The sequence below is a fragment of the Electrophorus electricus genome, chromosome 21 (assembly GCF_013358815.1).
Source record: "Electrophorus electricus isolate fEleEle1 chromosome 21, fEleEle1.pri, whole genome shotgun sequence".
NCBI classification, from domain to species: Eukaryota; Metazoa; Chordata; class Actinopteri; order Gymnotiformes; family Gymnotidae; genus Electrophorus; species Electrophorus electricus.
In genome coordinates, this window is record NC_049555.1 from 278,853 (window position 1) to 343,803 (window position 64,951).

The 64,951-nt window shown below is 40.2% G+C and overlaps 6 protein-coding genes across 11 annotated transcripts; 3 read left to right on the plus strand and 3 right to left on the minus strand.

The window, feature by feature from the left end:
- Nucleotides 1-6,378: 6,378 nt before the first annotated feature.
- mtch2 (mitochondrial carrier homolog 2) lies at nucleotides 6,379-12,015 on the plus strand. Of its 3 annotated transcripts, XM_027028296.2 has the most exons (13): nucleotides 6,380-6,525; nucleotides 7,497-7,581; nucleotides 7,953-8,059; nucleotides 8,370-8,393; nucleotides 8,566-8,622; nucleotides 9,469-9,526; nucleotides 9,621-9,672; nucleotides 9,756-9,815; nucleotides 9,914-10,007; nucleotides 10,175-10,222; nucleotides 10,342-10,409; nucleotides 10,701-10,776; nucleotides 11,712-12,015. In XM_027028296.2, exons 1-13 carry the CDS (start codon nucleotides 6,439-6,441, stop codon nucleotides 11,796-11,798), a joined length of 903 nt encoding a protein of 300 aa, XP_026884097.1. In that variant the 5' UTR covers nucleotides 6,380-6,438; the 3' UTR covers nucleotides 11,799-12,015. The 3 variants fall into 3 exon arrangements, with proteins under 3 accessions (XP_026884098.1, XP_026884097.1, XP_026884099.1); XM_027028298.2 differs by lacking the exon at nucleotides 7,953-8,059 and having other exon boundaries at nucleotides 6,433-6,525; XM_027028297.2 differs by lacking the exons at nucleotides 7,497-7,581; nucleotides 7,953-8,059 and having other exon boundaries at nucleotides 6,379-6,525.
- A 1,911-nt stretch (nucleotides 12,016-13,926) lies between these two features.
- On the plus strand, nucleotides 13,927-21,224 carry psmc3 (proteasome 26S subunit, ATPase 3). Its single transcript, XM_027028311.2, has 11 exons — nucleotides 13,927-14,014; nucleotides 14,575-14,655; nucleotides 14,756-14,881; nucleotides 15,595-15,699; nucleotides 15,869-15,931; nucleotides 16,060-16,197; nucleotides 16,437-16,580; nucleotides 19,509-19,754; nucleotides 20,166-20,311; nucleotides 20,617-20,698; nucleotides 21,065-21,224. Exons 1-11 carry the CDS (start codon nucleotides 13,973-13,975, stop codon nucleotides 21,173-21,175), a joined length of 1,284 nt encoding a protein of 427 aa, XP_026884112.1. The 5' UTR covers nucleotides 13,927-13,972; the 3' UTR covers nucleotides 21,176-21,224.
- A 40-nt stretch (nucleotides 21,225-21,264) lies between these two features.
- Nucleotides 21,265-24,117, minus strand: aplnr2 (apelin receptor 2). Of its 2 annotated transcripts, none has more exons than XM_027028312.2 (2): nucleotides 23,873-24,117; nucleotides 21,265-23,392 (listed from the first exon to the last, which is right to left on the minus strand). In XM_027028312.2, the coding sequence occupies exon 2, from the start codon at nucleotides 23,231-23,233 to the stop codon at nucleotides 21,977-21,979; it is 1,257 nt and encodes a 418-aa protein (XP_026884113.2). In that variant the 5' UTR covers nucleotides 23,234-23,392; nucleotides 23,873-24,117; the 3' UTR covers nucleotides 21,265-21,976. The 2 variants fall into 2 exon arrangements, with proteins under 2 accessions (XP_026884113.2, XP_035376989.1); XM_035521096.1 differs by having other exon boundaries at nucleotides 21,265-23,449.
- Nucleotides 24,118-28,643: 4,526 nt separating this feature from the next.
- On the minus strand, nucleotides 28,644-32,326 carry cd59 (CD59 molecule (CD59 blood group)). Its single transcript, XM_027028310.2, has 4 exons — nucleotides 32,221-32,326; nucleotides 30,513-30,591; nucleotides 30,283-30,384; nucleotides 28,644-30,167 (listed from the first exon to the last, which is right to left on the minus strand). Exons 2-4 carry the CDS (start codon nucleotides 30,565-30,567, stop codon nucleotides 29,968-29,970), a joined length of 357 nt encoding a protein of 118 aa, XP_026884111.2. The 5' UTR covers nucleotides 30,568-30,591; nucleotides 32,221-32,326; the 3' UTR covers nucleotides 28,644-29,967.
- Nucleotides 32,327-35,580: 3,254 nt separating this feature from the next.
- fbxo3 (F-box protein 3) lies at nucleotides 35,581-41,063 on the minus strand. 2 transcript variants are annotated; one of them, XM_027028294.2, is made up of 11 exons: nucleotides 40,938-41,063; nucleotides 39,950-40,039; nucleotides 39,666-39,829; nucleotides 39,313-39,427; nucleotides 38,819-39,023; nucleotides 38,277-38,322; nucleotides 37,778-37,862; nucleotides 37,144-37,266; nucleotides 36,541-36,656; nucleotides 36,178-36,368; nucleotides 35,581-35,904 (listed from the first exon to the last, which is right to left on the minus strand). In XM_027028294.2, the coding sequence occupies exons 1-11, from the start codon at nucleotides 41,027-41,029 to the stop codon at nucleotides 35,701-35,703; spliced, it is 1,431 nt and encodes a 476-aa protein (XP_026884095.2). In that variant the 5' UTR covers nucleotides 41,030-41,063; the 3' UTR covers nucleotides 35,581-35,700. The 2 variants fall into 2 exon arrangements, with proteins under 2 accessions (XP_026884095.2, XP_026884096.2); XM_027028295.2 differs by lacking the exon at nucleotides 39,950-40,039.
- Nucleotides 41,064-42,839: 1,776 nt separating this feature from the next.
- On the plus strand, nucleotides 42,840-57,068 carry syt13 (synaptotagmin XIII). 2 transcript variants are annotated; one of them, XM_035521123.1, is made up of 6 exons: nucleotides 42,840-43,172; nucleotides 46,560-46,920; nucleotides 47,736-47,864; nucleotides 48,761-49,080; nucleotides 54,043-54,169; nucleotides 54,590-57,068. In XM_035521123.1, the coding sequence occupies exons 1-6, from the start codon at nucleotides 42,999-43,001 to the stop codon at nucleotides 54,892-54,894; spliced, it is 1,416 nt and encodes a 471-aa protein (XP_035377016.1). In that variant the 5' UTR covers nucleotides 42,840-42,998; the 3' UTR covers nucleotides 54,895-57,068. The 2 variants fall into 2 exon arrangements, with proteins under 2 accessions (XP_035377016.1, XP_035377017.1); XM_035521124.1 differs by having other exon boundaries at nucleotides 43,024-43,172; nucleotides 46,565-46,920.
- The last annotated feature ends 7,883 nt before the right edge of the window (nucleotides 57,069-64,951 follow it).

Below are 64,951 nucleotides of genomic sequence, written 5' to 3' on the forward strand. Positions count from 1 at the left end.
TGTTCTGTGAAATGCTACAACAGGTCATGTGACTGAGTCTCAGGCTTGTGCAGTATCATGTGCTGTAGGCAGAGACTAAACTTGGATTTAGGAGGTGGTTAAATACTACTTCCATAGTTGGAAACTATTTGGAAACATTCAGTATAACATTCAGTATAACAGTGCTCTCAGCTCTGACAATAAAACCAGTTTTTGATTTATCGGTGTTTAGACATAGAAAAGGACAGCATACCTTCTCAAAAACAAGTTTAGTAGAACAAAAATAGCAAATCAAAAACTACTGAAATTAGCCATTTATAGAGCATCGTAGAGTATCCAGCATAGGAACAAAATTTGTTAGGCACTATTCATTTTCACTCATGATCTAAAAAAAAAAAGTAATAAACCTCAACATCCAAAATGTGACCAGTCACAAAACAATATTTTCTCCACATTACTTTCAAGTTTGGTTTATTTGTCACATACATAGTCATACACAGTATAACTCGCAGTGAAATGGTTTGAGAGTGCTCTATCCAAACTGAGGAGAAAAAAACAGGGGTGTATTAACAACTGTTAATAACGAATGTTCCCAAGTTAAAAGGGTTAGAGGATTTCCTGTTTCAGTAATTTCTATATGCTAGCTACTCTTTTAAAGTCTCACATCTACTTAGCAACAAAAAGAGGAAGATTTTCATAAAGGGAAACCATACCTGTGCAAATCAAACATGCAAACCCCTGTTTTAATGTGTAGCCCCTAAACCACAAACTATGTCCATAGTTATTCATTTTGCATCAAGTCAGGTGGAGATAAAACACAACACAGAAGATTCCAACACAGAAGATTTTTCAAAAGTATAGCGCTGTTGTGGCAGATAGAAGACATTCCTCAGGCACACCACAAGCAGAGAATCACAAGCACAGAATCAAATGTGTGCTGTGCTCATTCTGTCAATATGTTCGCACAATTCCACGAATCCAGATGTATTAGCTAGTTACCACTAATCTAGATGTGTTTTTATATACGAAGCCAAGAATGATCTCTAATTAGCTATTTAAATAGATACCCATTAAGTTCATTCTTGGCAGTATTAGCTTTGTTCTCTATGTTTAAATAAAGCCAGTAAATACAGGTATATTGATATACAATATCTAACATACATAGCTAGACAAATGGATACAGCTTGGTCCTTAACTATGATCTGTGGCTAGTGAGTAAAACAGTTAGCTGAATAAAATAGTTACTCAGTAGTGAAATTTACTATATTATTTGTGTTGAAATTATTACAAACATGCCGAATACAGTTGATGTGTGTAATATTAAGTGGTTAGGAGGTGGATGCATTTGTAGAGAAGAATATGATTCTGGATTTATTCATAATAAATCTCAATCATTGGAACAGTCCAGGGTCATAGAACCAATGTGGAGAGACTGGGAATATATGATAATCAAAGAAAAAAAAGACAAGATGAAAATAGATGAAGCATACTATAACAAAGACACAAGCAATGATAATAACAAATAACTAACACTAATGATAACAAACAAAAAGCCACAAGGCTTGGAATAACACACAGAGGCTAGGAATCACACAAACAGTGGCTAAGATTGACAAAATGGCCAGCAAAGAAAACTGGGAACAAGACAGGGTTTAAATACACAGACTAATCAGAATGTAACAAGACACAGGGGGCTACAAATGAAGGGCAGAGAAAATGAAACACAGAAGCAAAACAAATACAGGAGACAGGGTATCCATAACAATAAGGGCTCTAGGAGGGGCCAAATGTGACAATGTGTGATGATGTGTCATGTTCACCAATATTTTTTGTTATTACAACAGGCAAAAGATGTGGGCATGGGAAAAAGCCTGAGCTTAAATGAGAACATGGGAGAGAGCCTGGGTTTAAATGACATCTGAAGATTTTCTTGTTACAGGATCCTAACCAAACCACCCAATTTACAGCATTCAGAGTAACTTGACCAGTCATGCTTAGGTACAATATTATGTGGAGTTTTTTGTTTGCTAGCTTGATTGATTGATTGATTTTGATTATCACCAATATTTATTGGTACACTGGTGCTTTGAAGTTCCATCATGATTTGCTTTAGTTATTAATTTTGCTTTCAATTCCAGGCTGACTTACTGCACTGAATAGTTCTTCATGACCTACAAGGACACAGTCAGTTCATGAAGGGTTTAATAATTTGATGAAAAATGTAATAAATGTTCAAGCAGGAAACTGCAGAGGGCGATCCCAACATAATTTTGTAACTGGCAACTTAATTCCAAGAAAGTGACAGCACTGTAAAGATTTGTTCTTCCTTTCTATCATGTTTTATTCATTTTATTCCAAATTTACAAAACAGGCTGGAAGTACATATAAAGTGTAATCCTAAAAGCCGAGTGTTAATTCTGCATCCATCTGATATAATTCTGCAATGCTTGGGATGTTGAGGGTGAACACATGCCCAAAGTAACTTCACCTTCGATGTGTGAGTGATTATAACTGGAGACAGGAAGGGGAATACACAGAACTGGGATTCCTGGCTAAAGCCAAGACCGCTAGACTAAAATAATAAATAATCTAGACAATAATAAAATGAAACAAGACTAAAGGGAAAACCAGACAATACTTGCATACAGGAAATGGAAGAGTGTGATCTGTATGGAAGAGAAGTGCAAAAGTACAACTGTAAAAGCGAGAGAGCACAACAGACTAAGCAGGAGAGGATGACCAGCAGACAAGAGACCAAGGTTTAAATAGAAACACTAATGAAGGACAAACAAGGAACAGCTGGAGCTAAAGGGGAGGAAACAGGGAATCATAGAAACAGATGATAGCAGGAAAACCAGGAAGTGATTCATGTAGTCAGGGAGATGGGGGACGCTCCGGTATGCGAACGTGACAAAAAGGAGTAGAGGCTGCAATTACATGAAATGTTAAAGGAGTTTAGTCTGTTACTTTACTCACTGGTGTCATTTCTCTTTACTAAACTGATGATTGGAGTAAGAGTAAACAATGACTTGGGTGATGAGATTACGGTTACGGTTGATTACATCATTAAATTATTTATTACAGTGAAGCTTTGTTAAGCAAACCTTTGTAATCTGTAACTTTGCATTTACATATATGAGCCAGTGATCTGTTTTGTTTTGCTCTGCATCAGGCTTGTGCTGGCACAACATTCTAAATATATATACATTATATATATATATATATATATATATATATATATATACACACATTATATATATATATATATATATATATATATATATATATATATATATATATATAATAGTTTGTTATTGCTTAAGGTGAATGCATTATTATGTAAATCCAGGTATTTGTATGACACTCAGTGAACAGTATTGACATAAACTGTCCAAACTGAGGAGAAAAAAACAGGGGTGTATTAACAACTGTTAATAACGAATGTCCCTAAGTAAAAAGGGTTAGACGATTTCCTGTTTCAGTCATTTCTATATGCTAGCTACTCTTTTAAAGTCTCACATCTACTTAGCAACAAAAAGAGGAAGATGACTGGCATGACAAAATTCATGATATTCAGTTTATAGTATGGACATAATTAGTATACAGTACTAACGTAATCAGTATACAGTACTGTTACGACCCTATAACTGCACCTTTTGTATGCTCAAGTTCTAGGACCAAAAAGGGTACAACATAAAAAACATGGAGACGCACTCTGTACAGCGTTTTCAGTGATGCATTGTTATTGGGGTTTTTTTTATATATGGTAAAAAAAACCACATACAAAATATATACAACAACAGCAACATAAACCGAATCTAAAGAGTTTCTTTATGGTGGGCTTTACTCCAATACAACAAACAAAAATTAATAAAGCAATTCTACCAGTAACTTCCCTGAATCAAAAGAAAATAAAATACAATCATTCTTACCTCAACTCCTTATTACAAAACAGAAATACAGCAGCAAGGCAAAAAGAACACAGCATCCACCCCTACGACTTCAAACAATAACAAATCTCAAGGTTTCTGGCAACTGAAAATCTGTATATGACTCTCAGTAGTCCTTTTTGAAACTGGCTATATCAACACAACACTCCTAATGGAGAAGCATTACATCTAACCACTCGAGGCCCTGTGCATAACACCTTTAAAGATCAAGTACACTCATAAGGCTCTATCTAAGAAGCTTGTTAGACAGCAAAGTACTAACTTCTAAGGGCCTATTCAAAGAACCTGGGCAGAAAAAGGAGACACCTCGATCTCAAAGGCAATCTATGACTGACAGTGATATTACAAACTCAGAGATGCATCTACCGTACTACACATGGTGACTACTGACAAGACACCACGGTGCACCAGCACATACCTTACACAGGTATTTAAGGAGAGGTTGATTATCCCGTTGGCCAATCAAGTTGTCCGTTGTGACGAGTCATGTCTGCAGCTCACTGGTTTTCTTAGTGCACCCTCATGTGGCTAACCTGGAAAACAAATCTTAACGCCACAGTAGAAAGAAACAAACTTGTAATGTCCCAAGGACATAACAAGTACTGACATAATCAGTATACATGGAACCTCTTAATGGTTTAATTCTTTGAGATCATTAACTTGTTATTTTTGACTAAATGTATAAGAGGTGGTCTCTGAACATTTAAGAAAAATTTAATGAAACAGGTAATTTAGTTATAAGAATACTGAAAATGTTTATGCAGGCTACAAAATCCATTGAGAGCCATGTTTGAAGATCAAGTGATAGTTCAGCAGCTGTGTTAAGAAGCAATCTTGTATTAATGTAGTTGTGCTAGGTAGAAGGTAACCCAAATTGTTGAGGTCCACAGCATTTACAATTCACTAATTTTCTTTCTCTAACCCATGTTGTAGCTAATGTATTCTTGGTAATTTGCAAATATGTTTCAACCGGTTTCAACAGTTGTGTGACTTGACAGACTAGGTAAAAAGGAATGTTACTGACCTAATGGACTCGGTGGTAAGTAATGTTACTGGCTGTTGTTGGGGCAGTGTTTGCCAGTTTAAGTCTCACCACTACTAAGTTGCCACTGTTGGACCCTTGAGCAAGACCCTAAGTGTCAATTGCTCAAGTTGTATTCATTCCTAACTGTAAGTTGCTTTGGATAAAAGTGTTAGCTAACTGATGTAAATGTAATATTTCTTTCCACCTTACAGGCCAAGTGGTAAGCCTCATCATTTTATGAACTTATTTCAGGAATAATGGAAATACTGTAGTTGACACAAATGGGTAAATTTATCAATGCTGTTTATGATTTAGGATGAAAATAACAGCCATGTATATGTAAATACCGGCACTCCTGAGGTAATTACCTCCTGTAAGTGTGAGTACCAGACATGTCAGTATTTAGACACTTGGACACACTTAAAATAAGGTTTGTGAACCTGATGAATACATCCAGATGCTGTCCTCTCAGAATGCCCCTATAGTCCAACTGATGTGAGTGAAACATTTAGCTATGTGCTCAGTGTATGAGTGCATGCTGGGATAAGTGCAGAAAAAATGAAAGTTAAAGTTGTTAACTATTGTTAGAATTCTCTACAATGTGACTCCCTTTTCTGTAAATAGTTCTCTCTCTTTCTCATATCATGCTGTCCTATGCCGTGTTACACCTATGATAGGTGTAAGGCTATATCAAATGGTCTGGAGTTATTGTCTGTCTAGACATCGCATAGCATATCATGTCATGTCTGAACATATTGCACTGTTATGTCATTTACATAAATTGCTTTGGATAAAAGCATCGGCTAAATGCCATAAATGTAAATGTATTCGATGAGTAGATGACAAAGAGCATCTGCAAATAGCTGAAAATGTAAATAAAGTTCCACCGCAAAACTGCATTTTCCAGCCAAATTAGTTTGACTACAGGCTATGTAACCAAAATTAAAGAATGACCTGTTTTTCACTCTTCTTCAGTTTTGAATCCACAACTAGTACTAGATGTGTTCTCAGTTGTCCGAAGACCTATATTTTACTTAACAAATTAAATTTTTCTCAGCGTCATATGTCCTGATTGTGACAGGATCAATAAAGTGCGAGTGCCAAATAATTTCCCAGCCACACTAATCTGAGGTTCTAGCTTTTACAGTTAACTAACTTCCTACAGTTTGTTCATGGATGGATTTTTGGTCAGTATTTTATCAATTTGTTTGTTACATTTTAAACGAATTAAATATTAATTAAATGTTATTCCTCCTTATTATTTGTATTTAAATCTGCTTTCTCTTTTAAAGTATACAACAACGTTTTTAACGGAGACTTTTATTTTCGCGTTCGCTGTTGTGGCTAGAATCACTAACTTCGCTCGTTTCGTGTTTGACGCCCACAACTTGAACTGGTCACGTGACGTGGGCACGCAGTCAAACCTTTCTTGCGTGCGCAGGCCGCGCGCTCAGTCCTGGTCCTGTTTGGTGGGGGACGGCGATAATGGCGGATACATGTGGCCAAATAGTTCTGGGGTCCGGGCTGACCGTCCTGTCTCACCCTCTTATGTACATCAAGGTTTTAGTCCAGGTAAGGATGCTAGTGCGGATATTTAGGACATACACGCAAGAAAAAGGGCCGCCCAGGTAGAGTTTGATCATTAAAGCTGTGCTAGTCAGCTCGGATACCTCGTTAGCTCGCTAGCTTTTACATGGCAGTCAGAGACTGACTGACTTACTGACTGACTGATTGTGTCGCCCGGTCTCTTATGTCCGAAGTGTCCAGTGTAATTTGACTCCTCTGTATGTGACAGTGCCGTTGCTGAGTTTTTATTTTATCTATCAGTGCAGTATATATGCTAGGTAGCTTAATCAGCTAATTGGGCTGCTGTTGACATGGACTTGTTGTCGTTCTAAAGGTCAGGTCACGGTCCGCATGTCGGATCCTCCTCAGCAGATCAGTACATTCAGTATAAACTCCTCCGCACAAAACCAGACGTCCCAAGGCGAACCACGGCCAGAATTAGAGTTAGCCGTAATGTTAGTTAAACGGAAAATTCATATGTTCGGGTTAGTGTGATTTAGCGTTCGTTTTTTTCCCCCTAGAGTTTCGCAGGTTATTGAACTTGTCATAGTTCTTTGCTGCGTATTTTGGCTTTATACCCCACCACACAAGTGCTTATGTAGACACACATTTAACATACCGTCTGTCTTTGCATATAGCTGTGCTATTGCGCGTTTTACCCTGCTTCCTGTTTGCTTCCCTTTTCGACAAAAAGGGAGTTGCCACACATTCTGGATGACTTTCAGACCACACTTTGTACATTGTGATAAAAATATCCGTAAGGCTAGTGTAATTGGAAGTCTAGTTTAACCCTTTATTTGTTACATTTCAATGTTTAAGGGGGGGTGAGCTCCTCCTGTACTTTCACATCACTTCTCAAAAGTGAGGATGGTGCTTGTGAAGTACCTTTGGCCTCCAATCCCAGCCCCTCACTTAGAGGTAGTAATGTCATGCCGGAATAATGTCTACATTTATAATGCTATTCTCCTCACTCTTAGGTTGGACATGAACCTCTTCCACCCACTCTAGGCAGGAATGTGTTTGGCAGACAGGTTTATCAGCTTCCAGGATTATTTGCATATGGTAAGATTAATTAAATCCTTATTTTAGTTTCATATAGTAAAAAGAAACAGTGGGTACATTTTTATTAAAAAGTAGTGAAGTTGGTGTTCTGGCATAAGCATTGTTGAATTCGAATGTATCCTGCTTCTTGAGACCTGTCTGATCTACCCATGAGACAGGAACCGAGTTGTTTGAAAGAATCTTTGGGTTACGTCAAAAGGGCTGTGTGGTGATTTCTTGTTTAGTGACTAAAAGGTTGCTTGCTGTCTGCCTGAGTGCAAAGAGTGATGAAGTAGTCTATCATTTAGCAGTGGCTGGTGTTAAGTGTTACGTGTGTTGAATTATTAGGCTTGAACTCATTTCTTATTTTAATGTTTTATTTATTTAAATAGCTAAACACATAATAAAGATCGATGGGAAGTTGGGCCTGTTCAACGGTCTCGTCCCCAGACTCTGTGCCGGCACTGTTGGCACTATTGTTCATAGTAAAGTGTTGCAGGTAAGACTGGCTTCAGCTGTCTTTGTATGGTATGCTCGACGGACCTTTTGTACCAGTAGCATAGGGCTCCATCAGTCCTTACCTTGAAGTCCCTGAGTTAGAAGCAGTGCTGTATCTTGGCCCAGCATGCCGCGGATGAGAGCACGCACTGGTGATGGGATGCAGTTAGGGTTCGTCTGTTGTGTTTTGCTGTCCTCCTGCAGGGTGCTTTGTTCTCACCTTGGCTCTGGTTCAGCACATGTGCCTATCGGACAGCTGAGAAGCCTTTTTTAAACAGTTTTACTAACTCTTATATTTTTGTCCTCCCCAGAAATGCCAGGAAAGCAACTTTGAGGTAATGTTCTCTTTGAGTCCTAAAGATTTATAAGAGCTGCAGAAGTCACTAGTAGTGCCCTGTTTTTTTAATGTACATCTGGTTTATTTTAACATAATAAAAGGGTGTTTTGAGTGTATTGAGGAAGAGCTGAGTCAGGCTGGTTATCCAGAGTTCTCTCTTCCTCTCCCAGGTTATGTGCAGTGGCCAGAAAGTGGAGGAGGGCTCTCTGGAGCATGTAGTCAATGAGGTGCGTGTTTCATCCAGAAGCTTAATAGAAATGGCTATAGATAGTTTTCCTTCTGTTGCCTGCCACAAACATTTAACTACTGCATGAAGACATTTGCTGTTGTTTCTACTGGATAAACAACAAAAACAATATTAACACTTGTTTGATGGCATTTGTTTAACTATCCATTTGTTTTATTGGTTTTTGATATTGCTCTTTCAAATTAGTGTATTGACATTTTATTGGGTTTTTTTTATGTTTAATTTCACACAATTTTGGATGCTTCTTGGTGTTGCTGGTTATAGTATGTGCACTTACCAACTGTTCCTAGGACATACTTTATATCTACATTCACAAGCAATTGTTTTAAGTACCTATCATACAGGTGTTTTGGGTTTCTGGGGGTTTGTATTGTACCATAATGGCTTTTAGCATCTGGTGGCCTGCATGGCTTCAGCCACCCTGGATTCTATTGGTCTCTGGTCATTATCTCAGTGGAGCACCAGGATGGTTATCAGACGGGTATAAGATGATCAGCAGCACAACGCTTTGCCTGAAATGGCAGAGTCATGGTTGAGTGTTGAGCATATATCAGGCGGATTGAGGCTGTAGTTCTTAGATTAATCCTTGACACTTGGGTTGAAAGCAGTCCCCTTCCAAAAGACAGAAAATAGAATGTTCAAGGAGTGGCTGGTGAGTATAGATTCTGTGTGAATCGTTGAATTTTTGTTAAACTGAATGAATTTCTAGCAACTCTAATTTCATCATTTCTACAGCCAGACGAGCTCATGGTTATACTGACAATTGTGTGCTTGTACAAGTCAGCTGTGTTATCCACTCATGCTGTGATTTTTCTCCTTGTCACAGACAACAAGAGAGGTCATAGCACGCTCCTGTGCCACAATCCTCACACACCCATTCCATGGTATTGCTCTTGGATTTGAATTTCAGTTTGACTGAGTTTGTACAAACCACAGTGCGTGTTTGCATCAGTGATATGTTTTTATGGATCCTTCCAGTGATCACCCTTCGGTGTATGGTCCAGTTTATTGGAAGAGAAGCCAAATACAGGTCAGTCTGCGTCTCCTGCACAATACCCCTCTTGTCCTCTACATATGTCTCCATTTTGCTGACACTGTTTTTGGCATTTTCAGCGGTGTCTTTGATTCAATTGTTACGATCTACAGAGAAGAAGGAATCCTTGGATTCTTTGCGTACGTAGTAACATTGGCTTTATTGATCATAAGGGTGTTAGACGTCAAGTCAGTAACGTGTGTGTGTGTGTGTGTGTGTGGGTGTATCTGTCCCACAGTGGTCTCATCCCACGTCTTCTCGGTGACATCATCTCTCTCTGGATTTGCAACATACTTGCTCACCTTATCAACACATACGCAATCGATGACTCAGTAAGTCTGCGTGCTGTTGGGCTGTGTGCCCGATGATAACCCAGGACACGGCGGAACTCAGTACTTCTGTAATAGAAACCACCAAAATGCTAAGTGTAGTGATGTGGAGTCATTTTCATGGGTTTTACAGCAATCCCAGCAATTCCTGGTTTTATTGTCCCTTGTAGATGAGTCACACAGGGGAGATTAAGAACTGCTCTCAGGCTATGACTGGGGTGAGTAACACTGGCTGTGACTGGGGAGGGGGTGAGTAGCTCAGGCTGGAATCGTTTGAGGATTCCACCTGCAGGGTTCTTTGAGAGTCTGATGTCTTTCTGTCTCTGTTGATCTCTAGTTTTTTGCCAGTATGCTCACATATCCCTTTGTGTTGGTGTCCAACCTAATGGCGGTCAATAACTGTGGGTGAGTGGTATCTTGACCTTAGACTGCAGATGTAGTTTTGAATATGTAGTGTGTGTGTGTGTGTGTGTATATATATAGTTTTCAAAATAGTTTATGCAATTAATTTTTTGAAACTCTATTTTGTTATTGGGCTGTGACCCAGTTTAAGCAAGGTTAGTGCCTGGGTTCCTGTTTGCAGTGCTTTAATGGGCTACTTTTTGTAAGACTAGCTCTAGGTGCTTCCCTGTCTTTTCTTAGTAGGAAGAAATGCCTTGACAAAGGTCAAGACCAGTACCATTTTCTGTGTTTTAGGTTGGCTGGGGGTCTCCCACCCTATGCTGCAGTCTACCCCACCTGGGTCGACTGCTGGAGACACCTGAGCAGAGAGGTCAGCACGCAGACACACCCGCACTGTTTCAGGCCCCACCTCTCATGTGCATGACACTAGTAATGTTGTGTTAGTGAAGTCTGGTATTGGTTCTGAACAAGTTCCAAAATTCCAAAAGCAGTTACCCTTCGTTTCAGTTCCACTTATCTGTTCAACCAGCATATCTTCATTTGCCCATGCTTCAATTATACTCCTACAGTTGGAGCACAAAAATCTGTAGTTTTACGTATAAGGACATTAATAAAAACCATCTGGTCCTTAGTCTTAAAATTAGGCAAATACATCCTTAGAACAACACATGACAAATTACACCATGTCATTATTTAACAAAAATCAAGGCCAAAATGCAGTAAGTACACCCTTATGGCTTCCATATGAATTAAGAGGGTAAACAGCAGCCAGGTTCTGCCCTTGATTTAAGCAATCATAAGCAAGTGTGATCACCTCTATATGCAAATGTTTTGGAAGTTTGCATTCAGGTCTGTGTTTACACAATGCCAAGGAGGAAAGACATCAGCAATTGTCTTAGAGAAGCAATTATTGCTACCAGTCAATCTGTCATGGGTAAAAAGGCCATTTCCAAACAAAGTTCTTCATTCTGCAGTGAGCAAGATTAATCACAAGTGGAAAACATTCAAGACAGTTGCCAATCTTCCCAGGAGTGAATATCTCAGCAGATTTCACCCCAAGGTCAGATCAGGCAATGCTCAGAGAGACTGCGAAAAAGAGCCATGGTGTTGCTGCTAAAGGTGGTTCTACTAGTTATTGGTTCATGGGGTGAATAGAGCTAAACAGCTAAAAATGACATGCCCAGAACCTGGCTTTAGGTCTGCTCTGAAAGAATAAGACTGATGTGTTCTCTCTCTCTCTCTCTCTCTCTCTCTCTCTCTCTCTCTCTCTCTCTCTCTCTCTCTCTCTCTCTCTCTCTCTCTCAGTGCAATATGAGCAGAGGTAACAGTTTATTCTTCAGGAAGTTACCAGTGGGGAAGACATATGCCTCTGCCCAGAAGCGATTTTACTGAATGGATCACCAACACCATAGTCTTTAATTATGATAATATAAACCAGGTGGTCTGAGAGTCGGGGTTGAGTAGGGGTGGGGGAACTCCTAATTCTTTATATGTACTTGTTTGATTTTTTTTTTTTTTTTCCCCTGTCTGTCAGCTTCCAAAAAATTAAATTTCCATTGTTTTCACATGGAGTTGTTTTGATTTAGAAACATAAAAAGCTTTATTTTAATATGTGTAATAATTTGTATACATGCCACAAGGAAACCAACCTCAATACTGGTGTTTTAAAGTCAGCCAATCTGATATTTTTCCTAGCCCTGGGGCAGGGGAGATGGGGTGAACAGTTTACATTTACATTTTAGACATTTTTGTCAGATGTTCTTATACAGATCATCTTAAAATTTCAATAATATTACAATGGTAGTACAGAGGAACAGTTCTAAGCATTACCTTTTGCTTTGGAGTTTCATTGGAAAGTACTTATCGATCAAGATGTTTTCGTCTCCCAGCTTTCATTCACGTTGACTGAGTGATGGATAGTATAGAGAACTTTCTGTGCCAGAGCTGTGCATGTAGCTCTTGAAATGAGTTGTGTTTAAATATCTTCTGCCTGGCATACCAGCTGTGGGACAAGCAGCTGTTGAGCCCTTGGAGAGAGCACCCATATTCATATTCTCTCTCTCTCTCTTTCTCTCTCTCGCTCGCTCGCTCGCTCTCTCGCGCTCTCTCTCTGTGTGTGTGTGTGTGTGTGTGTGTGTGTGTGTGTGTGTGTGTGTGTGTGTTTTCTCAGTGCGCCATGTGGGGGCTTGTGCTCTCGCACCCTCTCTGCTCTCCACAGCTCCCCTTGTGGTCAGGCGGGTTTTCCGTTGTATATTTGTATTAACGTCGTCATTGATCCAAATAAATCTTAGTTTGCCTTTTCTTGATCTGTTGACCATGTTTGTATGTTACTTCCATCATGTTGTCACATGGATGTTTACATGTATGTAAGGTATTTGATTTTTATTTAAATTGTCACAATTGTTACATGAAGATGTCTGGTATGTTCTGAGGTTTTAGATGGAATTCGTTTGACCTTGATGGCTGGACAGTTGGCTGACTTTTGTACAGGAGGTTGGGGGTTTGAATCCTAATCAGTGCATCTCCAGTGTGGTCCCTTAGACAAAGGCCTTAACCTTGCCCACCTACCTCATTAACAGTGAGAGATTGCAGTAAGCGTGTCATACCGGCTCAGACGTCACCTGGGTCAACAAGGTCTGTCAGTGGGCTACTGGAATAAATACAAGACACTCATAACTATTGAAAGACAGCAAAGAGGCAGTCATCATGGCACCACGGGAACAAGTGCTGAATATAAGATCAATGGTGATTGGGATCTATACCAGGCAGGACCCTGGATGCAGACTGATGCAGAAAGCACATAAGAGTGAGGTGCAAGATACTGGAACACCATAACCAGGTAGTTGTACAGAAACATCTGCCAAGTATGGGCTGGAAGTTAAAGTGGGATACACCCTCAAAGGTGGTGGAAAATGACCATGCTAAGATGCTGTGGGACTTCCGGATCAGATGGTAATGATGGCTAACCAACTGGACATACCCACTGAACAATAGTTGGTGGAAAAAATGTCATCCAGAAAGTGGGTTAGTATTTCTCTTGGTAAGGAACAAGCAAATTATATATTTAAATGTAATTAGCCAGAAATCTGAAATATACTGATATTGAAAGCATAAATAAGACTGCAGTATGAATGAAGTTACTTATATAGCACCCTTCTTAGAAGAAAAGGTGGTTTGCAATAAACTCAGCTTTTTGACATCAAGTCAACACACCAGTGAGTAGAATAGTGTCAACGTTTTTCAATTTTAAGAACAAATCAATAAGTTGTGCACTTAGAAAACTGTGATACTTCATGTGTTTTCCAACCAATCTTGTTGCTTTAATTATAATAACTTTGTATCATATGCACTCAAATACAGGATTTCTCGATTGTTATCATATGAGGGTATTACACGATTGTGTATTAAAACAAAAATATATGAAGAAACTGCTCCGGAGAAAGCGTGCCAAAATGTTTTTGAGAGGTCCGTACTGCGCCTCCGACCCAGAAGGTGGCAGGCGTCCTTAACGGTGGAGGTTAAAGCTGTGAACACCAGCAAGCGAGGAAGCGGTCAGTCGCTTCAAGATGTCGTCTCTGAATGACAGATCAGTTTGGGACGAAGTGGAGGTTTGTTTTAACTTTCTGTAATTATATTGTTTGTAGATGGAAGTTTTTAAAAGAATGCCGTAGCAGCGTCCGTCAGAGAAAATCCTAGCTTCCGAGGACTCTAAGCTAGTTAGTTAACCCAGATCTTAGCATGCTAACTGTTCAGTCCTCTAGCATGACACAGTGAAATTTTTGAGGTGGTTCACGTTTGGAACACAAATCCGTTCAGAACAATGTAGCTAGAGAATATAAAAACAAAAACTTGTAGCTTCGTGGACTTAGTATTGGTAAGATAACGGTAAATGTAATTACGTACGGCTGTTTGCAAAACAAAACCGTTTGATGAACCTAGCTATAGTCAGCATGGTTGCTAGGTGACTAACGCTAGCTAGGTTTTTAACAGTGGCTGTAGTTGAAGCTTTTATCTGCTAAGGAATAAAGAGTGTATTCACATGAGGTGAGCTTAGAAAATCAGTGAAAGAACTGAGAAAGGAATCTAACTAGCTAAGTGTAATAAAAAACAAGCAAAAAAAACCCACCACAGCTGAATAAATCAGAACCGAACCTGTGGCTGTTCACAGGATGGGATTGGTGAGGAAGTCTTAAAGATGTCTACTGAGGAAATCGTGCAGCGGACACGACTCCTGGATAGTGAAATAAAGGTACGGGTTTTTAATGTTGGTAATGGAAAAAGTGGGCTGGTTACCTAGCTAAGTGAAAATTACTATTACTGAGCGCTCAACGTCCTTTGTTTGGTATCAGATCATGAAGAGTGAAGTGCTGCGAGTCACCCACGAGTTGCAAGCTATGAAAGACAAGATTAAAGAAAACACAGAGAAAATTAAAGTGAATAAGACTCTACCCTACCTCGTCTCCAATGTCATAGAGGTAAGGCACCTAAGCAAATTTGACAAGCCTATCTTGAGGATTCTGGATTTCTCCTCACAGGTTAGACCAAATCTTTGGAAAAGAATTTGTGATTAAATTCTCCTTTGACAGTCTTGTGAATAAGCTGATCTCTGTCTGCAGGACATTCAGTAGGTTTTTCTGAACAACATGAGAGAGCAGATTTTGATTCAGTCTTCTTAACCGTTTTTGTGTCTAATAATTTAACAGTAAATTTGTATGGGTTTTTTAAGGTCTGATACTTTTAAACAGGTTAGTTTTTAAAAATCAGCAAACGGAAAGGAGTTGGAATTTAAAATTTAAAAAGGCGTTATTTGTAAAGCGTCCGAGTTTGAGAAAGGCGCTATATAAATGCAACTAATAATAATAATAATAATAATATTGTTGTTATTGTTGTCAGACCAATTCATGTACATGCAGCAGATAACACTTCACATTACTTTATCACATACTTATAACTACCCTGTCAGACTGGTATTGCTTAATTGTACAAACCTGCACCACATTTGTACATGAGTTAATACTCTCACCTGTAGCTTAAATGGCCGGTGTACAGTCATTCATTGAGAGTCATACTGCAGTGTGCAATTGTTTCTTTTAAAAATAAACGTTGGGTTTGTGTTGTGCACTGAGGCGACCTGTCTTGTGGAAGTGATGCGGGATGTGTGTCTTGACCTTGTCTTTGTGATTTCCAGCTGCTGGATGTGGACCCAAATGACCAGGAGGAGGATGGGGCCAATATCGATCTGGACTCCCAGAGGAAGGGAAAGTGTGCTGTCATAAAAACGTCCACGAGGCAGGTGGGTCCAACAGTGGTGACATCCTCTTCCCTCACAGCACAATAAGGGACTGATTCATTTTAATGCAAGAGTATTTTTACTAGATCATTAATATGCTGGCTGTTTCCTTGTTCATTTGGCTCTTTTTGTTATTGACATGTACTGATGTATGTTGCTGGAATGCCTGCAGACGTATTTCCTTCCTGTGATCGGCTTGGTGGATGCTGAGAAGCTGAAGCCTGGAGATCTTGTGGTGAGTGACCATATCCAGCAGCTCCCTCAACAGGAAAGGATCTTTGGATAAAGACTGGAAGAGTTCTTGGTTTTGTTACAGGTCAAACTTGTTTGTGTGTGTGTTTATGTGCATATATGTGCTTGCAGGGTGTCAATAAGGACTCATACTTGATTCTGGAGACACTGCCCACTGAATATGACTCTAGAGTGAAGGCCATGGAGGTAGATGAGAGGCCTACTGAGCAGTACAGTGATATTGGTGGCTTGGACAAACAGATCCAGGAGGTACAAGAGCATTAGCATTGATTGGTTCTTCACCTATATGTTATGAAATGAATACCCTGTGATTATATCAGTCAGTTCTGTCCCATTTGTTTTTGAGAAAAAATGTAATGGAAGGGCTTCCATAAAATTCCAGGACTATAATAGTGAAAATGATTACTGTGTGTATAGTTGGTTGAATTGATACTGTCTCCGTGCGTGTGTGCGCACGCGCACTGTGTATGTATCGTGTGTGGGTGTAGTTGGTGGAGGCGATTGTCCTACCCATGAACCACAAGGAGAAGTTTGAGAATCTGGGCATCCAGCCCCCAAAGGGTGTTCTGATGTACGGACCACCAGGCACGGGAAAAACCCTGCTGGCCAGAGCCTGCGCTGCACAGACCAAGGTAGGGCTGTGTTGGAACGGACTGGGGTAGGGCTGTGTTTAATTTGGGGACTCAAGCACATACATTCATCTGGTTCAGGCTGAGAAAGCCAGTATTGCTATCTAAAATACTGAAATTGCAGAAGACAGCCATGTGCAAGCAATCCCATTAACAGATCTCAAGCTTTTTAATAGTGTTGACGGCATCCTCCTAGGTACACCTGTTCAACTGCCCGTTGATACAGTTAATCATGTGAGCAACTCAGTGCTTTTAGGCGTGTAGCCATGGTCAAGATGAGCTGCTGATATTCAAGCTGAGCATCAGAATGGGGACATTCAGTGACTTTGAATGTTTAATGGTGGTGATGGACGGGCTGGACTGAGTATTTCAGAAACTGGTGATCATCTGGGATTTTCATGCAAAACCATCCCTAGGGTTTACAGAGAAAGGTCTGAAAATTCAAGTATCCAGTGAGCGGCAGTTCTCTGGTCAAAAATGCCTTGTTGATGCCAGAGGTTGGAGGAGAATGGCCAGACTGGTTTGAGCTGATAGAAAGGCAACAGTTACTCAAATAACCACTTATTACAACTGAGGTGTGCAGATTAGCATCTCTGAACACACAACACATAGCAGACAAGCTACTGCAGCAGAAGACCACACCAGGTACCACTCCTGTCAGCTAAGTACAGGCAACTGAGGCTACAGTTCACACAGGCTCACCAAATAGGACAACAGAAGATTGGAAAAACTTCATCTGGATGGTAGGGTGAGAATTTGGTCTAAACAACATAAAAGAATGGATCCATCCTCCCTTGTATCAATGGTTCAGACTGCTGGTGGTGATGAAAGGATGTTGGGGAAATTTTCTCGTCAAACGTTGAGCCCCTTAATGCCAGTTGAGCATCATTTAAACACTACAGCCTACCTGATAATTCCTGACCATGTCCATCCCTTTATGACTGCAGTGTACCTGGCGATTTCCAGACAGGTAATGTGGCACTGTACAAGGGCAGTGGTAACTCTGTGCTTAAGGTATTTGCCTAGTAATCAGGAGGTTGCCAGTTTCAAGTCCCACCACTGATGGGTTACTGCTGTTGGGCCCCTGAATAAGACCCTTAACCCTCAATTGCTCATAAAATTCAGTCCTAATTGTAAGTTACTTTGGATAAGTCTCAGCTAAATGCCAGATACTCAGTCCAGTAGAGCACCTTCTGGGATGTGGTGGAATGGGAGATTCGCATCATGGATGTTTAGCTGATAAATCTGCATCAACTATGATGATATCAATATGGATCAAAATCTCTGAGGAATGTTTCCAGAACCTTGTTGAATCTTTGTTGTAAAGAATTAAGTCAGTTCTGAAGGTAAAAGAGGGTCCAACACAGTACTGATGCAGTGGCCAGGCAGTGTGTCACTGGAAGATGATAGGACATCTTATTATGTGTTTGTTATTCAATATCTTTTTTATTTCAGATTTTTAAAAAATTTTTATTATAGTTTTACACATAGCAAGAGTCTGTCATTAACCTACAAATACCATGGAAGTGCCATCAAGTGTTGATTGGCTCACATATGTGTGTGAGGGCAGACATACTTTCCACAAGCTTGGCATGGTTTGTGTGAATTATATTTACACTTGCCCAATATGGATAAAGTGTTGTCAGTACGAATATGGAGTTGGTGTCATCCCCTCCTTTGCAGCTATTAAAGTTTCCAATCTTCTGAGAAGGCTTTCTACAAGATTTGAGTGTCGAATCTTTTGCCCATTCATTTTGAAGAGCATTGGTGAGGTCAGATACTGATGTTGGACGAAATCGCAATCTCCATTCTGGTTCATCTCAAAGGTGTTTGATGGGGTTGAAGTCAGGACTCTGTGTGGGCCAGTCAAGTTCTTTTACACCAGACTCACCCAACCATGCCTTCATGGGGCACAGTCATGCTGGAACAGAAGAGGACCTTCCCCAAACTATGCTCCCACAGTTAGGAGCATATATTTGTCCAAATTGTTTAGGTGTGCTAAAGCATTAATATTTCTCTTCACTGAACTATGGGGCCTTGGCCATCTTTGGCCACAAACAACCCCATAGCATTATCCCTCCTCCACCAAACCTTTCAGTTGGCACAAAACAATCAGGCAGGTAACTCTATTCTGGAATTTAAAACCCAGACTCATCCATCAGACTGCCAGAAGGAGAAGTGTGAGCCACAGTCCACAGACTGGAATTTCTAGGAGGAAAGAAATTTCATGAACTGACATGTTGCAATGGTGGTATTCTATTCAGTGTCCTCTTTAGAATGACCCATTCATTTATAAATGTTTGTAAAGCAGGCTGCATGCATAGGTGCTTGATATCAGTGGGACTGAATGAAACACCAGAATTCAATGATTAAGAGGCGTGTCCCAGTATTTTTGTCCATATATATATATATATATATATATATATAATATATATTAATATATATATATATATATATATATATATATATATATATATATATATATATATATATATATATCTCTATCTTATCTTCCCAAACTTGGCGTATTGCTTCATGTAGATAATCCTTTTTTTTTTTTTTTTTGTCATCAACCTCAAATCCAAAGTGCAATTAGTGTTTTCCCTATAAGATTATATTTCCCTTTAAGATCAGTGGCCAACAATACAGGCTGCCACTGTAACCTTTCTCGCTCAGGTAGGCTAATGCAGGCCATAGAGTTGCAAACCTTCATGCAGTCGAGAGAGAAAACGTCTTGTGCTGACTCTTATGAGAAGGTGTTGTATGTGATGTACCATTCAAAACTATGTCTCTGTTTAAACATAAGGCTTTGATGTTGTTGTTATTATTGTTCAGATGAATTCATATAACTGTACATCATGCTGGAGAACTGCTGGCCTGTCTTTAACTGTCTCATTGTGGTCCTTCTGTCTTTGCTGTTCCCTGTATTAGGCAACATTCCTGAAGCTGGCAGGCCCTCAGCTGGTGCAGATGTTCATAGGAGACGGCGCAAAGCTGGTGCGTGACGCCTTTGCACTGGCTAAGGAGAAAGCCCCTTCCATCATCTTTATCGATGAGCTGGATGCCATCGGCACTAAGCGCTTTGACAGCGAGAAGGCTGGAGACAGAGAGGTGCAGAGGACCATGCTGGAGCTACTGAACCAGCTAGATGGCTTCCAGCCCAACATGCAAGTCAAGGTACAGGCACATGGTTAAGCACTCACACCAGCTGTGTGTTGATATAAGTACCTCATAAATGTCTAGATGTTGGCATCATCTGCTATTTGGTGTTTAGGAGTTGTGAGGTTCATTTATACTGTTTTGTGCATTTCTGATCCATATTTTAATTGATTGAGTGATTGATTAGCCAACTGGCAAATTTAAAGATGTAATTTTGTTAATTTAAGTAATTTAGCCTGAATCAGTATCATTACTTTAGGAATCAAACCATTTCAAAGGCTTGTCATTTGTCAGCAAATTTCAAAGAACATCAGTGCAACACAGATAAATGGTTTCCACGGCTTGCGTACCATCACACACTCTGTTTGGGGTCCATAGCTCATGTAGATTTTGGTCCTGATTGCACATCCTGCAAGTTTGTCATTTCAGGTCATCGCTGCCACTAACAGGGTTGACATTCTGGACCCTGCACTGCTGCGCTCTGGCCGGCTGGACCGCAAGATCGAGTTCCCAATGCCGAACGAAGAGGCCCGCGCTCGCATCATGCAGATCCACTCACGCAAAATGAACGTCAGGTACATGGTGATGATTCAGTGGGGCAAGAACACCAGAATGGGGCCCGCCGACAGTATTAATCAGATATGTTTAGCTATAAAAGACATCAATATTGCCTAAATCAGCAGTTTCTGAGAAACTCAGCAAATGTTTTCATTCAGAATTCTCTCTCTCTCTCTCTCTCTCTCTCTCTCTCTCTCTCTCTCTCTCTCTCTCTCTCTCTCTCTCTCTCTCTCTCTCTCTCTTCCCCCCCCCCCCCCCCCCCCCCCCCCGCTCTCTGTGCGTGCGTGCGTGCGTGTGTGTGTGTGTGTGTGTGTGTGTCCAGCCCTGATGTAAACTATGAGGAACTGGCCCGCTGCACAGATGACTTTAATGGAGCCCAGTGTAAAGCAGTATGTGTGGAGGCAGTAAGTACTCTTCAGATTTGGATTAAACCTACAGTGTAGCTGACACCCCACTTAAGTAGTCATTCAGTAATTGAAAATATTCTTATTTGAATAAAAAGGTTGGCCAAAGGTATAGTTATCACTTTTTATTAATGTTTTTCAGTAACTGCTGTGCCATCAGATCAATGGGCTTTAAATAAAAGTGTTTTTGAAATGTACATACATTTATTTTGCTTATTGAATGTTTTGGTGTGGAACAGCCAGCCTCTTGGTCATCTGTGAAAGATTTCCATTACATCAGTCTTGTATCATCATTCTCATCAGTATTTGTCATGTGTTTGTGTGTCATAGCAGGTTTTTAATGTGTGCGCGTACATTGTTTTCTAGGGCATGATTGCACTGCGTCGCGGTGCCACAGAGCTAAATCATGAAGACTACATGGAGGGTATTCTGGAGGTACAGGCTAAGAAGAAGGCGAACCTGCAGTACTATGCTTAAACGTGTGTGTGTGTGTGTGTGTGTGTGTGTGTGTGTGTGTGTGTGTGTGTGTGTGTGTGTGTGTGTGTGTGTGTGTGTGTGTGTGTGTGTGTGTGTGTGTGTGTGTGTGTGTGTGTGTGTGTGTGTGTGTGTGTGTGAGAAAAAATAATACACTGCTGAGTGTCCAGATAAACCATGTCTTCAGCCTATTGGAATCGATTGGCTAGTAATGACCACCTGGTGTTTTTCAGTTAGCTGTTTGTGAAAATCCATTAAAAAGTTACTTTTTTCCATGGATGCACTTCATGATTTATTTCACATGTAAATTTGATTTTCAAGCACAGTTGAATGTCCGTTATCAAACAATGACGAACAAGCACATTAAGCATATAGCATATATATTTTATGACTGTTGCAACAAATGTCTTCACATATGCTACAGTGGTTAAAAAAGGTCAAGCTTTGGAAATGTGGAAATCCCCTTTATTTAAACATGAATTTGTCTCAAGCAAAATGTGAAATTTACTTATACAAAATACTACTTAAGAGATGTTGAGAATAAGATATGTTCTATGTATCTACTCATCTTTCTGTAGAGGTGCACAAAAGGAACAAACACAGGTCTAGATCTTGGCCCACAGTTTCCTTCATCTTAAACACAGTAACCCATCACCTCGGTGTCTAGTCCCAATTGCTATGTTCTGAATATAGAAATACAGAATTAATCAGCATTACTTGCTGTTGGTTTTTTTTCATGTAGTCCAAAATGTGGACTAAAGTCATTTAAAGTCCCTCCAAACAATACACTTTGGTGCTCTTTTACTATGCTGGAGCTGTGTCTCCCTGTCCCTCCATAACTCTGTCTCGCACTACCTCCTCTTCTGTCTCTCCCTTTGTCCCTGACTGTATGACGGAGCTTTTGCTGGGGGACTCTCTCCCCTGCTGCCTGCAGATGCGATGGGCAACGGCGCGGCAGTAGCGCCGGAAGGCTGGGTCACAGCAAGTGTAGAGCAGAGGGTTGAGGCAGCTGTTGGCGTAGCCCAGACAGATGGCGTATGGGTGTGCTCCCATCAGCCACTGGTCAAAGTCACAGGAGTAGGGCAGGAAGCCCAGTTCCACCAGTGCTGAGAGGGTTTTGTTGGTGTGAAAGGGCAGCCAGCAGAGGAAGAAGGCCAGGACAAGGGAGGTGATGACACGCAGGAGCCTGCGCTGCCGAGGCCGGTCGGGCCGGGGACCCAGGCTGAAGTGCTGGGAGAGGAGCCTCCCCAGCGAGCAGTAACATAGCAGCAGCACAGTGAGAGGAAGCAGGAAGCCCAGTAGGGTTGACTTCAAGCCCAGCACCGTGGACCACAGCAGCTCTGCCTGCTCCCGTGTGGCAGGGTCGAGGTCAGCAGACACCACACTGGAGTAGTCCATGTCACATAAGCAATGTGTGGCACCAGCCTCACCCTCCTCTGGCCAGTCACCGTCGGAGCCACCCTCCAAGTGCACCTCTCGCACGGTTCGTAGAAGCAGTGCAGGAAGTGCCAGGACACAGGCTGCTGTCCACACGCCTCCTACGACCTGCCGTGCCCTGGCAGCAGCTCTGCTACGTGCACCGTTGCTGTTGCGGCCCTGTACGATCACGCAGTAGCGCTCCACACTGAGGCTGGTCAGAGAGAACACGCTGGCATACATGTTGAGAGCCACCAGATAGCTGCTGATGCGACAGAGCACACTGCCGAAGGGCCAGTGGTAGTCCAGCGCCGTGTACACTGCCCACAGCGGGAGTGTCGTGACAAACACAAGGTCAGCCAAGGCCAGGCTGGCGATCAGTGACTCCGTAACGGAGCGGGAGGATCGAGAGGTGCTGTGAGACGCTTCCTGGGTCTGCTCAGAGTTGGAGCAGCTGCCTTTTCTCATGCGGCCTCTGGCACGACGGTCCAGGTACACCCACAGCACTAGACCATTACCCAGTGTTCCAGCCACGAAGGCGAGGAGGTAAACAGCTGGAATCAGCACCCGCGTGGCACGCCACTCGCTGTAGTCGCACTGGGAGAGGGGGGAGGGAGAGGCAGCAGACCACTCCAGCTCAGACATGGAGAAACAACCAAGAGTAGAGGCTTATGCAGGCACAGTAATAGGCTTCTAGGTGTTCACAATTTGGTGTCATTAAAGAAGCACATCTTGACTTTGTCTTCCAGTGATTGTCTCCAAGATGATCAAATTGCTTCCTTCTTTTTTCTCACTGTCAACAAACTGATAAGGCATACATCCTGTTTCAGATCATTTTATCTAAAATCTCAGCCAAGCTTCCTGCAAAAAACAGGATATGAAGAGGTGTGAAATGTAGGAACTCATATTTAAGATAATACTGAATATTTAATTATATCCTTTAAAAATCCTTTAAATTATGTATTGCCTTTTTGCACTTAATACTTAATGCATTTACTGAGTTTACTGCATTTATTGATCAGTTACGTTTTTCCTTCAGTCTACCTATTAGGAGTCTAAACTCTGACTGTTATGAAGTTATATTATTTTTAATTGATAATGCACTTTATAAATAAAACAATGTATTATCATTATAAATGAAGCATTAGAAAAATGACACACAATCTTTTACTTTATCAGCATTTTTGAACCACATCTTGATCAGAGAAGTAATATATATCGCTGTATATAATTTTCTGCTCTGATATTTCATGAAGAGATTATACAAAACTCACCAAATCCTACCTGTGTTATTTTTTCTCTGTCAGCTGACTCTCAGATTAAGAATGTCAGGTCTGTTGCATGCTGAGAGATTGTCCTCAGTGAATCTCCTTTCCTTCAGAAACGCTATGGGCAGTAAAACACCTGTCTTGCCTAAATCAAGTGTCTATTAAAAATATCTTTCAGTTTTTCCAAAATTCCACACTGTATATATCTAGCCTTTTCTACACTTCCCCACATAAAGAGCCCTTGGAGATAACGAATGGGAATCCCGCCACTCTTCCTTAAGACCCCTTCTCTCACTCTATTCATCCCCTAATCTGCATGGCTATTGGACCCTCCCTGCCCCCACCCCCCTGCTGTTGGACCACCCCACTGGAGTTTTGTGAGATCCCCAAACAGGAGCCCTGGGTTTACAGGGTAAGTAAACTGGTCGCAGTGATAGTCACTGCTCTGTACACCTTAGCCATGAAAGGGACTGTGTGCACACATAACAAAGCCTTTAACGGTGCCACAGACAAACATTCTTACACAATCACTTCTCTCAAGCAACATACCAGTCTAAGTTTGTGAATGCAACACACAGCTGTGCTGCCACCAATTCTAAGAAATGGTAGGGGAACTTTGGGGAAGTGGCTCATAACAGAGAAAACCATTCATACAATCAATCGTGATGTATGACAGGTGAATGTGGAGGTCCTCTCAAACCGTGTACTTATTTCCCCTAATAAACTCTGTTTGCACTGCTGGTGTATTTTTGCACATTTGATGGACAATGATGCACAATGTAATGGAATCAAGTTTTTGTACACTTGTACACCAATACATTCATGTACTTCTGAAATCATTCTTTTCCAGTCGTTCATCATGCTACTGGAGTCACTCTGCTATAGATTGTCATGTTTTTATTAGCATTTTACCTGATATTTTAATACAATGTATTTTTCAAACTAAGGTGTGTTGTCTTTATTATTATGGATTACATGGTGGTTACAGGCAATCCTTAAAGGCTTGTACGAGTAAAACTTCAACATGTTTATGTTCTTTATATTTCAGTAGATTACTGATGAATTTAAATTTATAAAAAATAAACCAAGCGGCCCACTCCCTGCCCAAAACACATTTGGACTTCACCTGGTGTTCATGTGTAAATGGCAAAAATTATATATCCAATCCTTTTGAAGCAATATTAGATTACAAATATTACATGCAAATATAAACATATTCCAAATAGACAATAATGTTGTCATGTTGTGTGTTTGTTTTGAGTCCATGGTACTTTGTTTTGGATATGAGGAGAGGTTTCATATCTCATTGTGCAGTGTTTGAAAATGCACACAGTAAATGATAACTGTTAAATCATTGGTCACTTTGAGTGATTTGAACAATTTTTTTATTTAAAGTAATTTTGCTTAATCAGCCTTTCTATTTGCAGACATCACCAGTAGTTACTATCTTACCCATCATTTATTCTACACAATGTCGATGATCATAACATCCAAATTGCAGTTGCTTCTTCTAATTATTTTTGGTTTATATAATCCGACTGACTCCAAAATAGGACCCCAACATCTGAGATGGATCCAGCGCACATTTGTATTTTCTATGTGTAATCAGTGAACAGTCAAACTCTAATCAATGAAAAACGCCACCCATTCTACAAATTAAAACAATGGCCATCTTATCTTCTGCATCTAATTATTTACATGGTCTTTTTCTTAAATCATATTATATTTCAGCATCTAACTATTAAATAAATGACAGTTTGAGTTGCGTTTTCCATTTCCATCAGTAAACTTCTGAAACAAGGAGGGATAAAGTATAAGGACTATGGTAGGCAGAGCCAAACAGGACTGCCTTTTACAAGACTTCAGTGTGATACAATGTAAATGTTTAAAGATCAGCCCAGATGCTGACACAAATTTTACCTGCCACCCACTAACTTCACATGAAATGGTCTGTTTATCTGCAAGCTGAAGAGAAACCAGTAAACACAGTTTTTCTTTCATGGCGTATTTGACCAGGTGAATGGTCAAAAAATACAATGCCTCCACCAATGAGTTTCTATCGGGATCAAATGCAGTTTTTGGCTTTGAGTAAGCTAAAGGACTACTTTTTTTGACTGTAAAATGTACTGATTTAGCCCCATTTCCAAAAGCAGAATGACCCTGTGTTCCAGAGCCGTTAGTTCAGTGTGCAGAGACCTTGTCCCTCCATGCCTCCAGGAGCCGCCGATAACTCCTAAACTCGGAGATCCTGAACTTGACCGAGTTTAATAATGGTGCTTTAGAACTATTTATCTTTCGACTTCAGACATATGTATGCAAAGTGTTGGATATCAAACATTTCTAATTGTATGATGTAACCAGGAGCGGCTGAATACAGCAGCCATACTATTTATTTATTTCTTTGTTTGTTTGTTATTGGATATAATCATAGTGATAATTGCACTTTTCATAAATAAGAACCTTAATGTCTTACAATTCTCATATTATGCACGACTTCTTCTGACGTTGTTATGCAATGAATGTTGATTGCCCAGTATAGAAAAGCTGTCTCATTAGCCAAGCACATCAGTTTAGTAGCTAGCTAGCTAACTCATGTACATGTAATTAGCTAGCTATCAGTGAAATGTCAAGCTTATTAACTAAATTTAACTTGTTACACGGCAATAGTTCTGTTTTCTCTTGATTATTGTGTAGGGAGCACAGAAAGAGTTAAACTTACCAGTTCTGTCAGTAAATCCCCCAGCTGTATCACAGTAGGTATGAGTCCTTGATGGACTGTATCATTACGTGTGATGTCACAGTAGGTATGGGTTGTAATGGGTGAATGAGCTAAGCTGTCATGATGGCCCTGCAATCTCTGAATTGAAGAGTCTGAATGACTTTCAGGAGATGCACACATCACTCTTGTGACATATTTACATTAAAATATCATTTTCTGTCACACAGTTTACTTGGCAGTGAACTGATTGTTTTATATCCCCAAAATACAATTTACACTCTTTTGCTTGCACTATAGCTTAATCAGGAATGTTTCTTCCAGACCTTCAGTACCCACCTAGTAGTGATGATTTGGGTATTAAGAAGTACCACAGCTGACATCTTCTAGCTTCCTCAGACTGGAGCACACGTAACAGTTTATTCTCAAAATTCAGGAGGGAAGAAAGACCATGTCTAGTGAACAGCGTGCTGTCTGAGGAAAATGTGGCATCATACACCTGTCAAGAGTGCAGATTTACGATGTCAAGATCCTACGATGTCAAGACTGCTTACCACATTTATTCTCTTGTGCTGAACAAGACATCAAGGTACACACTAGGTATGTGCTTCATAACCGATGCCTTAACTTCAGTTTCTGAATGGATACCATGTGTTGCTGATTAAATTACAACCCCCCTATAACCTGTGAGTCAGTAGTAAGAGTGAACCATAGAACAACCACTGAGCAGATATGTTTGGGTGGGGTCCATTCTCAGCATAGTACTGCTGTTGTGGAAGAGAGTCTATCAATGCAAATGATAGATGAAACCACTAAGGGCTTCATATTAGCAGAATGAGATTTCTAACCTTGCAGGGATAGAGACAGGAGTTAGACATATGACCTTGTTCACCATTCTGGATGTCTGAAGGGGTGTGTGTGTGCAGCGTTGCAGAAGTACCTTTTAAAGCATAGCATTGCAAGCTACCAGTTACTTCACACTGGAAAAAGTTTAAGTACAGCAAAACTGCCCAAAGCAACTTAGAAAAAGTAGTTCAAACAACTTTGTAAAAAAAAAAAAAATCTAATTGACAGTGTACATATGATATGAAATTATAACAAAATGTAACACACAAAAGGTCAGATCTCCAGCAAAAAAACAACAACAAAAAACCCCCACACAATTGAGTTTATATTCATAAACCAAAACAATAAAATACCCCAGCATTCATAGGAAGGTGTAAGGAATGTCAACTTTTTAAGGCCCAATATTGTTTTAGTAACTACATAAAAATGGCAAAAAAAGAAAGGAGTTTGAATACTTGAATTACTAAGCAAATATACATGTAGCTGATTACATAGTGTGTTACATAGTGTATTACATATTGTGTGCAGATGTGTGTTACATAGTGTGTTAGTGTGTGATGTGTTACAGTGTGTTAGTGTGTGCAGATGTGTTACATAGTGTTACAGTGTGTGCGTTACATAGTGTGTGCAGATGTGTGTGTTAGAGTATGAGCATCCAACTATACTAACACAAATGACAGAACATGGACAGATAACTTTTCAAAGCTGCTGAGGGTGGAATTTCCAGGAAAACGATTGAGGGTGTGGTTTGCAGGAAATACACATATAATCAAAAACAGGGTGGGAATTCTGGGAGGGACAGAGTAAAATCCTCCCTTCCGAATGGCTAAAGTGGTGAGAAGTGGGCTAAAGGGACATTTGATGGCTAGTTGACAAATTAAGCCCTCCATTTCTCTCTAGTGACGGTCTAGACTATGACACAATGTCCAGGCATAATGGAAATCAATGAAATAGACTAAAAATACCATCTTGTATAATATTTATCTTCTACTAGTTTTACTCCTTTTAACCTAAATAATCAGGAAGTAAAATTTAATGAACAAAACCCATAACTAAGATTACATAAAAGATTATATACAGACCCCTTTGAACATTTGTTTCAATACCAGGTAGGATTATTTAACTAGGAAAACATCCAACAGTTACATAAAGTTGTGTTTTTTCCCTGTTCCAACTTTTGCTGGACTGACTTCCCCTTTAGGAGTGACTGAAAAAAACAAAGAGCTTTTGGTTTTTAAAATCGTTCTTTATTCGATTCACACACACCTAATGAGTATTAAGAGAATTATATATACAAAACCTCAATCAAACGTTATATAAAACAGGCCTCTGCACCTCTGCCTAATTTCTATAAAGCTTATTAAAACTATTACATTACACTCAAATGTATTAATACAAAACACCATGCTAAACAAAAATCCTTTTCTGCACTCTTAAAGGACTACCAAACTCTTCTGTTGGAAGCTCTGGTGACAAAGTCCACATGTTTGAGACCAACCTGCATGTCTCTAGCCAGAAAAAAAAAAAAAAAAAAAAAAAAAAGTGCTTCACCCATAATACTGTCTCAAAGTAAATGAACTAAAATGTAGAAACCTCATGCTCTACCCGTTAGCGCGCATACATGAGCACGCGGCTGCAGGTTAGACAGATGGGTTTTGTGGGGTTTTGTAAGAAGTGGCTATAAGCAGTGGCTGTTAAACTTGGTTAAACGTGCTGTGAAACTAGTGCTCCATTCTGGTTACCATGCTCACAATACAGTCACTTCCCACTGCCTGTCCCTTTATTGCACACACACACGTATATTGAGGAAGTGCTGTTGTTGTACAACCCACATATACAGTAGCTTGCAAAAGTATTGTCCCCTCTTGACATTTTTCCTGTTTTGGTATATTACAGACTAGAATTAAAGTGGATCTTAATAGACCTAACAAAATCCAAATTGTTGAAGGGGAATGAAAAAAAACCCACCTTGTTTAAAAAAGAATTAAAAGCAGAAAAGTTGTGAGAATATATGTATTCATCCCCCTTTGCTATGAAAACCCTAAATAACAGCTGTTCCAATTAACTTCTGAAGTCACATGATCAGTTAATTAAGGCCCACCTGTGGAATCACATGTTCTGTCACATGATGTCTGTATAAATAAATCTGCTTTAAAAGCCCCTGAGTCTGTAACACCCCTAAGCACTAAGGGTTAAATAATTATGCACAGTAAGTATTTCTGGTTTTTGTATTATTGTCACAATACACAAAAACTGTTCTGCACCTTCAAAGTGGTAGGCACTTTGTGAAAATCAAATGGTACAAAAATCCAATTTAATTACAGTTTGTAATGCAGCAAAACAGAGACATGACCACAGATAGAGGATCCTTTCACAAGGAAATGTATAATTAAATAAACACATGGCCATTGCCGAAATTAAAGTTTAGCTGAAAAGGTTTGGTTCATCATCAGCTCCCTTACAGAGAGACACTCAGGCTTATAGACAGTATCTGCAGCAGCACAGAAAGGGCAGAGGGCAGACTTTGGTTTGTATGGGCTAGAATACGCTTAGAGCACACACCACCAGAACACTGCCAACGAGGCCAGTAAGCCCAGCACAGAGCTCTTGGCCATGTTCACGGGTGCGCTGTTACACAGGTCGGACATGCAGCAGGAGTATCTGAAGCTGGAGACGTGGGGAAACATCTGTGCCAGCATACTCTGGTCACAGTCCGAATACTTTATACACTGTCGGTATGTAGAACCACCTAGGACAGACAGTGTGTGTCAACAGACAATTCTGAGTCATTCAAGCAGGTATGTGTGTTTGAAAGTGTATCTGGATAAGTATAAGGGGAGTGTGTGTGAGTGTGTGTGAATCACCTCTCTCATAAAGCGACAGGCAGGCGTCCTCAAATCTGCAGTCCTGGGTTTTACTGCAGCTGCCGGTGTAGTCCTTACACTTGTAGCACTTAATTGCAGAGCCTTTGGGATTGGTAGAGCAGATAAAATGAGAGAGAGAGAGAGAGAGAATTATCACACAGATCGCAGAAAAAACACCTCCCATCCTTTCACTCCTGTGAGGACAGCAGAAGCCCTGGGGCTGTACATACCCAGGCCAAGCAGGGTCAGGCCAAACACCACACCAACTCCCATAAAGACTTTCATATTGCTCCCTGTGGACCTTCCAAACTGAAAGGAAAGACAAAGAGACAGTTACTTTTATAAAGTAGATAAAGTAATAACATAACACCCACTCACTTTAAAGTTAAATGATTTTGACAACTGCTATTCAAATACCATGTCACATATACCATATTGGACTCTAACCTACTGTACTGTACTAGGATGTATTCTATGAGTAAATGACAAAGCACTTTTGTAAGTCGCTCTGGATAAGAGCGTCTGCTAAATGCCGTAAATGTAAATGTAAATATCATTAGTATACAGAAGTATAGAAGGATAAGAATTTGTCCACAGCATATATCTTTATTATTAAAATATATAAATCCTTGCAGAGAAATTCAAACTGTAAAACATTACAGAGCATAGGATCCTTTATTTGGCCCAGTTGAAAAACAACAAAAAACAAAACACAAATACAACAATCATGAACCACTCTCCTCCAGTGCTGCACATTACTCACCAATACAGGACCTAGACATACAGTCATGGCCAAAAGTTTTGAGACTAGCATAAATTTTGGTTTTCACAAAGTTTGCTGCTTCAGTTTTTACGGTGGCGATTTGCATTATCTCTAGACTGTGAAGAGTCCACGTTTCTCCAAGAAAAACATCAAGCACAGACTGACATTCTGCTGGAAATATAGAAATTGGACTGCAGAGGACTGGGGTAAAGTTATTTTCTCTGATGAAGCCCCCTTCAGACTATTTGGGACATCTGGACAAATGATTGTCCAGGGAAGTAAAGGTGTGTGCTACCATGAGTCCTGTGTCATGCCAACAGGGAGGCATCCTGAGACCATTCATGTGTGAGGTTTCTTCTCATCCAAGGGGTTTGCTCAAAGTTTTGCCTAAGAACACTGCCATGAATAAGGAATTGTATCAAAACATCCTTTAAGTGCAACTTCTCCAAATGATCTAGGAGCAATGTGGTGACGAACAATGCTTTTTCCAGCATGACAGAGGACCATGTCACAGGGCAATCCCGATAACCAAGACAGACACTGTACACTGCTCATATGCATCACCTAGAAGACGTACAGAGTGATACCGGTCATAGACGTCACCTAAAAGATGTAGCGTGACTTCGCTCATCCGCATTACCTACACGATGTAGAGTGACGCTACTCATACACGTCATCTAAATAATGTAGAGTGATTCTGGTTATACACGTCACCTAGGAGAAATATAGTGACGCTGTTCATATGCGTCACCTAGAACAGGTACAGAGTGAGGCTTCTCATATACGTCACCTAGAAAATGCACGTTTATTTATTACAGAGGGGATAAAAACTACAGACAAATCTAGACTGATGAGATCCAACAGAAAAACAAAAGTCATCATCGCAACTTGGACACAGTCTAATTTACCGCATAGGCTACTGTCTCGCACATTTTGTGGCTAACGTCAAGTTGATGAATCTGGTCCAGTATGTTTCTTAGTTAACGTTAGGTGTTATATGTCAAATTTCACCGCACAATTAAATAATTTGGGGGGACGATAATCGGTAACTACCCTATTACTAGCTGGCTAACTAACCTACCTTGTGTCAACACACAGCTGTCGGAGCCTTGCAGCACTAGCAGCTCGGCGTTTAAAGGAATATCCCACATATTTTATGAACCGTTTCCACTTACCCGTTACGCGAGAGAGTCCAGCAGCCTGACCATCCACTTGACACGCCTTGACCAGTCTAACGGAGCTCAGCCTGGCAGGGGATTGTCTACTGAAGGTCACCACCCACAAACAAGGACGAGGGGGGTCTGTCTGTAGTGTGCAGATCAGATTAGGCTTACGTCTCCTCACTGGCGTTTATCGGGGTCCATGCCCGTTTGGCCTTACATGTCATATTAGTTACAGCGGAATCACTGAGATGTACTAATGTTTTTTGATGAGCTGTGCTCTGTTTATACTTAGCCTATAGGTGTAAAGGATTGGGATTTATACGCCCTACGTACCAACAAAGACGAAATTACAAAGTAGAGACGAGTACTGTGACTTATATTGTGAACACACAACGCTGAATGAATGAACAGATGTTTTGTTTTTTAAATGTCTCCAATTTTTTGTCATCTTTCTGCACCCGATAAGCCGAAGTCACACCACGTTTGCGTGTTGACTCATGCACACTGCAGAATCAATGATCTATTTTCCAGGAAGAGTAATCGCCATTAATCACGTATCTCTAGTCATTACTAACCTGACCTGCACTAGTGGACAAAGGCGGTTATTTCAAATAGACATTGGCTGATTTACCAATTTCAGCAAAATTATATTGGGTTCCCTGATGTTGACAAATAAAAGAGACAAAAAAAAAATCGTGGTGTGTTAACTCTTTTATTACCAAGTAAAACAAGACACCATGGAATGTGCTTCAGAATTATTGTCAAGAAGTTCTTATTTTATTCAGAATTATTTTGGGAGGTACCAATAATTGTAAAATAGAGCCATTACAACCAATGCATTTAAGAAAGAAAATCATTCATTTTCTTTCAGTGTTTCCCAATCCTAGTTCGGAAGTACATCTGCACTATATGTTAGTGTCTACCCTGGTCCATCCAGCCAAATTCCGCATATGAAGGGCTTGTTCACGGTGTAGTGGAAATGCTGAAATGTGCAGTGCAGAGAGTCTCCAAAACCAACACAGCTTTAGGAAGAAATTTGCTGATTTGCACAGACATCTACAGCAATAAATGTTAATCCCATTACACAAAATGTTTAATGACTTAGTACAATGATCCAGAGTCTTGAGGCAAGTTTGAGTCTTCCTTTTGTACCATGTTTGGAAAGAATTAAATTGCACTCATATTTACTAGGGTAGTGGGATGACATACATATCACATCCTGCTTCATTGTGAAGCAGGAAACCTCTAATCTGTTTGAACATGAATCCATGGAGTTATATCCCAACATAACTGTGTTTGGGACACAGATCATAACTCTCACATAACATATTCACATGACACTTAGACATTACTTAAAACAAGCTTCACTCACTTCTCTACAGAGTGGCAAGACCAGTGAATGCAAACTGCTTTTATGCTATAATGAATAATACAACTGTCACATACACATGTTGGAATTTTCTTATAAAGTTAATTATCAAAAGTTCACCTCTCCATTGCTGTAATATTAGAAACTTAATTTAAACTGGCAGACTATTCATACCATAATCAACACAAGCAGGGGGAGTTACATTTACAGCATTTAGTAGACACTTTTATCAAAAGCAGCTTACATTTATGTCTGAATACAATTGGAACAATTGAGGGTTAAGGGCCTTGCTCAGGGACCCAACACATGGTTGTAGTAGGGCTTGAACTGGCAACCTTCTGATTACTAGTCAAGTACCTTAACTACTGAGTTACCTCCATATGGAGTGCTAAATATTTATAACATAGGCTGTGTGAGCAGGTGTTCAACACGTGACTTCAGCCAGAGAATTAAGTGGCTGCTCCTCATAGTATGGAAAGTGTGGGCTGGGGAGAAGTGGGAGGCGCTTCAGTCCAAAACAAGCAGCAATACAAAGCGATGTCAGACAAATCAGAACAAAGCGCTCTTTATCTCTCATCCATTACAGCACAGAAACTGGCACCAACAGAGAGCAAAGAGAAAGCTAGAGAAAGCTGGAGAAAGCTGGGAGGAGACGAGGGCCTGTGTCTCCTACATTCTGTGTTGAGAACAATCCTCTTTTGAAACTTAAGTGTTCCACACCATTGGATTGTGCCTGGCCTTCTAAAAATATCCAAATAACTCAGACATTCTTTTGTAGAGAGAATAAAGCATCTTTTTATGTCTGAGAGTCAACAACATAAGCATCATTTGTAAAGAAATATACATAACGTCCTGTTTATTTACCCAAACTTAAAAAAAACACACATGTACAAAAAAGCCTCGATGAACAAAAACAAAGGTACTGAACTAATCTGAACAAATCAGAATAGCAGACAGCCCGAAAGTCCTATTGCACTGCATATTACAAGAGTAAAATAACTATTAATTACTAACAAAGATCAAAAATCTATACACCTTTAAGCAACTATTCACTCACATTGCCTTCATGAGAAGATTCACAGATGGTTACAGACACAGCAGAGCCTTATCTACACACCTGTCGGGGCATACTTGAGTCCAGTTTAACATTTGTGTGTGTGTGTAAACCCTGTTATGTTACTTGGAAACATTACTGCATGGTGGCAATACCACTAGAAATAGACATACACTTGACTTGTTGCAGCTTATGTAGTATGTTGTATTATTTCCATAATCCTGAGAGTTGCCAAATGTTTTAATTGTCAGAATAGTTTAATGTAGTGTACCAATGTCTAAGACTGTCTAATAGAGTTCACATGTGCCACGTTTTTGAGTCACTAACCCCCAGTAATGTCTATAGCAGTATATTACGGTAAGTTTAGTTGCTGTCATTTTATTATCATTCCTATAGAAAGTCTTTTTTTTTCCAAGGATTCCTGTCATTGGCGGAGGAGACATGACTGGTATAGCTAGTGTTATCCCGGCAGAGCTAGCGCTACGCAATGAAGATCTGCAAATAAATGGTTGATTCTGACTGGTGTACTTTCTTTCTGATTAAACCAAAAATGTATACACATACCCCACACTTTCCTACAATATTTGAGAGGGCTGGTTTGAGTGTTTAAACATTTTTATAAATAGTGGCAGTCTTTTTGTTTTTGGTTAAGTGTAAAGCTCCTAGCTGAGACCAGCATATACAAAACAAAAGCTCAATGAACAGCTCAATGCGTGCGTGTTTTCAGGTCATTACTTTTCTTTGAAAGTGAACACTGCAACTATAGTATCACACTGCCACTCTTTCTCTCTTTGCAGGACGTTACTGTGATAACACACACACACACACACACACACACACACACACACACACACATACACACGCACACACATACATACGCACACACATACATACGCACACACATACGCACACACATACATACGCACACACATACATACGCACACACATACATACGCACACACACACACACGCACACACACACACACACACACACACGCTGGAAGGTTCATGAGGGGGCAGACACAAAGCCTTCCGTATAATAAACAATGGAAGTCTAAATCTGTTGCTCTCATTTGCTCTTGGGCTTCTGTGCGCGTGCCTGTGTGTGTGTGCGTGTGTGAGAGCGGCCCCCGTGGCCGGCCACATTCATGTCGAGCTGCCCTTCCTCCTCGAAGTCATCAGTATCTGCAGAGTTGTCATTGTTGAAGAGGCCAACAGGTGCCTCACTCACAGCGTTGTGAGGGGAGGTGGACCTCAGGGGAGAGAGAGCACCCTGGGAGAGTAAGGCAAGAGAATCATACACAAAATATCTTAAAGATATGACAAATCAATTCTATTTTTTTCTCCAGAGAAGCCAGCCAAGCAATGTTTCCGACACACCTCAAGCCTGAGGTTTTTAGTAAAGATAGGAAAAGTGCCTGCATAAATCAAGACAAAAAACTTTCTCACTGACTCACAATCTGTAAGGACATGCAACCCCCCTAAAAGATTAATATAATAAACAATAAAATAAAGTAAAAAAAAATTAGAGAAAGTGCTGACATACCGATCGTACTGCAGACTCACGGAATGGTGGGCAGACCATGTAGAATCGGGGAATAGACACATCAAAGATCTCCTCCTTGTTTTTGAGCTGGTGAAAAGTGTAGTGACCCTCCATGTGCTCAGAGGTGGTGGAGAAGGTGGTGCAGCTAGCGTACTCATGCACTTTACCAGGGGTCATCACTGGAAACTCACCTACACACACATACACTCTTAATATTTTAGGGTAATATGTATTCACCTATCATACGTTTCCTAAGACTGGACTCGTAATAAATTAATTTGGTCTATTATGGCCCACTCAGGGTCTGTTAAGAGCCTGTTACGGCTACTCTGGGTCTGTTACGGTCCGCTCTGGGTGCCTCACCCACAACCCCGGGGCCTCGGACCTCCTCCACATTCCCATTGGCATTGGTGATCTTCCAGTAGCGGCTGTCCAACTGGCATGCACTTTCCGGCAGTGCCGACCGCGCCATCTCGATTCTGACACGGTGTGAGCAGGTGAGGGTCAAAGGTCAGTATTCAGAGACCTATCCAAAAACTTAACTACTGTAGGTTCAAAATCCTCTCCACCTCCAACTTGCAAACTTTTTAATTTTGGCATGTCATCGAAAACACAACATTGGATGACCAAGCAACATTTCAGTCATAGTGTAATGAGTCTGACGGATGTGTTTCAAAAATGAGACAGGCAGCCGACTTAAAAGAGTCACAAGAGAAGATACTGAAGTATCCACCTGCACCGCCCACCCTCACCGCCTACATGCAACTTCCACCCTCATCCCTGACCACACACACCCACCTTGCTAAGTAACGTTTGTTTTGATTTGTTTATAGGTCAAGCTCTCAATCAATTTGGGTGCATATTGCAATGCAGGGTTCAGATTTGACTGTCTAATTGAGATTCATATTTGTTAATATATTTGTTAAAATAACTCAATGTAAAAATAAAGAATTAACTGTGTTTTACCTGATTCTGTATGTGAAGAAGAAGTGTGGTGGATGGACAGAGCTGAGTTCAGGCAGAAAGGAGGTGGACACGGACACAGTGATGTCGCCAGTGGTGGCCACGCACTTCTTATCATGGACATACCTAAACAATATAAATATAAACATCAACATAAACATACCCAACAAACATCAACATAAACATCAACATAAACATACCTAACAAACATAGCTAACAAAGAAACATAGCTAACATACCTAACAAACAAACAACATAAACATACCTAACAATCATACCAAACATACCTAACAAACAAAACATCAGCGTGTAGTAATAACTGTTAAAACTTCTATCACTCATCATTCACCTGTTAGTATGCTGCTGACCCCTGCTTCTGAAAGGTTGTTTTAATTCATGAATCTGGACCTTACAATAAATTCATGCACTCAGTTATCTTTGCACAGTGGGACACATTTAACCATTAAGAAAGTTGTTAAACCTGTCTTCCCACTTTAACACATATGTGCCACAGGATAAAATAAATAAATATATGTCTGGGATTGTAACACACCCGGAAGCGTGAAACCACAGCCACTTATGAATGCGCACAAGCACACTTACACATGCACACTTCTGTACACACACACTCAGGTACCTGAAGATCTGGTCTCGAATGATGGGGTATTCGCCAGTGACTACGTTTTGGACATATGAGGTAAACCATTCAGTAAAGTTAGATCCTGCAAGTGTGAGAGAGATCAATTATGCTTAAGTGAATTTAACAAATCTAGTTATATTACCCGCCAGGTACTTTCTGTAACACCACCCAGGGCTGTAACAGTTTTCTGTGGCATTTTCTGACTGAGCTACCAAGCCAAGCTCGGTCCCAGTGCTTTAACTCAGAGCCATTTTAAAAACCTCTCAAACCAAGAAGGCACTAATGAAAGATAATCTCTGTGCAGGAACTCATAAAACCCAGATAAGTCAGGAACTGTTCCAACTACAGTCCTAAAAGGCCCAGGCACAGTGCAGTGCTGTCACTGCTCTAGTATAAATAGGGCACCGAGTGACCTGAAGTATTACATTATGTGTGTTACAGTCTAATACATTTAGAGGAACTCATTCTATTTTCCACTGTAAGGTCTATACTCTACCTGTGATGAACATATCAATAGCGGACGGATCTTGTGCAAGTTGATCCTGTGAAGAGAAAAACATCACAAAAAACAATAAGCCTGTAGTGTGGCATAATAAGCCTATAGTGTAATAGGCCTGTAGGGTAATAAGTCTGTATTGTGATGTAATAATCCTGTAGTGTAATAACCCTGTATTGTGGTGTAATAAGACAGTAGTGTGATGTACTAAACCTGTAATGTAGTGTAATAAGCCTGTAGTGTAGTGTAATGAGCGTGCAGTATGATGTGATAAGCCTGTAGTGTAGTGGCCAACAGAACAACATGTGAACTGCAGAGCCATCAACACTACGCTGTATATACACTATGCAGCATATAATCAGAGTAAACCTCTGTTTGTGTGTGTGTGTGGTACCATGTTAGAGCAGACTGGGCAACAGTAGAAGATCTTACTGTGTGCACAAACACTGATTAGTTTTTATAGTGCATGTGTGTGACTGAGTGTGGGTGGGTATGGGGGGTAGAGAGAGAGAGAGAGAAAAAAAGAGAGAGTACATGCTAACCGGACAGTGGTAGAAAATCTCACTGTGGACCCGTCCCTCTACACTCTCAAGGGCCATGTACTGGCTAAGGCCCGTGTGGAAGCAGAAGGTCAGTGGGAGACACTGCCGCATGCCCTTCCTCTGCTGGAACCCCCCTGCTGCTGTCTCAATGTCCAGCAGGTCCTCAGAGCGGTAGTGATTGGACAGAGCCATACTGCCCATCAACCTGGGAGGCAAGGCCAAACCCAGACATTAAAGTCCACATTTAGTAAATATACACTTATGGCTCCATAACAGAAGATAATATAGGGTCAACTGTTCATGCGGGTTAAGTGGGAAAGGCTTTACATACACACACTACACGTGTTTAATACGAAGGCTCTGTGATGTGTATGGTTTGCTCAGGTGTTATATTAATAGGACCAGTTTTTAACAGTGGTCAGTTCTGCTATATTAACAGGACCAGGGTTTTTAACAGTGGTCAGTTCTGAAGGCCTCAGTAAGCAGTGCCTCACCCGGGTACCACAAGTTTCTGTCCATTGTGTATCCTGTACGAGCAACGGTAGTCGTTGGGAAGCTTACAGCCAATCTGAGCCTCAATGGCATCCAGTTCCTCCTCTTTAGCGCCATCTATTGACAGACAAGAGGAAATGGTTTCAGCTATTTTTCTTCCATTTTGGTTTAATGACATTCATTGTGTGGGCAGTCACTGTATAGAGGATTTTTTCTGTCTTTTTCCTTATCAGAAAAACAGTCAAAATCTCATGAAAACTATTCAGCTGTAAACTGCTGTTAGCAGGCAGGGTTATGCTGCTTACATGCAGGTCACCTGGGGAAACATTTGCATTGCAGGAATGCTTGGACACACCTTTGAGGGAGGCGATCATTCGTGGACATTTCTGGCCCAGATAGGATTTCAAATTTTCCCAGGATTCTTTCAGCATGCTGTAGTGATCAATGTATCGACCCAGATCGATATAAAACTCCCGGAATAGCTCCTTCCAGCTCTGCCCTCTATGAGACTTATCCGCCCTGTATCAGTAAACCAGCACCATAACCATCACACACATTCTAAAAGACATGCAAAATTAACATGTTTGAATATGAATGGCTTAACGGGTGCTACACAGCGAAGCCTCTTGGTAAACTTACTCTGCGAGAAGCCAGTGCTTCTTGCAAAGCACCTTCCATAAAGGATTGTGGCCTGTAAGCTCATTCAGACGTCGACTTACAAGGCTGCAGCTGAGATTGAATTAGGCAGAAGAGCAGCATCAACTTAGCTACTTTTCATGACAGAGGTATTACTTCATAAAATATATAAATGAATACAGAATAAAAAGAAATTATAAATGATTAGAAAGTACACTACTAGCTTGCTACATTAGACAATTAAAAGTGCTTTAAAAAGTGCTTTAATTAGGTACTGAAGTAGGACAGCACGTACCACTGCTCCATAATCAACAGTTAGCCTAGTTAACCTAGCTGTCTCACATTCATCAACACATTTAGCCTAGCTGTCTCACATTCATCAACACAGTTAACCTAGCTGTCCTACATTCATCAACACAGTTTACCTAGCTGTCTCATATTCATCAGCCTCAGATGAATCCCAGCGCAGCTAAATTATCAAATATATTCCAATTGAATCCGCTCTTATTCTGAAATAAGCGGCTGTTTGCCTGTGGCTCAACGCAGCCCTCTTTTAAGTGCCGTAACACCAAAGTATTCTTTTCGACATTAAGTAGTCAGTTATGTATTGATTGATTCCATCTCCCCTCTGGCTGGATAATCAGACTGTAGGTTAGCTAGCCTGCTAGATACTGGCAGTAGCACCTTATACACAGAAGAGGATGTTTCTGCCGACAGTGACACAGCCATGACTGCAGTAAACACACACGCATCTACTATTCAGCACTTTAAATTAAGTGAAAATGTTTAACATTGTTACGGTATAGTGGTTTACTGACATATCCCGCTAGGTAACTAACATAACACACTAACCTAGTTAGCACAGCTAGCGATAGCTGTACAACAACACGAAACTTGTGTATTATTTTATATAAATATGTGGGAGGACATATGCTTAGATGTGCCTACTCGTAAATAATGTGACGTTGGTAATGATGTGATGAACATTCACCTGACCAAATCTCTGAAGTCAAGAAATGACAAAATCAACAGTAAAGGATCCGAAGGTAAACTGTCCAAGTTTAGCACTATGGACGCCGCCATCTTCACACCATCGGCGAAGCCCCGCCCACCTCACCGTGTCTGACGTAAATTGCATCACCGTGACGTAAATGACACGTTTACGTAAACATTGTCACGTCAACTACGAAATATAAAAAAAAAATCAATGTTTCTTATTCAACTAATATACGCACATTGTTCATTAATCTACTAAACGAAAAATGTTACTTATACGTGCTGTGCAGTACACAAAGTTAAAACTATATTTGAAATTAAAGTCATTATGAGGGCATTTTTAGTACAAATCAAGTTGATGCGAGAAGTGTTTGAATTTTTTTTAACACCTCAAGGGGGCAGTGTATTCTTCCGGTATCAGAAAACAGTTGACAAGAAAAATAATTACTTACATTTTTTTTAAGTGACCTTTTTATGTTATTTTATTTTATTTTTACAAAAAAATATATATATTAAAAATTGCTTCATCTAGGTGCTTCTGATTGTGGTTCTATACAGTCAGGAGCTCATGTAGAAGAATGAATGTGTGTGAGACTGCTCTTGTATGAGGTAAAGCTTGATAGTTATTTCATTAAATCTTAAAGAAACCTGCCATCATGGAAACTGAGAGTGATACTTTAATCCACGTGAATATGTCATGCAGCCCAATACTTCAATTTAAGGTGATACAATCTCCAGAGATTAAGTGAAATTATACAGTGAGACCCAGTAATTATGGGCTCCAATGCATATTCAATTTATTTACATAATTTTCACACATACCCAACAAACTGAGTTAAGTTTCATAATGTATGTATTTGTGTGTGGCTGTTGTATTAAAGAGTAACTAAATCAGACAGCCTCAGCAACTCCCCACTGAGGGATTTCCAGGTGCTGTGAGTCATATTCAGTGCTCCTCTTCCTGGTCATATTAAGTAGTCCTCTTCCTGGTTATTTTCAGTACTCTTCTTCCTGTTTATATTCAGTACTCCTCTTCTGGTCATATTCAGTACTCCTCTTCCTGGTTATTTTCAGTGCTCTCTGACCTGAGGCATGTGTTTATACTCATAAAAGGAGCAGGAGGCACGAGGAGTGTATGGGGCAAGGGGCTGTTTCCATGGTAACATACTATCGATTCTCTAGTGGAAAGGATCTAAGATTGAAAGTGATAAATTATTTCTTAAAATAATTTTAAAATGAACAACATTTTAACCAATAAACTAACGTCTAATATAACATGTTTAAATAAAATAAATGAAACGAGTAGAATAAATCATGCAGATTATGTCTATATTTTTGGCTAGCATTGCAGAAATGTTTTAAAGTGTGTGGTTTCATAGGACCTGTAGGGGCGGAACTCTGTGAAGGTGATAGCTCTGACATGCAGCTCTGACGTCAACACACACACACACACACACACACACACACACACACACACACACACACACACACACACACTCACTCTGTCATATGTTCGAGAGAGTGGGGGTGGTAGTAGCAGACTCACTCTTATTGAGTATGGATAGCCAGTCGTCAAAACCCTCCCTCTTCATCACACCCCCGTCCTCACCCTCCAGTGCCATCTGCTTGGCTGAGTGCATATCACACAGAGGGCAGCACATCACACATGCATGCATGTGGTGCTTCCTTATCTCCTCCTCTCTCTTACAGCTGTTGAGCTCTCTACCTGTCCTCTCTCACTCTGCCTGTCCTCTCTCTCCTCTGGTCTCGGTCTCTCTCTCCTCGTCTGTCCCCTCTCACTCTGCCTGTCCTCTCTCTCCTCGTCTGTCCTCTCTCACTCTGCCTGTCCTCTCTCTCCTCTGGTCTCGGTCTCTCTCTCCTCGTCTGTCCCCTCTCACTCTGCCTGTCCTCTCTCTCCTCGTCTGTCCCCTCTCACTCTGCCCGTCCCTTCTCTCTCTGGTCTTGGTCTCTCTCTATGAAAAGAGAGACGTGATATAGCTCAGCTTGTCTCTCTTCTCCCGTTTTCTCAAACGGATCTGCACCAAGGCTTGAACGGATGTTCATCTCCGCGGCAACGCTCCTGGGAGCCACCCTGGGCACAGTGTCCGGAGCGATCACACTTTGCGGTCTCTCCCTGCTTTGCAGGAACTGCAAGAAGGGCCAGCTAGAACGAGAGGATGATACAGAACCTGAGAAAGCCAAAGCCAGCATCCTGCACACGCTCACACAGGTAAGAGGAACAGACACACACTAATGTGGTCAGACACCAGAACAAATGCAGATTAGTATGCTAAATAACCTCTAGGTAAGGGACACATACATAAAGTATATGTGCACATACAGAGGATATCATTAATGAGGAACAGTGTGGATCTAGATGAACAGGACGAATAAACAGGGTGAAACAGATTAGTTAGCTGATGCTCTAGCAAATCAGACAGCTGACTGATCAGTGTTCTCTGTCTTCTTTTGATCGAGGACACTTCTAAAACTCTTTTTATGTGTTTCTATGTGACTATGGACATGTGTTGCCCTTTAAATAGTTGAAACATGAAGGGAGAGACAGCAATAAGCAATCAGATTTAGATTAGTAATGTTTGCTGTGTTGAATAACCTTTGAGACTAAGGTAATTAGATTCCTTGAAAGCTTGTGGTGATTTTGCATGAGAAACCACTCATTACATTGTCCTCGCTTGCTTCATGTGCTGTTTATAAATTTCTTATTGCTGGCTTTCACATTCAGTATTTGCTGTTGGCTGTAATTGCTTCACCCCTGTACAGGAAGGAAACAGAACAGGCTGGTTTATTGGAACACCTAAAAGACATGCAGACACTCTACTACTATACTGTACATACTGTACACTCTACTACTATACTGTACATACTGAAGCTAAGGCTAGCTTATGGTACCTAGTAGGGTGAATTGTTTATTCATTCAAGTTCATGTTGTCTCTCCAGGCTAAGGTTATTGTTAAGTGTTCAATTTTTGGCACAAAGAAAGTCTTGCTTAGGGACAAAGTTCAAATTGTTCTATTTTTTAGAACAAGTAAGCTTAACGGGTCTCCTCTTTACACCATCCTGAAAGCATCATCTGGACATAATTGCCTAGCAAGCACAAGTAGAGCTGTTCTGTTATTTTATGCCTCTCTCTGTTCCATAGCTGTCTCTCTGTTCCATAGCTGTCTCTCTGTTCCATAACTGTCTCTCTTTCCCAAAATTGTCTCTCTGTTCCATAGCTGTCTCTCTGTTCCATAACTGTCTCTCTTTCCCATAACTGTCTCTCTGTTCCATAGCTGTTTCTCTATTTCCACTTTGTGGCCGTCTCGCTCTGTTACACTTAAATTAGCTCTTTGCTTAGCAGGGGATGTACAAACCCTCTATTTGCTCTGTTATTGAGCTGCAGTGTCAAAGATAATGATGAGCAGGAAACAGTCTGCATTCTTTTCCCCAGTCTGATTTTCCCCAGTCTGATTTTCTCTTACACACCAGTACACACCACAAGGCTTGGAGTATCTGTTTTCCTCCTTACTTTATACATCCATTTCACTATTTCAAAAGCTCTGCCATAATGTGTTGGAATAACCTGTTTCATAGAGATCCCATCCACAAGGGCTGGTCCGTGGCCTGGAAAAAAAGTAATCTTTATTATAGTTATGATAGAATTACACTGGCCCCTGCATCTGAAATGACTGCATGATTAAATGTCTCACCTTTGGAGCAAATGAGACCTCATAGCTTATTTGATAAGCCAGTGTATCTTTTGTTGTTTCCTCTGTGAGGCAATGGGTTAAGAAATAACTGAGCAACAAGCAGCCCTGCAGAATGTGTGTGTGTGTGTGGCTGTGTCTGTGTATCCATATGTAGGAGAACACAGATGCATAGGTCTATAATTAGACCTAGTCTGGAGGACACTGGTCTTGAATTCATCAATGGATTCTACAGTCATTTTCTCCCTCTCACCCCTCCAATGCTAAACAGCACATATTAACACATTACCCCGCCACCATACACACATACTCTTACTCATATATTACAAATCTTTTGCATTCACACACACTCATCACACACCTCACAGCCTACGCAGACACACAAAGATCCCAGTGATTTGATCTTGGTGCTATTTCAGTGCCTGTGCTAGTGCTGAGTATGAGTGCATGCCAGATTCACTGAGGCTGTCATACAGTCACGACTCTTTCTGACTCTCTCTCTCTCTCTCTCTCTCTCTCTCTCTCTCTCTCTCTCTCTCTCTCTCTCTCACACACACACACACACACACACACACACACAGTATAGGTGCACACCTTACTCTGAGACATTCATACACTCACACATATGCAGACATAATTATTTCAGTCCCTTTGTAAGGTGATTATATTCTATGTGCAGTCATGAATATTCATTACATGCTGAAGTCACAGATGGATGTGAGAGTGGAAAGGAGGTCTTTGTGTATGACACAAGAGAAAGAGAGAGAGAGAGAGAGAGAGACAGAGGGAGAGAGGGGGAGAGAGAGAAATAATTCTTCAGTATAATTCACAGTATAATTCATTCAGTGCTCTTCACACTGTATATCTCTATATTTAAGAGATTTGACAAAATCGGGGACAGATGTCTCCTGTAGTGAGGTATGCACTAGAAAGCCTAAAATGCAAAATCATCCTACCGTCATCTACATATTCCATCTCGTTTGAAACTGTAGAGGAGATTTTAAAACACATATCTTGTATGAATATCTACTGAAGGGTGATGTGGACTGTGTGGATTATGAAAGTATAAAATCGTGACCATGGCAAGCTGCCCCTTCTTAGCTTGTGTGTTGTTTTTGCTGTAGAATCACAGGCCTGTGGTTACATACATTTCCTTCCTATTATGAATTTCTGTGTTCTATATGTGTGTATTCTGTGTGTGTGTGTTCTGTATGTGTGTGTTCTGTGTGTATTTGTGTGTGTTCTGTATGTGTGTGTTCAGTATGTATGTTCAAGTTCAAGTTTGGTTTATTTGTCACATACATTGTCATACACAGTCATATGTCATACATATGCCATATGTCATACATATGTCATACATAGTCATATGTGTTCTCTGTGTATATATGTGTGTTCTGTGTATGTGTGTGTGTGTTCTGGATGTGTGTGTTCTGTGTATGTGTGTTCTGCATGTGTGTTCTGTATGTGTGTTCTGTGTGTATGTGTTCTGTGTGTATTTGTGTGTGTTCTGTATGTGTGTGTTCAGTATGTGTGTGTTCTCTGTGTATGTGTGTGTGTGTGCGTGTGTTCTGTATGTGTGTGTTCTGTGTGTGCGTTCTGTGTGTGTGTGTTGTGTATGTGTGTATTCTGTATGTGTGTGCTCTGTATGTGCGTCCTGTATGTGTGTTCTGTATGTGCGTCCTGTATATATGTGTTCTGTATGTGTGTTCTGTATTTCTGTGTTCTGTATTTCCGTATTCTGTTTACATTCAGTTTACAGAGATGTGGCCAACGTTACATTTCTGAAACAAAGCATACAAATGTAATGACATTTTGGATTGTGGCTTCATTATGTACATGTACATTATGTAATGGCTCATGTCATCTCTTTCTCTTTTTCTCTTTCTTCTTTTTCCATGGTCATAATTAAGTTCAGCGTGCAGAAATCTACAGAGCCTATTCAGCCTCAAACTTCACTGAAGTTCCCCAAAATCTACAAACCTAAACCATGCGCCACGTCACCTGAGGTCATCAGCTACAACTCTAAACCATGCACCACATCACCTGAGGTGATCAACTACAAACCTAAGCCAAGAGCCAAATCACCTGAAGTCATCACGTCACCCGAAGTTGTCAGGTCGCACGAGGTTGTCAGGTCGCCCGAGGTTGTCAGGTCGCCCGAGATCATCAACTATGGCGAGTGTGCAGTTACTTCAGAGCGCCCAGCCGCTGAGCCTGGCTGCTGCAATCCAGGAGCGGAGGGAGATGAGGCCTTCACCTCCTCACGGCAAGGTGAAAACCCTTACATTACTGTCACCATGTGTAATCTTCACCATTCTTAACTCACTGAGAGACGTCACATGTCTCATTTACGCATTCCTGTGTTCCACTGAGCACCAGACGATAATTCCCTGTATTCAGCTCTGCGACATGAGAGATAACCTTTAACAAATCATTAACATTCACTTTAGTTATTTATATCTTTCCCCCAGGCATGGGCTAACCTTTCCGAAGGAACTGTTATCTTGTGCTGCAGCGATGGGTTAACTGGACACATGAGTGTTTGCTTTTGTCCAACCATCATCTGCATATTCTATCTCATCTGCATATTCCATCTCATCATAGACTGTAGTAGAGAGATGGCTGGGGAGAAAGAGAGAGAGAGAGAGAGAGAGAGAGAGAGAGAGAGAGAGAGAGAGAGAGAGAGAGAGAGTTCATGCTAATCCAACAGTGGTAGAAGACAGAGAGAGAAACTGAAAACATTTATAATATAAAAGCATAGCTTGTATGAATATGGGCATAAAATATCATGGAAATACCCTGATGTCAGTCAGAGCATACCTCTGTACTGTGTGTGTGTGTGTGAGAGAGAGAGAGAGAGAGAGATGCAATTTCAATAACGGTATTCTCTCAACAGTATCACTCCCTACATCTTGCACTCCATTCTCTCATTCCATATTGTCTTGTGACTTTAGATGAAGTCTTTGTAAGTATGAAGTGAAAAATTCACTTTGATTATTTCTCATTCCCAAAACAAGCAGTTATCTCCCCAGTTATATCTATGATGTCCATGTAGTGTGAGTACTGATTTCTCTCATGCTCTGCAGATGAGACCCCCTGTGTCACAGACCAATCCAGTGGTTTCTCCAGCAGCAGCACTGTCCTGCACCCAAAACTTCACTTCTCTGTTTGCCTGCACAGTGAGAGCAGAGAGCTACACATCACCATCATAGAGGGTAAACACACACATACACACATACACATAGCCACACACACACACATACACACACATGCTTAAACACATGCTTACATACACACAGGCACACACACACACACACACACACAGGCACACACACACACGCACAGGTACGTAAACACTGGCACACACACACACAGGTACACAAACACCGGCACATGCACACACACACACACACACACACACACAGGTACACAAACACCAGCACACACACACACACACACAGACAGGCACATACATGCACACACACAGACACACACACAGACACACACACACACACAGGCACATACATACGCACACACAAACACACACACACATGCATACACACACACAGGCACATACATATGCACACACAAACACACACACACAGGCACACGCATACACACTCACATACATGCACACACACTTGTTGTTGTGGTTACTGAGGTTAAGACATAATTATGGGATGCTTGGCGCATATTCACTGTATTCCTGTCATTTCCTGTTGTGTGAGCCAGAGCACTCATCTCCGGTCTGCTGCTGCCAGTAGAAAAGCCCTTTCTATATATACACTAGTGTGTTATTGCAGTAGCTGTGAAGGAGAATTTCACCTCTGAAGGTGTGGGTGATTGGCATTTTATTCAGTATTTTGAAAGGAAAATATAATAATTTACATGCTTTAAAGATTTGAAAAAGCCTAGGTTACATTTGCTCTGGTTGGAGATAATCCTCATCAGTTCATTAGCTCCAGGTATCCTATATGTGCTGAGCAGGGATGAGCTCTTTTATCTTAAAGGAGACACAGAGGAGGGGTAAGGGAGGATATGATGTGAAGTCATTGGGAAGGTTTAGTAACTAATTCCTATTTCTCTTCTTCACTGCTCCTCATGGGTGTAGCGGAGCACGTTTGTGTGGAGGCAGGCAGCGAGGGGTACGTGTCGGGGTGCGTGACCGTGCATGGCGAGCGGAAGCTCTCGCAGACGGCAGTGCGTAAGCTGGCATCACGGGTCCACTGGGGTGAAGGCCTTGTGTTCGCCCTGCCCACTGCCTGTGTCAGCGCTGGTACAGAGGGCATGGATGGAGAGGTGGCACTGACCCTGCACAGCTGTGACCGATTCTCCCGAAACACAACTTTGGGCAATATGAGGTTCAAACTGGCTGACGTGGGCATGATGGCAGATGCTGACTGCAGTGTCGACCTGCAGCTACCAAAACAGGTAAGAGGTACAAGTTCATATTTCACTTCTCTCAGTGTGCGCGGAACACCTTATACAGACACACACAGGTTGGAGATTGCTCTAAATGTAGGCTGCATTTCTATACTGTATTCGAAGGCTCCTTCACTTTGGAACAGACTTCTGTGATGTAGCCACTGAGAAATGCAGCCTAGGGTTTGGAACACAGCTAGTGCTGGGAAAATTTAGATCAAAATCACAGTGTGACTGCTCTTACAAGACTGATCAACAAGCCACCAATGATAGGACGTCATGACTTGATGTGAAACTCACGGGACAGTTACAGGATGTCATTGGGTGTTGTGGAACTCACAAAACCTCTACAAATATTGGCTGTGGCCAGACATAAATGAAACATAAGTTAAAGATGAGTGGTTTGTAGAATTCCAATTTTTGCTTCTTGAAGTGTGGTTTCGTGAGGCATAATATTGCCACTACTATGCTTGTTTTTGTTTTCGTGATCCTATGTTCTGCTGGTGTCCAGATCGCTCTCACTGATCATATAGGCCAAGTGTAATCATTTCCTATAATCACACATCTATTATTAAAGAATCTTTATCGTAAGGTCTAAAAACACAAGATATTGCACAGTTGGACATAAAATTGTCAAGATTTTACTGGCATCGTCTGGTAACAGTCTGATAAGACTGCTAAAGTAGATCACTGCAGGAGTCCAATCCTGAGTTCAAAGATGAGAGAAGACTAGTTTTGTAATATTACCTATATGTGCATGAAACATCAGGTAAGCAAGTCAGATTCTGATGGCAAGGTTCAGGTGCAACAAAAGGATTTACCATTAAATCAGCTTGTTTCTGGAAGCTTTCGGTAAAAGGACCTCTGTTTTGTATGGCTTTAGTAGAAGAATGTTTGTAAGGGCTAGGTATGTATAAATTTACTGTCATTTTAATGGTAATGTTCATTGGCTGTAAGGTGTCAGTAATGGATAAGTTTAACGTCACCTGTGCAACTTCCTGTTGTGTTGGAGAGGAGGTGTCTTCATCAGCATAGGTGTGGAAATTAATGTCTCTCATAACAGTTATATTTTCATATGAATAAGGAAGAAGGTACCATGTGTCATTTTGAGTACGGTATAAATACTCTTCCTCCAACACCTTCCTGATGTCTACAGTTTGCTTTAGATGAATAAATAGTGTCAGTGCACACACGCACACACACACACACACACACACACACACACACACACACACACACACACACACAAGCTGGATGGGAAGGGCAAGAGATCTCTATCTGCGTCATCACATACCCTAGAGGAGCTTTAACTACAGTGAGCACACACACACACACACAAAAACACGCACACACACACACACACACACACACACACACACACACACACAGAAAGACATGCCAGGAATATTGTGATTATTATTTTAATAATTGTGATTATGACTTTTAATGTTATGTATTGTATTAATGTTACATATTTATTTAATGTTCGTTTCATTATACTTATATACTTATATTAGCAAAACAATAGGGAACCTGGAAGGCAATGAGGACATGTAAGAGAAATATAGAGGAGATGGAAGAAATGGAATAAAATAAGTGTGGTCTGAAGGTGCAGACTGCGTGTGCATGCATATATGTGCGTGAGTGTGTGACTACATGTATGACGCAGTTTGCACTGTGCTGTAGGAGCACCTCTCTAAATGATTTATTTGTTCATGCAAAATGACACTTGCACACGAGCACAGTTGTAGACACTCTAACAGATGGGAAAGAGGAGGTAATAGATCATGCAGTCATATACAGGCAGACACTCATACACATGCCCCAGCATATACAGTAATACTGATCTGGCTCTTTGTCAACCCATGGTGTGAAATGATTCATATTTTGTCACAGTCACCAGACAGTGGTTTATGAATACACCAAAATAGTCTTTAGAGAAAGATGCAGAGATAGGCAGCATTGATTAGCTATGTCATTGATTAGATAGACATCATTGATTAGATTTGTCAGCTAGTGTCTCTCTGTTGTGGCCCATTTACCCACACATCCTCTGTAAAACATTATTCCTGATTATTATTGCAACATGATCATGATTATGGTAATGTGTGGTTATGGTTCAGATTAATTATTCAAGCTCAGGCATACCAAGCCCATCACTGTTGGTCCTATCAAAGCTGCTACCACAACAGAACAGAACAGAACAGAACCAGACATTTTAATCAAAGGTGATCATGGATCATAAGATGATCTATCAAAGAAATTGACAAATTATAATTTCACAGAAATATCAATAGTGTTAACTGTTGGGAATATTTTGGAAGATTGCTCACACCTAGTGACAGCACTGAAAATCATCAAATGTTGATCCAGTAAGCAGAACAGATCTAGTTATTTCCTTCTGTATGCACACCACCAGTGTCACTAAATTCTTAACATAGTTGGTTAAAAGTAATGGAAAATGCTGCTTTAGAGTCTGATCAATCATCTTACCTAAAGGAATGGTTATTATTATTAAAATTTTAAATTGACCATTATTCAGGTGAGTATGATGTAGTGGTGTTTAGTAATTGTTTATGCCTTTATATAAAATTTGTAATTATATATATGATATATAATATAATTATATAAATAATAATATTATAATATATATACTTATTTTCTGGAGCAGTATATATATATATATATATATATATATATATATAGCTTCAGAAAAAAAGAGACCACTTCAAAATGATCAGAATTTATAGTTTTACAATTGATGGGTATGTTTGACCAGGCTGAGCAGTTTTGTTTTATTCTATAAACTACTGGCGACATTTCCTCCAAATTCCAGATAAAATTTTAGAGCATGTTTTTTAATGAAAATGACTAATGGTCAAAATAATAAAACAGTTACAGAAATTTTTCGGACCACAAATAATGCAATGAAAACATTTATAAACAACGCAGTACTAATATTTCAACTTAGGACGAGTCAAGAAATCAATATTTAGTGGGATTTCATGTGTCTTGGCATGCTTTCCACCAGTCTTTCATATTGCTGCTGGGTAACATTATGCCACTCCTGGCACAGAAATTTCAGGAGCTCAGCTATGTTTGATGGCTTGTGACCATCCATCTTCCTTTTGATCATATTCCAGAGGTTTTCAATGGGGTTCAGGTCTGGAGATTGGGCTGGCCATGATGGGGTCTTGATCTGGTGGTCCCTCATCCACACTTTGACTGACTTGGCTGTGTGACATGGAGCATTGTCCTGTTGAAAAAAACAATCATCATAGTTGGGGAACATTGTCAGAGCAGAAGAAAGCAAGTTTTCTTTCAGCACAGTTTTGTAAGTGGCTTGATTCATGCATCTTTCACAAAGACAAATCTGCCTTGCTGGAATCAGTCATCATTTGCTGGAATCAATCTGGAATCAATCATTCTTGCAGGAATCAATCATCCCTGATCCTGCACCAAATTTCACAGTGGGTGCGAGACACTCTGACTTGTAGACCTCTCCAGGTCTCTGTCTAACCATTACATGGCCAGGTGATGGACAAAGCTGAACATTGCACTCATCAGAGAAGATGACCTTACTCTAGTCCTGTATGGTCCAATACTTATGATCTTTTACAAACTTCAGTCTGGTTCTTTGCTTCTCATTGACGAAGGGCTTTTTTCTTATGGTTGTTTAATTGACATTCGAATGAGGTGGCGATCATCACTGTCGATAGAGTCGTTTTCAACCTCTGCCAGTCTGTAGCTGTTGTTGTCCCATGTGTTTGCTGCTTGACCTTGTTCTTATGAACTGTAGTTTTTTTAAATTTCAAGACAGAAGTAACCTGATGCTCACTGTGTCCCTCTGCCAGTAAAGCTACAATTGAACCCTTCTTTTCCTCATTAAAAACCTTTTTTTTTTTCAACTCTTTTGGCAATGATCTGTTGCTGTATTTTGACTACACTTACTTTTTGGGTAGTCCTAGCACTGCTTTTCCCATCCAGCTGGTTCTTTAACTAGAGAACAATGATGACATCAGCAGTGGTTATATACCGTTGCTTGTTAGAATAAGATTTTGTTAACCTATTCAGCATCTCATTAAGTAGAATGAGGTGTGTCTTTGAAGGAATTCAACAAACACTTGAATAGAATGGCTGCTGTACATGTGGAGATGCTGATTTAAGAAAAAAAATGGAGTGGTCTCTTATTTGTTTCCAGAGCTGTACAAGGAACCCCTAATGAAACATCCTTTTCCCCTTCAGTCCATGTCCACATTAGTTTTTGTTTCTTGCTATGACAGTGTGAACCTTTTAAAAGTAGAAAATAGACAAGATACCTACAACATTCATCTGAATTGATTATCACATTGCTGTATTCATCTGACATCATCATCACAGTGCTCTGTTTTCACCTGAAATCATCACAGTGCTCTGTTGTCATCTGACATCATCACAGTGCTCTGTTTTCACCTGAAATCATCACAGTGCCCTGTTGTCATCTGACATCATCATCACAGTGCTCTGTTTTCACCTGAAATCACAGTGCTCTGTTGTCATCTGACATCATCATGGTGCAGCCATTCTTAGATACATCATCACTGAGGATGACAAAGAAAGGCATAATGCTTCTTCCACTGTGTTTTATTGGTGTTATTTTAAATCAAATATTTCCATTCCGTTCATTTTTAATTTCACCCACACTGTATATGTCCCTACAGCACTCACACTACTGAACTACACTAAGATCATTTTAACACTATCCCCAATACTTAACAAGGATACAACATAAAAATCTGTACAAATACACAATGTACTCCACGTATGGCTTAATCAATATGGCTTCTCTTTCATGTCAAAAGGATTGATTTTTTTACCAAGAGAAGTGGTCTGAGCCAGTTTGACCTGGTGCTGAACCCTTGGTGAGTTAATCCAATGTCCTAGTGCCTCCTGAAGTGCCCAGAATATTGCTAATATCCCATTTCCACACAGATGGAGGTGACGTCTTCGATGGGGGAGCTGCTGCTGTCACTGAGCTACCTGCCGGCAGCTAACAGGCTGGGGGTGGTGGTGATGAAAGCTCGAGGTCTGCAGTCTGACAAACTCAAAGACAACATAGGTACTGCATTCCCAGCAGAATGGTGATGCTCAAGATCAGCGAGCATGGGTCTGTGGGTATTTTCTACTGCTCTAGTTCACCTGACCCAAGTCAACAGCTAATTTGATAACTTCATCAGGTGAATCCAATGTGTTTTGGAGCAGTGATACGGGTGTATGGTCTGAGCTGAGCTAAGCATTTCTTTGATTTCTGATCAAGGACACAGTATCATGGGAGAAGAGCATTGTTGTTACATAGATCCTTCATGTGCAGATTCTTAAGCGTGCAGATGCTAAAACTGTGTGAGTTTCAAACCAAGAGGCATGTTGTCTCTAATAAAACAATAGTATTTAATCAGGGCCACTTTGCATCACTACCCTAAACAGACACAATAAAGCTCAAAATGTTATATAATTGAAGTATTTTGGTGTTGTTTCTCAGACCTGTCAGTGAAGCTGACACTGAAGCACCAGAGTGCCACGCTGAAGAAGAAACACACGCGGCGGGTCAAGCACAAGATCAATGCTGTGTGGAACGAGATGATGATGCTGGCGCTGCCCAGGGAGCTGCTGCCCAGGTCCAGCCTGCAGCTGGAGGTGCTCAACCAGGCCACACCCACTAACCATCTCCCGCTGGGCTGCTGCCTCCTGGGGCTCCAGGCATCTGGCACAGGCCTGCAGCACTGGCAGCAGATGTTAGAGAACCCTCGCAAGCAGACTGCCATGTGGCATTTACTGCATGCCTGAGGGAACACATGCTCACAACAGCAATGTGACTAACATATGCCAACTGCACCTACAATGCCGACAGGACTAACATATACCAACTGCACCCACAACGCCGACGCGACTAACACACACACACAACATTGACGCCACTAATGTACGCCAACCACGCCCACAATGCCGACGTGACTAATGTATGCCAACCTCACCCACAACACCGACACAACAATGCACACTCACAACACCAACGCTACTAACGTTTGCCAACTACTCTCACAATGCCAACGTGACTAACATAAGCCAAAAGCACCAGATAATTACTTTAATGCCTGGCCAGAGTGCTGCTTTAATCATGTATAATTATCTGTGCCAAGGTAAATAAGAATTTCAAAAATGGCCATTGACAATTACAGCACTGTTTGATGGATATGAATAACAGTGAGCAAAAGGGATGAACCTGGATTCTACACAAATGAAATGGTACAAATGTGAAATGAAATGAAACAGTATAAATGTTAAATGAAACAGTATAAATGTGAAATGAAATGGTATAAATGTGAAATGAAACGGTATATATATGTGTAATCAAATGAATAGGTATAAATGTGAAATGCTGCACTAGCCATAGTTTCAGCCCTTTGTGACCTGTGAATTAGTTGTGCTGCACAAATAAATTCGCTATTGTGAGATCATGTTGATTGTAGTTCAGTTTGAATACTAATACCTCCTACAGGACTCTGTGAGTGTAATCAGAGAATACATACTGTTTGTTTCTGGTACATATTATTACATACTGATTAGAGCACTTATTTAGCCATATTTAGCCTTGGTGATGTGAATGTGTCAAAGGAACTCTTAATGGGAAGTGTCAAGCTCATAGTTCCTCATGCACAGCCCAGGCAGAGAGATGTTACTACACACCACTATGCATGTAGAGGGTTAAATGGATCATTAAGACTTAACCGGACTTTCATTTGCTTGAGCGGATGTCTCTTGATCTGTCTCTTGATCCAGGGTAATCATTTGCTACTGTAGATCCAGAACAATGTCAACATGTAAAATTTCTGCAAACTATGAATTTACAGCTGAGGTTAAAACTTCTCTCTGCTATTTTGCTTCATGACCTACAGCCAATCCTTCATATTTTAATACAGAATGGCCCAAATTAGGCCTAATGGAATCCACCTGCTATGTTCAGTATTCTTGAATTACATCAACATGTAACATTTCTGCAAACTATGAATTTACAGCTGAGGTTAAAACTTCTCTCTGCTATTTTGCCTCATGACCTACAGCCAATCCTTCATATATTAATACAGAATAGCCCAAATTAGGCCTAATGGAATCCACCTACTATGTTCAGTATTCTTGAATTACATCACTCTGCATGCTATACTTTGAACATCACATCACACATCATTACTCTGAACATGAGTATAGTAATATACTCAACAAAGCGTATTATGTGTAGTGCATACAAATCAGACACAAATGTAACTGATATACACATGCATCAGCAATACATGTCATAAACCTCCACTAGTTTTGACTGCCATTCTGTTTTTAAACTATGGTATGCTTCATTAAGCAAACAAAATGCCCCATGGACACTTCCAGAAAATGTTTCTAGAGCTCAACCATTTAGCTCCCCGACATAATGAAACTAAACGTGAGGCATGATTAATGAGATTGGTTCTAGAAGAATACAGATTCTTTGTTGGATAAGAACAAGGCTTTTGTTTTGTGTAATCCTGTTATGCTATTTTATTTCACTTGTTTAATGCAACAGAGCAGTTTATACACTGCACATATTTAAATAGGTGAAATTCTAAAGCATTGTAAATTGCTTTAATAATCTCTCTTTATAAATGTAGATGGACAGTTATAACAATATGATGTGTGGTTCAAGTGGACTGTGGGTTTGTTTTATGTTCATATGACCATTCATGAATATTCATGATCGTTAGTAATTATCCATGTTGTACTGCTGGATCAGTGTCATTCTATATAGGCTATTACTTACTGCCACAACCTACTTAATAATAATGATCAAATAATTTGGGCTAAACTGTAGTTAACACCGTGATGATATGGATGTGCTGCTTATGTATATTTATTATAAACCAAAGAGCATATATTACTAAACATGAGGTTTTCGTGTATTCATTATAAAGTGAATAGAATATATTACTAAACGTGATGTTTTTGCGTATTCATTATACACCAAAGAGCATATATTACCTCACTTTAGAAGGGTTGATAGATGGATAGTTGATAGTCGATATTCGATAGATAGTCAATAGATAGTTGACAGTCTATCTACTGATAGTTGATAGTCTATCTATTGATAGTTTATATCTGATAGTGCTGACGTTGCATTTCAAGGTTTTATTTTTAAAATGGGCTTACTCAGTAAGAACTGTTTAATTTACTGTTTGCCATAGCCCTAAGTGAGTCTCACTGGTTTTCTCAACTTATCTCCTTCATGTTGTTACATGCGTGGGTCAGGAAACATGGGAAACAAAACAGACTCCACCAGTATATCATGTACGTAGTCTACAAAACAATGTGAGGGCATAACATTGTTTTAAAATGTGCTAACATGCAGAAAATGCAGAGTAATACAGTGCAAATACCTTCTCATGCAAGGTTTTTTAAGTTTCATTTCAGTCATTCTTCAATGAGAACTTGAACCTTTTTAATGTCATTTGTTCATTTTCTGGTGTCAGTAGAAAGCTGAGTATGGCAGGGATAGTTTCACCAGCCATAGTTTGCACATTTCCACAACATATTTACAAAATTAGGGCCATACTACTCAGACCTGAGCATGCACACTGAGCAGCACATAGTGTATTACTGACAGAGCAGACCAGGCTGGACTTTCATTACTGATGAACGCATTTATAAAACATTATAGATTAAAGAATAAATGAGACTGCTCACAGCTTGGCTGAGTTCCATGTCTATTCATCCGTGACACTAACAAATCTAGACATCTGAAAAGATCTGTGAGCGAATGAAACTAACATTCTGCATAATGTTTATTGAATACTTTGGATGTAACCCGGTTTTAACATTTCAATGTCACTCACAGAAAGATGCTACTGAGTTTTGTATGTTGGACTTTTATAAAAACATATTTCATCTAAAGGGGGCATGCGGCACACAGGAGGCTTCTCTGCCTCTGGTCCAGGTTTTATATCCCATATGTATTCTCTCATTTATATGCCATATGTATTTTATCATGGGCAGCACAGTGGCTTGCTGGTTAGCATGTTTGCATGTAGGGTCTTGGGTTTGAGTCCTTATCTAGGTGGTGTTTCCATGTTCTCCCTGTCTCTCTGTGGGTTTCCTTTGGGGTCTTTGCTTTCCTCCCATAGTCCAAAAACATGGAAGTTAGGATGACTGGATACTGTAAATTGTCCTGTATGAATGTGACCTCTATATGTGTATGTTTGTCCAGTGATGGTTGCTTCTCTGTCCTGGTCTTAATATTCTCCCCTGCACCTGGTGCAATCCCTCAGGGCCTGTGGTTTCTGATAGAGAGTATGCTGTGTGCAAATTGGCAGCTGTTTCTCACTGGTGTGTGAGTGATTGTAAAAGCTGACATCTGTCTGTAAAGTGTCCTTGAGTCTGAGAAAGGTACTAAGTAAATAATACTAATTTATATCCCATACATATCATTTGTCACTATTCCTCTTTTTCACTCCTGCATATGTTGTTGACACTCTGTTTAATTTATGATATTTATTTTGCTGACTTCCTAGCACTGCTGTTTTCTCTCCCATTCCATAAGCATATCTGTGCTTTTCCTCCCTTTGGCATAACAAACGTTTCAGTGAAAAACAGCTGTGATCCTGCTGATCAGAATGAAAGTGATGCTAAATATGAACTGTTGATGATGATCCCAGCTCAAACATGAACAGAAGGTCTACTCCTTCATTCTGTAGTCCAAACTGGGTGATGTTCCTGATTGTCTCTTACAAAAGGAGAGAGAGACAGACAGACAGAGAGAGAGAGAGAGAGAGAGAGAGAGAGAGAGAGAGAGAGAGAGAGAGAGAGAGAGAGAGAGCATGAGAGTGAAAGAGAGGGCGCAGGAGAGAGAGAAAATAAACATTATCAAATATATTTGAATATCATTTTTATATTTGAAAAATTAAAAAGCATTAAAGCTTCACACTAAACCTTACCACAATATTCATATCTCAATTTTGCTTCTGTTTAGAAGCAACCTGTTAACACCATGGAAGGCCATGGATTTCTTTCAAAAACAATGGAAATCTATTTGAATAATATATGTATATAAATGGGATAAATGCATGAAAAAACCCTGTTGAATAGTGCTGAATATGAAATGGATGTGTGTAGAGGTACAGAATATGTATGCAGTTAAAGTGATATTTACTGTAAAACAAAACCTCACCTGCAAATCTGCATTTTATTATTATTCTACTTATACCTTATTATTCCACTGCTCTCTGTATAACTTCTGCCTCCTCTCTTCCATCTCCCCTGCTCTGACTGTAGTACTGACACCTTATCATAGCACTGACACTTCATTGTAGTACACAAACCTCATCATAGTACTGACACCTCACCGTAGTACTGAAGTCTTCATTAATATCATTCATATTATCATTCGTATTAATGAGTGCTAAGTAGGTTTAATAAGTGTGACAGCTGCAACTATCATGGAGCAACGAATGGAGTCCTGCCTGCAAATTCTGTGCCTTTAGGTAACAGTTATTTCGCATCCATTAAAGCTATGAAAACATTGCGTTGTCCCTCTTCCTTGACTGCAATGGGATAAACAGTTTGTACTTGAGTTTGGCACTGGAGTTTATCTTAGTTTGCGCACTCTTGTGTGGTATTATATATGTTGAGTCATTCTGAGTCATGTTCAAGTCTGGCACCTCTTGCTTTGTGAGGGCTACATCCACAGAGTCTTAAACCACTGGACAATAACTAAGAGATGTCTGTCATACACACTCTCTCTGTTTCAGGTGACGTCTCTCACAACACATTCTGTCTTAGGTGACATCTGTCACACACTCTCTCTTTCTCAGTAATAACACTTCTCTCCCATCTGTCGTGCTCATGATTAAAAAACTAGAGTTAGTCATTCTGGTTAACTTCCTCCATCACACACAGTGCTCAGATAGGGCAGAATAAGTGATAGTGCAGATCACCCAATTCAAGCAGGTTTTACTAAAGCTCTGAACTCTTGCAGTGAGTTCATTTATTCATGTTAAGGTAACAAATGTAATTTAAAAAAAAAGGCATAAACTAGCCATTCCAATTGTATGACATATGTTTAATGGAATTACTTATAGCCATAATATTCATATTAACTGTTAATAGTAGTGCTGTGTATATGTTGTTATTGAAGGTATTTATAGTGTTGAAAATGTGTGAGTTCTGTTTAATAAACAGTGTTACATATTTGTGTTGTGTTTCCTTAAAGGGCCCTTATTATGGAAAACTGAACTTTCCTTGCTTTATTGAAATAAATAATAATATGTAAATATTGTTAAAAATTGTTTCAAAGCACGTTGTTCAATACCCCAGTCATACAGTCCATATATGGAATCTAAATTGCAAAAACACTCCATTTTGAAATCAGTGTTTTTGATGTCACAAGAACAGACTCATTTACATATCTTTGCCTCTTCAGCCAACAGCAGTTTAGCCATGCCCATTTACACTATATTTCACAGGTGTGTTTCAACTCAGAGTGCTTTGTGAAAGAAGCACAATACAGGGCAGCCAATCAGAACAGAGCTCATATATTATCTTATTATCTGTTATTGTCTTAAAGGTGCAATAACGGAAACGGCCTGTTTCATTATAAAGGATAAGAAAAAAGGTCACAAAAAAATGAATTATGACATAAACATAAGGCCACAGAAATGTATGTGGACATCAAGGATATCTATCTATCTATCTATCTATCTATCTATCTATCTATCTATCTATCTATCTATCTATCTATCTATCTATCTATCTATCTATCTATCTATCTATCTATCTATCTATCTATCTATCTATCTATCTATCTATCTATCTATCTATCTATCTATCCTGTACATTTAGACAGTGTTTATATCACTGTAGAGTTTTGAAAAACTTACAAATATCCAAATATTTGGACAAATATTTTCAAAGATTACAAATATAAATAATGAATACAAATGTTACATATCACTTGGGCTTGCTACATCTATCATTATGGCCCTCTTCTGCTGTTTGTCTACCACTACTATGTCCAGTTGGTTAGCCATTACCATCTTGTCTGTGTGTATCTGGAAGTCCCACAGGATCTTAGCACTGTCATTCTCCACCACCTTTGGGGATGTATCCAACTTAGACCTTGGCACTTCCAGCCTGTACTCAGCACAGATGTTTCTGTATACTATGCCAGCCACTTGGTTATGGTGTTCCATGTACAATCTGCCTGTGAGCATCTTGCATATGCTGTTATGTGCTGGATTGTCTCAGGGGCATCTTTGCACAGCCTGCATCTGGAGTCCTGGAGTTCTATACAAATATAACAGGGCCCAGTACTGAGCACTGGGGGACACTGGTGGAGAGTCGATGTGGATCCTCTTCATGTTACCTGATAGGACCGTCCCTCCAGATAGGACTGATCCATTTCTATGCAGAGCCAGTCACACTGAGACTGGAAAGAACAGAGAGGAGGATATTGCGGTTTACTGTGTCCAAAGCTGCCAAAAGGTCCAGGAGAATCAAGATGGATGATAGTTTGGCAGCTTTGGCAGCATGGAGTATTTCTGTCACTGCTATGAGGGCTATTTCTGTTGAATGTTTCTGTTGTTTGTTAAAACAAACAAACAATTTCCTACTAATTTAAATAAAATCTGTTGTATAATAAATGCAATATTCATTACTTACATTTAACTGATCAGATGCATGTAGCCTGCTCTGGAATATGGAACCTGACACAGCCATGACTGCCTTAGCAGAGCACCAAACTCAGATCCTGGACGCAGCAACCTGACAGACAATGGACAGTACTCCCACCATGTTTATCTACACAAACAGAAAAAATATATATGAAAAAGTAGATGTTTAAATGATAATGTGGTATGGAGTTTTTTTATGTGACCTGATCGTGGGGCTAAGTGTTTTTAAATGCTGATGTATTTGTTTATGATGTAATTCAGGAGCATGTCGCGTCCAGGATGAGAGGAGAGAGATTGGGAACTAAAAACATTTTTAAGTGGGCAAGCGAAATTTCTGGAAATTTGATGTGTTAATTGATTGTGTTTAACTTTTATGATGTGTGGGATAACCTGATTTTTATTTTTGTGCGCAGGGGGCCAGTCACATTTTTTGTTTCCGCTATGAGTGCTTTGTGATTCTAGTAGTTTCTGTGACGTAGAGTTTTATGGAAAAGGCGGGGTGTGGGAATTTTTTAAAAGGTTTATGAATTGTATTGATGAAGTGCTTTATGCACATGTTGGTGACTACGTTAAGTGTCGATGAAGCCTTCCGCAATTTAAACTCGAACAATATTCCCCACTCATTGTATTTGATTATTTTTAAATTGTATTAATAAACCCGTAGTTTACCCTGAACCTGGAGGTGATGTCTGTTACAGTATCCTTCTTTCCATGGGGTTCTAAAGTTCTAAGACATTCCAGGTTACATGAAGACATGAAGACCTGAAGACATAGGACCGGAATTAAGGAAATGCGTTTGATAGCATTTGGTCTGCCATAAAAATTCATCCCATTGTAACGTTCATTCTGTTGAACCTAGCTCAAAATGATCGTAGCCGTATATAAACTGCTCTCAGTGAAACGTACGCTAATTATTTTGATCAGTATAAAACTTACATAGATTACATCCGCTTTCGACTGAAAGCCGTACCTTTAGTTCTGCTCTGTAACGCGGCGATTTCCATCACTGTTGACTGAAATGTGCGATCTTTGCCTTACTCATTTGAGCGAGAGAGGACTAAATTAAACGGGGATTGCATCCGCTTTAAAGTCGTGCCGCTCCCGAGAGTGGCATGCGTCTCGCGGCGGAGGTGCTGAATTCTGCACAACACCGGCGTTCAGTTAACGGTGAGGTGTTGCACAAGCAAAGTCACACTACTTCAGTTAGTGTTTTCTCGTGCTCTAGATGAAAAGGCCTTTGTTAGGTATCGTGTCATCAGGTTAGAGATCCCTTTTATTGTCTAGGATCACACAGCATAGACAATAAACCCTTGTTACTGGCAAATACAAGCTCAAAATATGCACCCCCAAATACAAGATAGATTTTAAGTCTCTCACACACAAATACAGAGACACAGTCACTTGTATTATGCCATCGTGATCTGATGGCATAATTTTTTGCAGAATGACCTCAGCCTGGTGAGTCACACTTGGAGACGAAGGGCAAGTGAGGGGATTAGTGTGATTAGATTGAAGTCATTTCTATAATCCTTTCTTCCCCTTACGTGCACTGAGACTGACAGGAACCGCTTCTCATGTTAAAATTACCAAAAAAGAAAGGAATATCTAACACACAAGTACTGTTGCAAACAACATAATTTTTATCTTGATATGAGAGTGTCTGGTACACATTACCATCAAATTAAAATGTTTTTGTTAAGTGCTGAACTTGTAGCTCGTCTACTGTCGCAATTCAAGATCATTTGGGGCTTGGCAGTGTCACTGCAGTAAGTGTGTGTATGTCGCTATAGGTCCACCTGGTGGTAGAGCTCGTTTGATCCAAGCCAGTTCATCTGAACAGTAAATTCTTCTTGCTCTGGGTGAGAGAAAAAGGCACGTCTTACTTTCCTCTTGCTGTCTTATGAAAAGCTGCTAAACGCAGACATTTCTAGCTAAAGAAAAAGGTGTGCTGTATTAAGTGTAGAGTTTTAATCAGAGTTGTACTCAAGAATTAATGCACATATACGTACTCTGAGGACACCATGTAACTAATATCTTGGTGTTGGATCCTTATAGTCATTTTAAATATAATGACAACTGTTTCTCTCTCTAGTGATGTACTTCAAAGCCCATTTACATGTCACTCACTTCACAATCAAATCACTGGACTATATATTATGTAAATTGGGTAAAAGTTAGAGTTCCATTGTATACTGTGTAAAAAAAAAATTACTGTGTGTGTTATATATATATATATATATATATATATATATATATATATATATATATATATATATATATATATATATATATAATTATGCCAAACAAACTTATATTAAATATTCAGCACATTTTAATAAAAAATATGTTGAAACTCTTAAAGTGTTGCCAAAAAATGTATCAAAATCCAGCTGAAATTGTTTACCAGATCTAAGCACTGTCTGGGAGAGTCCGTAATATTCCAGTGAGAACTATGGATGGAGCAGCACAGACAATTCATCAAAGTGTCATTCCAGAGCGAATTTTCTCCATTTCTGGATTGGCTTCTCCCAGTTCTGGATGGAATTCCTCCAGTTTGCAGGGAAACTCATTAAGCCTTAACAGCTGTTACAGCCTCTCTTGGAGTGGTCTATAAGACATAAAGTTTGTCTTATAGAGAGGATTAGTTATACTATAAACCCAATGTGAGGGAAGGAGAGTGTGAGGCCTAGTTATACTGTAAACCCAATATGAGGGAAGGAGAGTGTGAGGACTAGTTATACTGTAAACCCAATGTGAGGAAAGGAGACTGTGAGGACTAGTTATACTGTAAACCCAATGTGAGGGAAGGAGAGTGTGAGGACTAGTTATACTGTAAACCCAATATGAGGGAAGGAGACTGTGAGGACTAGTTATACTGTAAACCCAATGTGAGGGAAGGAGAGTGTGAGGTTACACTGTAAACCCAAGGTGAGGGAAGGAGAGTGTGAGGACAGGTTACACTGTAAACCCAATATGAGGGAAGGACAGTGTGAGTGTGAGGTTACACTGTATGGACCCCTCTTTGAGTCTTGGTTTCTCTCAAGGTTTCGTCTTCAGACTTTAGAGTTTTTCCTTGCCACTTCATCCATTACCAGTACACCACTAGCTAGCAGCCATTCACATTTTACAGCCTAGCTATCGCTAGTATGATTTGC

Bases quoted from the DNA above. Each gene is read 5' to 3' on its own strand.
- syt13 (XM_035521123.1), top strand. From the start codon at position 42,999: ATGTTCATCTCCGCGGCAACGCTCCTGGGAGCCACCCTGGGCACAGTG. The intron at 49,081-54,042 runs GTAAGAGGTACA...ATTTCCACACAG, and splicing joins ACCTGCAGCTACCAAAACAG to ATGGAGGTGACGTCTTCGAT. The intron at 54,170-54,589 runs GTACTGCATTCC...GTTGTTTCTCAG, and splicing joins CAAACTCAAAGACAACATAG to ACCTGTCAGTGAAGCTGACA.
- fbxo3 (XM_027028294.2), bottom strand. From the start codon at position 41,029: ATGGCGGCGTCCATAGTGCTAAACTTGGACAGTTTACCTTCGGATCCT. The intron at 39,428-39,665 runs GTGTGTCCAAGC...GTCTGTCAATAG, and splicing joins AATGATCGCCTCCCTCAAAG to ATGGCGCTAAAGAGGAGGAA. The intron at 37,863-38,276 runs GTAGAGTATAGA...TCACACTTGCAG, and splicing joins TATTGATATGTTCATCACAG to GATCTAACTTTACTGAATGG.
- aplnr2 (XM_027028312.2), bottom strand. From the start codon at position 23,233: ATGTCTGAGCTGGAGTGGTCTGCTGCCTCTCCCTCCCCCCTCTCCCAG.
- cd59 (XM_027028310.2), bottom strand. From the start codon at position 30,567: ATGAAAGTCTTTATGGGAGTTGGTGTGGTGTTTGGCCTGACCCTGCTT. The intron at 30,385-30,512 runs GTATGTACAGCC...CCAATCCCAAAG, and splicing joins CCTGACCCTGCTTGGCCTGG to GCTCTGCAATTAAGTGCTAC. The intron at 30,168-30,282 runs GTGATTCACACA...TGTCTGTCCTAG, and splicing joins CCTGTCGCTTTATGAGAGAG to GTGGTTCTACATACCGACAG.
- mtch2 (XM_027028296.2), top strand. From the start codon at position 6,439: ATGGCGGATACATGTGGCCAAATAGTTCTGGGGTCCGGGCTGACCGTC. The intron at 8,060-8,369 runs GTAAGACTGGCT...TGTCCTCCCCAG, and splicing joins TTCATAGTAAAGTGTTGCAG to AAATGCCAGGAAAGCAACTT. The intron at 10,410-10,700 runs GTGAGTGGTATC...TCTGTGTTTTAG, and splicing joins ATGGCGGTCAATAACTGTGG to GTTGGCTGGGGGTCTCCCAC.
- psmc3 (XM_027028311.2), top strand. From the start codon at position 13,973: ATGTCGTCTCTGAATGACAGATCAGTTTGGGACGAAGTGGAG. The intron at 14,882-15,594 runs GTAAGGCACCTA...TGTGATTTCCAG, and splicing joins TCGTCTCCAATGTCATAGAG to CTGCTGGATGTGGACCCAAA. The intron at 15,700-15,868 runs GTGGGTCCAACA...GAATGCCTGCAG, and splicing joins TAAAAACGTCCACGAGGCAG to ACGTATTTCCTTCCTGTGAT.